Here is a 72,089-nt window from a genome sequence, read left to right as displayed (position 1 = left end):
TTTTTGAGGCGGCAGATTTCTTAGCGGAGATCTCCTAGGAAGACGCCACAGGGCGCTTCCTCGAGGATGCGTCCGCGTCAGGTTGTCCCCTCGCGGTCGCGTCCACCTCCATCTTTGCCTGCATCTCAGCTGGGATTAACCCCTTCACGAACGCCAGACTTTCACTGACCACAGCTGTGGTCGCAGAAGCCTCTGAGACGCCAGTGCAGCTAGTAACTGCGCCATCCGCCTGTGAGACAGGTGTTTCGTCCGCGACGTAGCTTGTGCTCGCACTGGCGGTGCAGGGGGCATTAGAAAATTGTAGCGAAATGCAGGAAGATCTGCAGCGGATAGGCACTTGGTGCAGGGAGTGGCAACTGTCCCTTAACATAGACAAATGTAATGTATTGCGAATACATAGAAACAAGGATCCTTTATTGTATGATTATATGATAGCGGAACAAACACTGGTAGCAGTTACTTCTGTAAAATATCTGGGAGTATGCGTGCGGAACGATTTGAAGTGGAATGATCATATAAAATTAATTGTTGGTAAGGCGGGTACCAGGTTGAGATTCATTGGGAGAGTGCTTAGAAAATGTAGTCCATCAACAAAGGAGGTGGCTTACAAAACACTCATTCGACCTATACTTGAGTATTGCTCATCAGTGTGGGATCCGTACCAGATCGGTTTGACAGAGGAGATAGAGAAGATCCAAAGAAGAGCGGCGCGTTTCGTCACAGGGTTATTTGGTAACCGTGATAGCGTTACGGAGATGTTTAATAAACTCAAGTGGCAGACTCTGCAAGAGAGGCGCTCTGCATCGCGGTGTAGCTTGCTCGCCAGGTTTCGAGAGGGTGCGTTTCTGGATGAGGTATCGAATATATTGCTTCCCCCTACCTATACTTCCCGAGGAGATCACGAATGTAAAATTAGAGAGATTAGAGCGCGCACGGAGGCTTTCAGACAGTCGTTCTTCCCGCGAACCATACGCGACTGGAACAGGAAAGGGAAGTAATGACAGTGGCACGTAAAGTGCCCTCCGCCACACACCGTTGGGTGGCTTGCGGAGTATAAATGTAGATGTAGATGTACCACCGGAAAACAGCCAGGGTACGTCAGTGACCTCCCCCTGCATCTAAAACGCGTGATACGGTGTTTGGGAGCAAACCCCCGCCCAGCACACTCACTGAGTTAAGGATTGTGTCCTCTGCGTGCGCGACAGAAGCCGCGTCCGCTAACATAGCGCTCTTCGCATCAACATCCAGAACTCGCACTACTGTCGTGTGGATGCCGCTGCTGTGCTTATAAAGCCGCGGCGTCGCCAGTGACGTAACTAGTACTTCAGTCCCTCACCATAATACATGGTAATTTTAGGTGGCGCGCCTGCCGCGCCCGCTTCAACTCCCCAATTATAGGATCCCAGATCGTATTCAGCTGCAATCCACCGTCTTTAATGAGGCTGTTGTCCGATATTTTGATCTCTATTGCTTCGTATGTTGTGCTATCACAGAAGTTGTTCAAATGGTTCAAAAAATGGTTCAAATGGCTCTGAGCACTATGGGACTTAACATCTGTGGTCATCAATCCCCTAGAACTTAGAACTACTTAAACCTAACTAACCTAAGGACATCACACACATCCATTCCCGAGGCAGGATTCGAACCTGCGACCGCAGCGGTCATGCCGTTCCAAACTGAAGCGCTTAGAACCGCACGGCCACACCGGCCGGCTGTTCAAATGGTTCAGATGGCTCTGAGCACTATGGGACTCAACATCTGAGGTCATGAGTCCCCTATAACTTAGAACTACTTAACCTAACTAACCTAAGGAAATCACACATATCCATGCCCGAGGCGGGATTCGAACCTGCGACCGTAGCAGTCGCGCGGTTCCAGACTGAAGCGCATAGAACCGCTCGGCCACACCGGCCGGCACAGAAGTTGTTGGTCCGTTTAATAACAGAGGTCTCGTCGAATGCAATTCAGTGTCCATTTCCCAGTGAATGTTCTGCTACAGATGATTTTCGGGATACCATTGGCGGAAACACCTTCACGTTCTAGTCCGCAGCTCGTGGTCGTGCGGTAGCGTTCTCGCTTCCCGCGTCCGGGTTCCCGGGTTCGATTCCCGGCGGGGTCAGCGATTTTCCCTGCCTCGTGATGACTGGGTGTTGTGTGATGTCCTTAGGTTAGTTAGGTTTAAGTAGTTCTAAGTTCTAGGGGACTGATGACCATAGATGTTAAGTCCCATAGTGCTCAGAGCCATTTTGAACCTTCATGTTCTATGTGGCGCTGTTCAAAAGTGCAGACAGTCTCACCGACATAAAACTGCCCACGCCCACGCGGTATTTTGTATATTCCAGATCTTCTGAGGCCTGCATCGTCTTTCACACATTTCATTAGTTGCCAGATCTTTGCTGGGAACTTGAAAAATGTGTCGTTTTTATGTCTGTTCAGGAGCCGGTTATTTTTCCTTGTTACTGAGAATTTCGAGGACATCACCTTGGACATGGCTCCTACAAAACCTAGTTGTTTTTATCGCTATATCACATGAAAAGTTGGAAGAGTTGCTGGAACACATCAGCAACATCCACGACAACACGAAGTTCACGATGGAAGTGAGAAGGATGGTTCCTGGCCGTTCCTGGACGTCCTTGACCATCATAAACCGAATGGGTGTCTCGGTCACTGTGTTCACCGCAAGCCCACCCACACGGGTCGGTGTTTGCACGCCATCAGCTACCAACACACAGCACAGAACTGGTCTGTTCTGGGGATCCTGGTACATCGAGCTGAAACCGTCTCGCCGAAAACCTGCCGGGGGAACTGAGCCACTTACGTAAAGTTTTCAAGGAAAACAGTTGCAAAAACAGACAAATTTCGCAAACAGTTTCATATAAGCCATGAAAGCAGAAGGCTTCCAAAGAAGACATGTAGAATATTGCGTTTTTATCGCTTTGTGGCTCAGTGTATGTCAGTCAGACTGTCCACACTACCGAACAGAGTAACATAGAAGATGAAAGGTGTTTCCGTCTATGCTATGCCGAAAAATCAGCTGTAGCAGGACATGCACTGGATAACGAAGAACGAATTGCATTCGACGATATTTCTGTTATTAAACAAACTAATGGCTTCTGGGATAGCATAATAAACGATTTAACAGAGATCAAAATATCTGACAGTACCCTCAATAAAGTCGGTAGATTGCAGCTGAGTTCGGCCTGGGATCCTGTGGCTGGGGAATTGATGGGGGCGCGGCGGTCGCACCACCAAAACATTACCATATATGGTGAGGGACTGAGTACCAGTGACGTCACTGGCGACAGAAGATCTCTGCCGGAAGATCGTGGGCAGTTAACCATTTGATGTAGCTTGAAACCCGAGACTATTTTATTAATGATAATTATTTTTTCTGGGATTCTGGCATACTATTCAGCAAATGTTTAGCCAACATCCCAAAGGATGCAGATTTAGGTCACAGTTTGCTTTGTCATTATGCTGGTGTACATTATTAGCATTTATTATTATTGCTAAGACATATGGAAAAATGGATACAGTGTTGGACTTGTACTTGTGTTCTCAGGATAAAATGCATCTGTGTTCGGTGTTTTTCTATTATTTCCTGACCAGTTGAATCCACCAAATTATTGTTGTACAAGGACATAGGTTCTAAAAGGAACTTGGATAACCTACTGTGTCCTCCAGACAAACCTTAATCCTCTGATTTTCATCCAATTCGTACTAGTGACCCAGAAACATAAATTAAGTGGGGTATTTCTACGCACCCACATACTGATCAGTGCCTGTCTATACAAGTTGAACTACCGAACAAAAGCTTCAGTAAATACTGTTATGTCTTAAGAATGATTAAGGACTACCACAGCACAACAAAGTATTATGTACTTACAAAGCAAATGTGAATAGCCTTTTACTATATGGTGTGATATTCTATGTAAATGCAAGTTTTGCAAAACTGTCGTTTAAAATCCGGATTCAGCATGCAGTCCATACTAGTGGCCCATTATCAGAAATGAGACGGGGCAGGGACGGATTGGTGTACTTCCACATGCTAGTCGGTACCTGTCTATACTTCAATGCACTGTAAAAACATTAAGACTATTCGAGTAAAAGTTGAAAAACATCGTAGTGTACACGGTCCAGTCACATTAATGTGACTACCGCCTGTGTTCAACGTCCACGTGTTGGGAGGTACGGGTAACAGTGCAGTCATTGTCGTAATGTGGAAACAGAAGGAGTTATCCGACGCCCAAAAGGACATGATCACTCCAGTTTGGATCAAGGGTGGAAGCATTAACGAAATAGCTAAGTTGGTAAAATGTTTGTATGCTGCAGTGGTTACAGTAGACCGTGCGTGGCAAAGTGACACTACCAAAAACCAGCAGCGAAGCAACTGTGGTGTACCAGATGACAGGGGTGAATGAGGGCTGCGGAGATGTGTACGAGTATGCAACTGTTGAGCAACTGGCTGCCCACATGAACCAACAGTGTCTCTCAACAAACATTCAGTGAACGTTGTTGTGCATGGGCCGCCACAGCAGGCGCCTAGTTTATGTAGCCATGCTGACTGCTGTTCAAGATGTCCACTGAGTGGCGACAGGTGTTATGTTTAGATGAATCACTTTCTATACTCTATTGGACACGTGGACGTTGGCGTGTAAGTCGTGAAACGTCTGAAAGCAAGCACCCTGCAACAATCGTCAGAAGGATTCAGGCCGGAGGAGGGAGCGTCATGGTCTGGGGAATGTTTTGTGGCATTACCTGGGTGATCTCGTCATTCTGGAAGGCACAATGGATCAAAAACAGTATTCATGTATCCTTTGGGACCATGTCCATCCCTAGATGCAGTGTGTTTTTCCTCGGCACAGGCATCTACCAAAAGGACAATGACAGTGCAGCAAGCTGGTGAGAATTAAGTTTGGCACCAACGAGCATGGATGATATGAGGATTTTATTAACTGTGTGCATTTTACTACCTGTGTGCATTTTATCAACAGAATTTTTATCAAGACATGTATATGTGGAGAGTGCCTTTTATGCTTTGACTTCATGTAATGTAACATGGCAGTTTTATAGCAAGTTCCATAAAATCAGATAATGGCAGCATAAGACTGTTGAAACTGGTCGTCTCGGAACAATAAAAGTGTCTATATAGTGATCACGGTGTACAAAGTGTGTTCATTAGAGATAATGTTGAAATAGAGATCCTGGTTCATGTTCACAGTAATGTGAATAAGTGCGCCCAAGTCATGGAAGAAAACCACGTCCAAACTACCACAGAACCACTTCCAAAGCCGTCGGTGCACTCGATGTCTTGCATCATTTGAAAAGATCCAAAACTGCGTATCATCGGACCACACCACACCTCCAGTAAGCTACCGTCTAGTATCTGTGTTGCTTGGCCCATTGAAGGCATGCTACTGTCAGCCTTTTGCGAAGTACTGGATTCCACATGTCCAATGCACGCAGTTCCCTTCGCAGTGGTCGATCGCAAACTGGTTGAGATGGACCTGCGCTCACTGACAAAATTCCTGTTGGATTTGAAACTGAATGTCATTGACAAGGCCGGACACTCGTCTCCAGTCTCTGCCAGTTAGGATATTTTTACAACCATTGTCCTTACACTGTGTTATATGGCTATGTGTGGTACGTCTTGTAGACACGGTGGACAGTCCCCATTTATACACAAACAAATCTGACTACATCATTCATAGTATGGTCATTGGCACTTCCAAATACGATAGCTCCGTTCGGTCATTCTGTCACGTCTCCATGTCAACCTATTTTACTACGTTGATTACATAAAACCCGTTGCAAATGGTTCAAATGGCTCTGAGCACTATGGGACTTAACATTTATGGTCATCAGTCCCCTAGAACTTAGAACTATTTAAACCTAACTAACCTAAGAACATCACACAACACCCAGTCATCAAGAGATAGAGAAAATCCTGACCCCGCCGGGAAGCGAACCCGGGAACCCGGGCGCGGGAAGCGAAAACGCTACCGCATGACCACGAGCTGCGGACTCCCGTTGCCACATTCACACCACATCACTACTATTATTTATGTCAGGGGTGAAGCATCGCATGACTGCCTGGTGCCATTTCTACACCATCCAGCATTAGAAAGCGACTCGTGTGCTGCATTAACGTACTGACTAATATTTTGGCCAGTGAAGTAATGTGCTATGTTTTCACTGTTTCTTTCATATAAAGAGTGTTTCTACTGCTGATTTTCTGTTTTGATTGTTTCCGTCTAGCTATGTACCAGATACCGTGAAGTCAGCTTGGCGACTGGCAACAACGATTGCGTGGCTAGTGTATTCCTCTTTAGAACATATACATTCCACCAACACATTACGCGCCTAGGGCGTTAAATTATTACGATGAAGATTTTTTATGCAATTGTCAACCACACCCATAGAACAATACTTACTTTCATAATCATAAAATCAAAGGGAAAAGGGACAATGCTTGCCTCTACTCAGCATTAACATGGAGCAGAAAGAAGTGAAGTACGGAGCTGTAGAAATTTTTCGTTATTTACCCACAGGTCTGAAAAGCCCAATAGATAGTTACATTCCTTTTGAAAATAAATAGCTCGTCATAACTCCCATTGCACTATAGAAGCATTTCTCAAAGGGTATATGTTCTGCCTCATATCAGTAAACCTTAAAATCGTTTCAATGCGTCATAGTAATGAGATAATTAGGGCTACAGTTAATCATAGCTGTAGATGAAACAATACAAGCATCTGAAATATTTATCTGATCTACTTACTCCGTAACTTTATCACAAGCTATCGCGCATAAGATCCACAGCACAAGCATCAGGTCTACCTAACCAATTTATACCACTCAAAACATAAATAAGATTAATTATAAACAAATATGTGGCTACTCCTACACACATAACTGCATGTTTGAAGATAACGTATGCGCAAGCGTTGCCTGGCCGTGTGTAGGATAAATTTGCAGAAGCATCAACACTGTACAAGAAGCTTGATGCCAAAAAATGGTTCAAATGGCTCTGAGCACTATGGGACTTAACATCTGAGGTCATCAGTCTCCTAGAACTTAGAACTACTTAAACCTAACTAACCTAAGGACATCACACACATCCATGCCCGAGGCAGGATTCGAACCTGCGACCGTAGCGGTCGCGCGGTTCCAGACTGTAGCGCCTAGAACCGCTCGGCCACCCTGGGCGGCCAAGCTTGATGCCCTTTTGAATTTCGATTATGTGCAAGCATTCAATTGTGTGCTTGCTTGAACATGTGTACCAAGAATGAGGACACTTGTGCAAGCGTTCTTTAGTGATCTGATTTGATTTAATTTTTATTCTGTCCTGTTAAATTACATTCTGTACAAAAGTTGTTCTGCAACGTAGGACAAAGTAAAGAATCAAATATTAAATTCAGAAAAAAAAGAACAACAGTAATTCTGTGAGAGGTTTCTATAGCGTGTCAACTGCTGATAGTTAATATGGGAATTAGGCAACGACTGACTACAGCAGGGGAAAGGACTACAGTAGAAGACGAACTCTAAGCTTTGAGATAGGGAATAGTGAAGGCAGCAGAGGATCAAATAGGTAAAAAACAAGGCCTCGTGGAAAGTCTTGGATAACACAATAGATATTGAAATTAACCGAAGAAAGGAGAAAATATAAAAATGCAGCAAATGAAGCAGGCCAAATGGAATACAAACGTCTAAGAAATGAGACTGATAAGAAGTGCAAAATGTAATGTTTTAGAAGCATTTATCACTAGGGGAAAGACAGATGCCGGAAGCTCAGAGGGAAATTAAAGATGCGTTTGGAAAAAAGAGAAACAGCTGTATGAATATCAAAAGCTCAGATGGACAACCAGTACTAAGCAGAGAAAGGAAAGCTGAAAGGTGGAAGGCATATATATATATATATATATATATATATATATATATATATATATATATATATATATATATACAAGGCTTGTACAAGGGGATGAACTTGAAGGCAATATTGTAGATAAAGATAAGATGGAAGATATGACCCTAAGAGAAGAATCTGTTAGAACAATGAAAGACATAAATCGAAAGAAGGACCCAGGAGTAGACAATATTCCGCCAGAGCAAGCCATGACAAAACTCTTCCATCTGGTGAGCAAGATATATATGACAGGCAAAATACCCTCAGACTTAATGAAGAATAGAATAATTCCAATTCCAAAGAAAACAGGTACTGACAGGTGTGAAAATTACAGAAGCATCAGTTTAATAAGTTATGGTTGCAAAATACTAACATGAATTCATTACAGAAGAATGGAAAACTAGTGAAAGCCAACCTTGGGGAAGATCAGTTTGGATTCCAGAGAAATATAGGAACACGTGACGCAATACTGACCCTGCAACTTATCTTAGAAGATATGTTAAGGAAAGGCAATCCTAAGTTTATAGCATTTGTAGACTTGTAGAAAGCCTTCGACAGTGTTGACTGGAGAACTCTTTTCGAAATTCTGAAGATAGCAAGGGTAAAATCAGGGAGCGAAAGGCTATTTACAACTTGTGCAGAGACCAGACAGCAGTTATAGGAGTCCATGGGCGTGAAAGGGAAGCAGTGGTTGAGAAGGGAGTGAGACAGTGCCGTAGCCTAATCCCCAATGTTATTCAAACTGTACTGGTACACTGAACAAGCATAAATGAAATCAAATAAAAATTTGGCCTAGGAATTATAGTTCAGGGAGAAGTAACAAATACTTCGAGGTTTGCCGATGACATTGTAATTCCGTCAAAGACAGCAGACGAGCAGTTGAATGGAGGATATAATATGAACAGTAACAAAAGAAAAATAAGGATAATGGAAAGTAGTCGAATTGAATCAGGTGATGCTGAGGAAATTATGTTAGGAAGCGAGGCACTTAAAGTAGTAGATGTGCTTTTTTTTATTTGGGCCGAAAAATAACGGATGATGACTGAAGTAAAGAGGATATAAAATGTAGACTGGCAATGACAAGAAAAGCGTTTCTGAAGAGATATTTTTTAACTCTATATTCGATGTTGAGTGTTACGAAGCCTCTACTGAAAATATTTGTATGGAGTGTAGCCATGTGTGGAAGAGAAACAGGGACGATGAACATTGTAAACAAGAAGAGAGTAAAAGCTTTTGAAAGAAGCTGGTACACGAGAATGTTGAAGATTAGATTGGTGGATCACTTAACTAACGAGAAAGTACTGAACACAATTGAGATGAAAAGAAATTTGTGGCGCAACCCGACTAGAAGAAGGGATCGGTTGGTAGGACACATTCTGAAACATCAAGGGATCACCAATTTTGTGTTGGAGGTAAGTGTGGGGGTGGGGGTTAAAAATCATACAGGGAGACCAAGACATGAATACAGTCAGTAGGGTCAGATGGATGTAGGTTGCAGTAGTTATTCAGAGATGAAGAGGTTTGCACAGGATAGAGTAGCATGGAGAGCTGCGTCAAACGAGTCTTCGGGCCGAAGCAAGGATGCAGTTACGTGTGAAGAAAGCAGGTACGCAAGAAGCCTTTTTAAGTTTGCACATGCGCATAAATATTCAACTACGCATGCGCATTTGTGCAGGCGTAATCTCCTGGGAATTGAGGCTGTGCGTAAGGCGCATTGCTTCCCGCCTTTGGTGGAAATCTTTGCGCTTTTTAGCAGACGATAGGCAGCTTGGGCTCATGTGTGTTTCATTGTGGAATGTATTCTGTGTTGAGGTTATGCTGTGAAGCGATTTATTTGCAGTAATGTCTGTCGACTCCAAAGAAAGGACACTTAAATTTATATATTATTACAAACAAGAAAAGTAGTATGGAATGCCACTCTTAATGATTACTAAAAAAGAAGGATGTGACGCCCTGAGCGTCAAGTGTTGGATAAAAATTCCCCCATCAAATATCTGTAATGAATAAGATACCGTATATTTCGAAGTAGGAAAACAGAGAAGAATACATGAGAAATTTATGAAAAGTATAAAATTCCCATATTTGTCGAGTACGACGATGTTAATCTACATACAACCTATCATGATTACAATTGTGTAAAAAACTTCTTTTTATAAAATACATATGACGCGTTGAGAGGTAATTTAACTTTCGCATAACGACTAAGAACCTGCCTTAAGTATTTCTCAGTTTCAGGAATAAACACTGAAATGCTGCCTTGTTTTGGAATGTGAAATTAATGGTCCAAACTCGTATATACGTCGCTCACTACCTAACGAAATGCTATTGCCACCATTATAGGTACAGTTTCCCAAGCAGAAAATCGAAAATCTCGCTGTGACCTCCTGAAATTTGCGAATAAGACGTTGCCACTTTGTATTTCTCGTATCTTCGGTATTTAGATACTTCTTTATCTACAATCACTTTTGCGTTTTTCATTTTCTGTCGCCTTTTCGTCATAATAAACGCAGCGCCAGCTCCCAAGCAAAGAAGGGAATCCATTGCAGACTGTCCAATGACGCCAGGGTTGTGATATGTACGAGAATTCACGTACGCATAAGAGAATTTCGTCATTTGTACGATTTACGAGGCAAAAGTGAATATCGTACACGAACATACGAGAATTTTGCCTAATTTTTTTTTTTTTAGCGTTTAATCCGATCGATAACTGGAGTCGTTACAGACGATTTACTCTACCCTATCCTATCCTAACTTAGTCTACAGACATCACAGAAACATACATGCCCACGGGGGAACTGGAACCTTAGTAGTTGCGGGCTCGTGGCTCGTGACACCACACCAAGTCGTGTGGCTATGGAGGCGGGTCCAAATTTTTTACCAACTATACATTATACACATTTGTTTGGAAAATAATCAATTCATCTGTTATATTTTAAAAATAATTAGAAACCGTTACGAATCCATGCAGTCTCTGTCAATCAACAAATTTCAGGCAGGAGAGAGAGCGCCAAACTACCGATATTACAAAACGATTAAAGTCGAGAATGAGGCTTAGTTCAAAGCCTGGCCCTGGAAAATAAATTAAATAAGCTAACAATAAAGAATCACTTTGCTTTGCATGACATATTTCACTCAGTTCTAATTGTTAAGTTTCAGAAATAGAGGGGGCAACGAATCTCAAAGCACTAAATGGAACTTTAATCGAATATTGTTGGAAAGCAATTAACAGTAGACCTAATTACCCTACAATACTGTGGAATTGTTAAGTACAAACGAAAGACATTTCATCAGACGGTATTGTTTCGTCTTCAACAAACGATACTCTTAACAATGCGTATTTCGCGTATAGTCATTACGAGTACGTTTAGCTGAATTCATTTACTGTGTAGTTTCTTTTTCTAAGTGTTTCGGGTTACTGTGTGTTACTGTGAGTAGAGAAATGGGAAGTGACAGTGAACATGAAAACACAAGCACGAAACTTTCGTGCACGCCGGAGAAAAATCGTCTAAAAAGAGGTGAAATCTCGAAGACGGAACGGCCTGTCCATCGACAACAAAAATTTCGTGATGAGTGGCTACATATGCCAGGTTTACGTAATTGGCTGGTGCGCGATAGTGATCCGCTCAGGGGGCGATGCAGATATTGCAATACCAGCATGGTTTCCGAAATCCAGAATATTAAAAACCATTCCAGAAGTAAGAAGCACCTAAACATGGTGCAGTCTGCTACCGTGCGACAGTCTTCAGTTGCTCAAGCAGTACAGGATGCACCCATCTGCAGGTGGTCGCTCATGTCGGCACCAATGATGTGTGTCGCTATGGATCGGAGGAAATCCTCTCTGGCTTCCGGCGGCTATCTGATTTGGTGAAGACTGCCGGTCTCGGTAGCGGGATGAAAGCAGAGCTCACCATCTGCAGCATCATCGACAGGAATGACTGCGGACCTTTGGTACAGAGCCGAGTGAAGGGTCTGAATCAGAGGCTGAGACGGTTCTGCGACCGTGTGGGCTGCAGATTCCGCGCCATAGGGTGGTGGGGTTTCGGGTTCCGCTGGATAGGTCAGGAGTCCACTACACGCAGCAAGCGGCTACACGGGTAGCAGGGGTTGTGTGGCGTGGACTGGGCGGTTTTTTAGGTTAGATGGGCTCGGGCAAGTACAGAAAGGGCAACATCCTCAGAGGGTGCGGGGCAAAGTCAGGACATGCGGGGACCAAGCAGCAATCGGTATTGTAATTGTAAACTGTCGAAGCTGCATTGGTAAAGTACCGGAACTTCAAGCGCTGATAGAAAGCACCGAAGCTGCAATCGTTATAGGTACAGAAAGCTGGCTGAAGCCAAAGATAAATTCTGCCGAAATTTTTACAAAGGCACAGACGGTGTTTAGAAAGGATAGATTGCATGCAACCGTTGGGGGCGTGTTTGTCGCTGTTAGTAGTAGTTTATCCTGTAGTGAGGTAGAAGTGGATAGTTCCTGTGAATTATTATGGGTGGAGGTTACACTCAACAACCCAGCTAGGTTAATAGTTGGCTCCTTTTACCGACCTCCCGACTCAGCAGCATTAGTGGCAGAACAACTGAGAGGAAATTTGGAATACATTTCACATAAATTTTCTCAGCATGTTATAGTCCTAGGTGGAGATTTCAATTTACCAGATATAGACTGGGACACTCAGATGTTTAGGACAGGTGGTAGGGACAGAGCATCGAGTGACATTATACTGAGTGCACTATCCGAAAATTACCTCGAGCAATTAAACAGAGAACCGACTCGTGGAGATAACATCTTGGACCTACTGATAACAAACAGACCCGAACTTTTCGACTCTGTAAGTGTAGAACAGGGAATCAGTTATCATAAGGCCGTTGCAACATCCCTGAATATGGAAGTTAATAGGAATATAAAAAAAGGGAGGAAGATTTATCTGTTTAGCAAGAGTAATAGAAGGCAGATTTCAGACTACCTAACAGATCAAAATGAAAATTTCTGTTCCGACACTGACAATGTTGAGTGTTTATGGAAAAAGTTCAAGGCAATCGTAAAATGCGTTTTAGACAGGTACGTGCCGAGTAAAACTGTGAGGGACGGCAAAAGCCCACCGTGGTTCAACAACAAAATTAGGTTCAAATGGCTCTGAGCACTATGGGACTTAACATCTATGGTCATCAGTCCCCTAGAACTTACAACTACTTAAACCTAACTAACCTAAGGACATCACACAACACCCAGTCATCACGAGGCAGAGAAAATCCCTGACCCCGCCGGGAATCGAACCCGGCAACCCGAGCGCGGGAAGCGAGAACGCTACCGCACGACCACGAGCTGACACTGTTAGGAACCTACTGCGAAAGCAAAGAGTGCTTCACTCCAAGTTTAAACGCAGCCAAAACCTCTCAGACAAACAGAAGCCAAACGATGTCAAAGTTAGCGTAAGGAAGGCTATGCGTGAAGCGTTCAGTGAATTCGAAAGTAAAATTCTATGTACCGACTCGACAGAAAATCCTAGGAAGTTCTGGTCTTACGTTAAATCAGTAAGTGGCTCGAAACAGCATATCCAGACACTCCGGGATGATGATGGCATTGAAACAGAGGATGCCACGTGTAAAGCTGAAATACTAAACACCTTTTTCCAAAGCTGTTTCACAGAGGAAGACCGCACGGCAGTTCCTTCTCTAAATCCTCGCACAAACGAAAAAATGGCTGACATCGAAATAAGTGTCCAAGGAATAGAAAAGCAACTGGAATCACTCAACAGAGGAAAGTCCACAGGACCTGACGGGATACCAATTCGATTCTACACAGAGTACGCAAAAGAACTTGCCCCCCTTCTAACAGCCGTGTACCGCAAGTCTCTAGAGGAACGGAAGGTTCCAAATGATTGGAAAAGAATACAGGTAGTCCCAGTCTTCAAGAAGGGTCGTCGAGAAGATGCGCAAAACTATGGACCTATATCTCTGACGTCGATCTGTTGTAGAATTTTAGACCATGTTTTTTGCTCGCGTATCATGCCGTTTTTGGAAACCCAGAATCTACTCTGTAGGAATCAACATGGATTCCGGAAACAGCGATCGTGTGAGATCCAACTCGCGTTATTTGTTCATGAGACCCAGAAAATATTAGATACAGGCTCCCAGGTAGATGCTATTTTCCTTGACTTCCGGAAGGCATTCGATACAGTTCCGCACTGTCGCCTGATAAACAAAGTAAGAGCCTACGGAATATCAGACCAGCTGTGTGGCTGGATTGAAGAGTTTTTAGCAAACAGAACACAGCATGTTGTTATCAATGGAGAGACGTCTACAGACGTTAAAGTAACCTCTGGCGTGCCACAGGGGAGTGTTATGGGACCATTGCTTTTCACAATATATATAAATGACCTAGTAGATAGTGTCGGAAGTTCCATGCGGCTTTTCGCGGATGATGCTGTAGTATACAGAGAAGTTGCAGCATTAGAAAATTGTAGCGAAATGCAGGAAGATCTGAAGCGGATAGGCACTTGGTGCAGGGAGTGGCAACTGACCCTTAACATAGATAAATGTAATGTATTGCGAATACGTAGAAAGAAGGATCCTTTATTGTATGATTATATGATAGCGGAACAAAACACTGGTAGCAGTTACTTCTGTAAAATATCTGGGAGTATGCGTGCGGAACGATTTGAAGTGGAATGATCATATAAAATTAATTGTTGGTAAGGCGGGTACCAGGTTGAGATTCATTGGGAGAGTGCTTAGAAAATGTAGTCCATCAACAAAGGAGGTGGCTCACAAAACTCTCGTTCGACCTATACTTGAGTATTGCTCATCAGTGTGGGATCCGTACCAGATCGGTTTGACGGAGGAGATAGAGAAGATCCAAAGAAGATCGGCGCGTTTCGTCACAGGGTTATTTGGTAACCGTGGTAGCGTTACGGGGATGTTTAGCAAACTCAAGTGGCAGACTCTGCGAGAGAGGCGCTCAGCATCGCGGTGTAGCTTGCTGTCCAGGTTTCGAGAGGGTGCGTTTCTGGATGAGGTATCGAATATATTGCTTCCCCCTACTTATACCTCCTGAGGAGATCACGAATGTAAAATTAGAGAGATTCGAGCGCGCACGGGGGCTTTCAGACAGTCGTTCTTCCCGCGAACCATACGCGACTGGAACAGAAAAGGGAGGTAATGACAGTGGCACGTAAAGTGCCCTCCGCCACACACCGTTGGGTGGCTTGCGGAGTATAAATGTAGATGTAGAATTTGTCACAAACGCACAAACATTTAAGAGGAAGGTTGATAAAGCTGAAATCAAGTTATCAGCATTCTTAGCACAATATAATGTGGCATTTTTAGCTGCTGACCATTTATCCTGTTTGTTAAAAGATATTTTTCCAGACTCGGATATTGCAAGGGCAATGACTCTTAAACGGCACAAAGCACGTGCCATTGTTTCCAATGTTATTGGGACGTCACACAAAGAAGTGTTGGCGAAAAAACTACAACACGCCAAATTTAGCATAATGACGGACGACTCCACCGATATCGAAACTGTGAAAAATTTCTGCGTGGCGATCCGCTTTTACGACAAAGATTCAGGTGAGTAATAATAAGAGCTAGTTTTGAAATAATAACCAAATTAATTCTAAAATAAATTTTCCTGTTTAAGTTACCACTTTGTATCACTTCTCATTTTACAGGTTGTATTGAAAGTAAGTTTTGGGAGCTATATAAAGTTTATGAAGATGGAGACTTAAATGTTGAGAAAGCTTCTACTGCGGAAAATCTCTACAATGGTGTAGTAAAAACGTTTCAACAGCATAACATTCCATTTGCCAATATTATTGGCTTTGGAGCAGATGGTTGCAATACTATGATGGGAGTTCGTAATTCTGTAACAAGCAGATTCCGAGATAGCTGCCCGGGAATTTTTGTAATGAAGTGACTTTGTCATTCGGTGCATATATGCGCAAGCGAGGCGTGCAAGAACCTTCCAAGAGCTTGTGAGGAAATGGCGAGGAATATTTATGGTTTTTTCAAACTCAGTGAGAAGAGGCAGGTAGAGTTCAAGGAATTTCAGGTATTGTAGCATTTTATATCTCATAGACTTTATTTTACGTCCGATCGTGTGGAAATATGCTAAACATTATGTTTTATTCCAGGTATTTTTAAACTTGGAACCACACAAATTACTACATCCTTCACAGACACGTTGGCTGTCAATGATAGCGGTTGTTAGGACAGTGCTGGAAAACTGGGATGCTCTAATGCTGTTTTTTTAACCAAAAATGGCTTTCTGAGCGAGTTCTAAATGCTGAACAAGTTTTTAACTATTTACATGACTCCTTTGCAAAAATGTATTGTATGTTCTTAGAGTGGATTCTACCAAAATTTACTACTTTCAGCGAGTATTTCCAGTCTAGAGCAGTAGTAATTGTTGACCTTCATGACAAGATTAGAGCTCTATATACAGAAATACTTCTGTATTTCATGAAACGCACTTAAGTCACGGGAAAAAATCTCAGTGATGTTGACCCAAAAAATGCAGCTCATCATCTGGAAGATTCACAACTGTATTTGGGTGTGAAAATTCTGAAGAACGTTGGCACACCAGAGAAAAAGAATCACCCACATCTTATCAAGGATTTTTATCATCGATGCAGGAACTTTCTTGTGGTGAGTACACCTCGTTTGCCTGAAATCATATATAATTTATGTTTTATTGTTTTCTATACATTTGTGTGTTTATGTGTGGCATACCTAATGAGAGCTATTAATTCTCAAATATTACAGGCAGCTTCGTGCTAGATCAAATTACGGTATGATGTGGAAGATAAAGTGCTGTCCAAACTAGCGGCACTCAAACCTACAAATGCCCTGTCACAAAGTTTCCGAGATACAGCACCTTCACTCATGCCTTTAATGGAACTGTTGCCACGTATAATTCCTCCCTCAGATCTAGATTTAGCACAAACTACAGATGACCAGTGGAGGCGTCTCCCTCTGGTTTTTGCTTGTCTCCCCGACTCACTACAAAAGGAACAATTACCGGATAAAATGTGGAATATATTAAATAACGAATCTGAAGAATTTACGGAATTGAGCGTTTTCGCTCTCTCAATTTTGAGTTTACCTCATTCAAATGCAGACTGCGAAAGAGTTTTTTCTAAGGTATGTAAAGCAATGAAGGTAATAGCTAATTAATAATATGATTTCATACTTGTCAGGTTATTGAAGTTTCATGTTCGACTTCAGGTAAACCTCATGAAAACCAAAATTAGGAACAGACTCCAAACCAGCACACCGAATTGAGCACTTCTTGCCTCTGAATGCATTAAAGAACGACCAGGAAACAACGGAACATGAGTAACTTTTGAGCCAACACACGAAATGTACGAGAAAATGACGTCTGACACTCTTTATAAAACGAAACAGGAAGAAGAAGGTGTAGACATCGAATTTGTTTCATACTTACAAATTCTTGTTCATAGTTTTATTCATTTGTAAATAAGGTTTTGTAAAAACGTACGAGAATTTTTACTAAAATACGAGAATTTCATGAGGTTGGTACGAGAATCGCTCTGTCTGGATATCACAACCCTGAATGAGGCAACGTGTAGACTGTAGACACAAGAACGCCCATGCGTACATGCCTTCTTTCCACAAATTTTTGAGCATGTGTTTTTATTCCCGTGCGTCTGCGATTACGCACTAGGGGGAAGGGGCATTGTGCGGTTTAACATAAGAAATCCACCGGTACCAGAAGCAAAAGAGCCTCGAAAATGCCTTTTTTGTGTATATATATATAAACTGAACGGCAACCAATCACCTTAAAAAATAATCTTCCTTTAACAGGAGGAAATAACGCTTCGTTTAATCCAGATGAAATAAGTAACGTAGAGAGTGCAGAAATAAACTAATTACATAACCAGGAAAGAAAATCACACAGAAAACGATTTCTCTTTGTAAAATACGAAACAAAAAAATGTATTAAAGAGATATATTGTCTTGAAAGCTACAGTACGGTGTGTAACGCTTTCAGACGCCGAATTAATGATCCATGGGAATACGAAAGAACTTCGGCTATACCGCTAGTTTACGTTTAAAAAAATAAAAAAAAGCCTTGATTTCAATAAGAGACCCTAAAAGTTAAGTTTATTGACGATTAGATCTCATGCCCTATTAAAGTTAACGCAGTAAACAGGCATCCATCTGATAAGACCATTTAATTAATTAAACCGTGGCAGCGTCTACAACCAGGCAGTGAGATGTTCTGTTGCAATTACATAACTTCCTCGTTTGAAGGTCTTGCATTTGAAAGTGCCATATCAGTGTAAGTTTGGAAAATATGAAAAAGACAGAATCACAATGCAGATGTTAGACATGAGACACTTGTAGCTTGAGGGCCGCAAAATAATGGTGAGGTGCGCTATACTACTGTATGCCCTTTGTTATTGGTAGTGTTGAGTGATTCCCGATAAGGTGGGAGTTAGACTCTCGTGCTACATTTTACGCATTTTTGATAGAATTATTTACTTGTACATCCTTGTGCCGTTACGTTTCGGGAACTCACCTAAACTATGCTCTAGCGATTTGTCTGCTACAAAGAAACAGTTTGCTAAATAACAAAACTAAGGCATCCCTGGATTAATACAGGCATTAGAAAGTGCACCGTACACAAGCGACACCAGAAACTGTACTGCCTGTTGCGTCAGAGACACGCGTGATCTGCGTGTACTGGGTAAAGCCCTTTTTATCTCGCGAAAAATAAGAGATGTAGGGATGTTGTGTGAATCAAACATAACCTAAACTGATAAACGTTTTCACTCACTCGTTTGCGAAGTGTACTTTCCATCCAACTTAGCAAATATTGTACATGTGAAAGTAACCATTTTCAACGTCTTCCAGATGTTTGCTGTCGGTAAAGGAAATCAGCTGTTTAGAGTTTCCGAAACTGTGTTCCACGGTTTGACTTCAGTTTGTATACGAAAAGCAATGGATTACGCAAAGTTCGCTTTGCCATCACGATATCACGGATCAGAAAAAAGCGTTTGGTAAGCATATCCGCATAACTTAACTTTTTTTTTAAGATCTGTCATTTGCGGTGAATACAAATGTGTATTTATTGTGAGTCCGTGGCCGAACTGCCTGATTTAACGCTTTTAAGGAAATCTATAACACATCCGCAATGATTCCCCGGTAGGCGATGGTTCGTTTAGATGTTTTGCAATTTTTGTTCAACAGGGTCGAATATATACAGCTTGCACTTGAGCACAAACCACTGAACCTAGGACAAGGTTTTCCAGATTTCGCCGCCCCAGACTATGTGACGAAAGCTTTATCAGATGCAACTCTAAGTGACAATGTATTATTAAACCAGTACACGAGAGGATTTGTAAGTATACTTCACGACTAGTATTAAGATACTTATCTCATGTGTAATTTAATCCTCTGATGTTGACACAAAATTAAGTAATAGTCAATCTTTTATTCAGCATTTGATCAGTGGTTAGAGCTGTGTTGGATATGTCAGTATACATTTACAATTTCAGCTGCAGTGCAGATTGCAGTTTCAGTGCTTACACATATATGTAAATAATTAATGAAAACAAGTACAACAAAGTTTTTAATATTAATTTAACTTACTACATGCAGGCAACCAATTTGTTTCTGCTGCAGTTGTTGAGACTAAGAAAAAATTTCAAGTTTATTTTTCACTGAAACAGTGTATGTTGCAAGGGTCTCAAGCTATTGCTTTAGTACTGCAAAATCTTTGTAATTCTTTTGGATTTACCTCAAAATGTTCTTCAACACTGTACAAACCTGCTGTTTTTAAGCACTCTCTGTTTTATTTTGAAAACTTGGAAGTGCTTTTGTATTTTTTAAACTGCTTGGTTGCAGTTGATATTGTGACCAGTGTTTGATTACTTTTGTAGATATTCCATCTTTGCCCACTGTATCTTTGTTTTTCAGTGATCCGATTATATTTGTAACTTCTGTTTCATGTATTGGAAATATGAATAGAAATTATGTTATTTCTGGTGGGGCTCTAATCTTCTCAGTCTATTTTTCATTTTGTTTCATTAGCTCCAGAATTATATTTTCATAATACTGATTTAAAGTGAAACACATTTCACATGGATCAGTCAGTTCTTTCCCTTATGCTGTAAGTACTATGTTCCAACCTTTCTTCATATTTGATTCATTTCTATTTGTATTTATGTGTGAGCATACTGTCATAGAAATATTTGATGATGTACCAATCTGATGTTTATAACAGCTCGATTTTGCTTGCCGCAGTATGTTTAACTATTCTCTCTCCTTATTTCTTTCATATGAATCCCTCAAATCTTCTGTGGCATTCTTGATATCTCTGGTGATCCATTTATTCCTATCTCCAACATTTATTTTTCTATTAACCTTTGGACAAGCTAGGTTAATGTGGTGACTTAGGTTGAAATGACAGTTTTCGAGCTTTCTTCCAAATCATTGCTATATACCACCTTGTAGTCTTCTGATTTGAGTAATATTTGTAATATGTTGAGATGTCCAACAGATTAAAACGAGAATTATGGCTTAACAAAGTGTGTAAGTAATGTCATGATAAACATTTGTTAATCATGAGGTGTTCATACGTTGCATAGCTTGCATTGATTAGAGTTCAAATTTTCAGAATTTCCCTCCTTTTGAGTTAGAATGATGTAGTACATAACAAACATCTGGTGAGTACACACTGGGGTATTTTAACTTTTTATGAAACATATGTCAGAAACAGCTTTCTTATAGCATGAGACTTCACTTGAATCCTAAACTCTTAGATGTGTAAATGTTTGGTTTCATATTACAGACAGCAATTGAAGTTTGTTTTTAAATCATTTTGTCAATATATTGTGTAATGAGTGCTCAGAAAATGTAATTTATGGACAAAATTAATTGGGATTGAAAAATAAAACTCTAAGTCATGGTCAATAGTAGCCTATTAGATTCTCTGTGATTTACGAAGAGAGGTGGTTGGTCCAGAGGTTAAGATAATTGACTCACATTCTGAAGGAGGAGGATTAAAATTCACTGTTCATCCATTCTGATTTAGGTATTCTGTAGTTTCAGTAGGACACTACAGACAAATACCAGATTAATTCAATGCAAAAGACAAGACCAGTTTATTTCTTTGTCCTCCTTAACTGAGAAATTATATGTCTATAACTGCAACCTCAGTGAGATGTTGAGCCTTAGGGTTATTTTATTTTATTTATTTATTTATTTTTTCTTTCTTTTATGGTTGTAATCATTTAGTATTATAAGATGGGCTTTTATGACCTCACATAAAACAGAATTGTTCTAATTTCTTTATATAACTTTAATGTGGTAAATGGTCTTCCTCATTAAAAAAAGAAAAAGTACAGTGTATTACATTCTGTGCCTGTGAGATATTTGAACCACGGGCAAGAGTTAAGAAGTAAGTCATAATCCTCAGTATTTGTTGGATGTGTGTATTGATGAAGACTTAAATTTGAGGAGAGAAATATTAGAACTTCATAAACAAGACTTTTGCACTAAACATATTTGCAATTATTGGAAAATAAATGAACACACTTTGTTGTTTTCTACAACTGATCTGTCCTTACCCTTTCCTGTTTTCGTAGTGGAAAATATCAACAAATTTGCATTTTAGTTACTGCCTTCCAGTGTGGATTTCTATTACAAAAAACAATGATTGACCAAAAGCTGTAGAAATTTATGATCAACAAGGTAACCTGGTGCTACACACCCGAAAACTGTACTTAAATTACTAGAGTATTTAAGGATATGGCGGACACTGTGTTATTTGTCAAGCTATTGTTTTACTTTTAGCAAAGTGTAATTTTTATTCAAGAACACACCCTGTGTAGTAATACTGACTACCACCATACCATTTTTAGATAGAGTATGGTAAGAAGAACTGCTTATATTCTTTGGGTGACTTGGAATATTATAATTATGTATCAAGATGGCCTCTCAGAACTCTACATTGGGGCTGGAGGTATTCCTATCTTCCAATATGAAAACAGTTTTTTCAAAAGTAACTAAACAGGTTTTTGTGAGATGGCTGGGATTTTTAGAGCAAATATGCAGAAGTCCAAAATCTCTTTTACTCTTCATGATGATTTTCCCAGTTTACACTTATAACACTGAACAACAAATTTGAAGTGAAAGTGTGTAAATTTCATGATTTTGAGTTAGTTATGTTTATTTCAGTATAAAATGATACAAAATCATCATCTTCATAAATATTTAGCTCTAGTGTTTTTTAAGTAGTCTACATTTTTGTATAAATAACTCACTAAATAAATATGCATTCATGTTCCAAGATTCACCATAACAAATTTTAAGTGAATAATTACTTGAATTATATTATGTGTTATGCATTGATAAATTTCAGTGCCATTCTGGAAGTACAAAAGTAAAATATTAAGAAAAATGAAGATAATATTACATGAATGAAAATACTTTGTAAGTCTACTGTGTACCAGAACTATTTTCACGTAGGAGGAGGTGTAATTAGATGAATGACGAACACTAACTTCACTTAATGAAGGTTTATTCAGCGTTTGCACATACAAGAGCACGGAGCGAACTGCCTCCGACCAGAAAACATACAGTTACAAAACATTCCAGTACAATGATTCTTGACATTTGTGGATACTCGTAGAATGTACTCGAACTGAATATAGAAATTAAAATTTTACAGTTCAGGTGAGTTCTGAACTCATGACCCTCCATGCAATAGTCTAGTATCATACCCACTACACCACAGTTTCTGCGACATTGCTCCCTCCTTAAGAGAACAGCGTCTCGGTGTTACGTCCTCCTAGTCCGGGAATGAGTCATTGGTCCCGCATACTCCGACTCCCTATGACTGATGTTCGCCCTGGTGGTGGTCTTCTTAGAACTTCCTTTGCCACTATGCTCTTAGTCACCTTTCTGCTTGTTGCCTGTCGTTGGAGCTTCAAATTTACCGGGGGTTGCAGGATCCTTATGGGGCTTCATTCGAAGGACGTGGACAGTATCTCTGATCTTCCGTCGTCTTGTGTCGGGGTTGAAATATTCAGCTTCATAAGTAACAGCAGACAACTGTTTTACAACCTTATAAGGTCCAAAGTAGCACCTGAGAAGCTTCTCAGAGAGACCAACCTTCCAAACAGGAGTGAAGATCCAGACAAGGTTACCAAGCTAGTAGACATTAGGGCAGTGGCTTGCGTCATACCTTCAGCGATCATTTTCTTGAGCCTGCAGCGTGCGGAGTCGAGCCAACTGCCAAGCTTCCTCAGCTCTGGTTAACACCTGGATGTAGTCACCATCCACGTCATTAGGATGTAACGGAAACACAGTGTCCATCGTCGTAGTCCCCTGACGCCCATGCACCAGGCAAAATGTCGTAAATACTGTGTGATGTCGTGAATGGCGGTGTTGTAGGCAAACATAATGAAAGGTAGCACCTCATCCCAGTTGCTCTGCTCAACATTGACAAACACTGATAGCATGTCAGCCAAGGTCTTACTAAGGCATTCAGTAAGCCTGTTAGTTTGCGGATGAGTAACATTGCACCGATGGTTTATCTCTGTCACAAGGTTCGGTTGAAAAACTTTACCTCAATCCATAATTAACAACCTTGAGGCATCGTGTTTCAATACAATGTCTTCCACAATGAATTTGGCTACCTCGAATGCTTCGGGTGTTTTCATGGCTTTTGTAATGGCATAGCATGTCAGATAATCAGTGCAAACAATAATCCATCTGTTGCCACTAGCAGACATTGGAAATCGTCAGAGAAGGTCAGTCCCAGCACGCTGGAAAGGCATTTCGGCTGGTGGAATTGGTATGAGTCGGCCAGGTGGTTTCTGAGGAACTGCCTGTCTCCTCTGCCACTCTCAACAGTGTGACACAAAGTGACGGACACTCCTAAATAAACCTGGCCATAAAAATTTCTTGTGGATCCTAACGTATGTCTTAATAAATCCTAAATGTCCGGGCTCAGGTGTGTCATGGAATTTCTGTAGAATATCTAAGCGCATGTGTTTAGGAATCACTGGTAGCCACCTTTTCCCAAACGGATCAAAGTTTCTCTTGCAAGGTAATCCATTAACCACCTTAAATTGTCCTTTCACATCCTCTGACTGATTTAATGCAAGCATAATTTGAGATATCTTGGCGTCCTTCTTCTGCTCTGCAGAGAGATCCTGGAGTGCTGCGAGACAGTCACTATCTTCATCAAAGTCTTGATGGCCTTGCACAGGCTTTCTTGAGAGACAGTTGGCATCTTGGTGTTTTCTTACACTGTTTGTATATTTTGCTTATTTTTTCACAGTTCCACACAACTTCTTCCTGTTTTCTCAATTGATCTGTGTTCAGTTTTTCAAGGCCTATCCACTGTGCCAACTTATAACTAAATCTGAGGGGGGTGCGATGGGGAGGTTCCCTTGTAAGAATAACCTTCGTAGTGGCAACTAGGCTTACCACGAATTTTGGCTGAAACTTCCATATCGCATCTACTTCCTTTGAAAGGGCACGGCCGACTTCCTTCCCCGTCCTTCCCTAATCTGATGACCTCGCTGTTTGGTCTCTTCCCCCAAAACAACCCAACCCTTAAGACCTGTTAACCAACAAACTGAATGATGGTCTGTAACAACTGTGAATGACCTTCCATAGAGATACTGTCGAAATTTGCACATGGCCCAGATCACAGCAAGACATTCTCTTTCTGTAGTTGAGTAGTTTCTCTCGGCTTTTGTAAGTGTCCTAGTAGCATAAGCTATAATCTTCTCTTTTCCATCCGAAATTTGAACCAGAACAGCACCGATCCCATACCCACTGGCATCTGTGTGCAGTTCTGTAGGTGCTCTCTCATCATACAGACAAAGTACAGGGTCAGTCATCAGAGCTTTTCGCAGCACGTCGAAAGAATCTTGTTGAGCACCACACCAGATAAATTTAGCATTGGCTTGTAACAACTCTTGGAGTGGCCTAGCTTTGATACAAAAGTCTTTGATAAAACAATGGTAATAAGAACATAATCTGAGGAAGCTTCTCACATCTCTAATACTGTTAGGAATAGGAAATTCCATTATAGGTTTCACCTTTTCTGGGTCTGGCTGCACACCTTCGTTTGACACGAGGTGTCCAAGTATTTTGATTTCTTTTGTCCCAAAGAGACACTTTCTTGGATTAAGTTTCAGTCTACCTTGTTGGAGACACTTACGAATGGCCCTCAATCTTTTTATATGTTCATCAAATGTCTCTGAGAACACTACAATGTCATCTAAATAACAAAGACACATCATCCACTTCAGGTGACTTAGAAGATTATCCATCATCCATTTAAAAGTTGCTGGTGCATTACAGAAACCAAACAGCATTACCTTAAACTCATACAGGCCTTCAGGGGTGATTAATGCAGTTTTCTCATGATCAGCCTCATCTACTTCGATTTGCGAGCATCCCGAGTACATGTCCATGGTTGAGAAAAACTTAGCCCCCTTCAGACAATCTAGTGTATCGTCAGTTCGTGGAAGGGGTAAATGTCATTTTTAGTTATCAACACAATACTGCCAACTGCCATCCTTCTTCCTGACGAGAACCACTGGTGATGACCATGGGCTCTGCGAAGGCTGAATGATGTCATTCCTCGTCATTTTCTGTACCTCATAGCGAATTATTCGACGTTACATTGCTGACACGTGGTATGCTCTCTGGCTTATTGGTTGATGGTCTCCAGTGCTCATCTGGTGCTTCACCGTCGATGTGTCTAATTTGCTCTTCACCTGTGGATTTAAGCATTCAGAGAACTCTTGAAGAATGGCAAGTAGCTTCTTCTGTTGTTCCTTAATGAGATTTGGTGACAGTCAAGCTAGAAGATCTTGTTTTGTAGTAGTAGTGCCAATTTCACCCACAGACTCGGCTTGGGGGGGGGGGGGTTGTGACGTTTAGCTGCTTGGCAATTAACAGTTCAGCATTTGCTACGCACGTGTCATGGAAGGATCTGTTGTTCTCGGCAACAGTTAACTATCCACAACTCACCGAATCTGTTCTTAAACGAGATGACAGAGGCTGGGGTGACCAAGTTATTCCTCAGTGGCATGTTTCTCTTACATTCCACTACAAGATCCATGGGTTGAAGCATGGCATCACACGTGACAGTTACCTTTGTAGCACTAACTGCAGGAATGATCATTTCATCCAGCACACACAGTCTCCACACACTCAGATGCGCATCTTCCTCTCCACAGTATCTCATCTAGTCTAGCATAATCTCGAGCCACTACAAGCTATAATTGCCTGAGAAGCTTTCAAAAAATCCCATCCAAGAATGATGTCATGACTACACTATTGTAAGATGATGAAGTCTAAGGTCAGTGTATGGCCACTTATACCCACACGACTGACACATCTTCATGTAGGTTTTAGATATTTCCCATTAGCCACCTTCAGCAGAGATGTTTTGCTGTTGACGAATACGATTTTCTGCAACTGACGACGGTACTTCTCCAAAATGACAGAATATAATGCTCCAGAGTCCACAAGAGCTTGGGCTGGTCGGCCATCCATGAGGATATTGACATAGTTTCCTATCATTTTTGTAGTTATTGACGGCAGAGAATTTTTCTCATCGGGTCTCACCTTTAGTTTTCCAGGTTGCGGCGGCTAGGTTATCGACTGGAGCTTCTGAATGACAATGGAGACCTTGATCAGCGTGTTGGTGAGCGTCCTCTCAAGTGGCTAGCTTGCGGCAATGGTGACCTACGTCATGCTGCACCCACATCTTCTTGTTCATCTTCGTCGTCCCAGAGTTGGCGTCGGCTAAGATCAGTCTGCTGTCTTCTTGTGCAGGCATCATAAAATATCCGCTGCCTTTCTTGACAATAGCACACCACATGTCCCGGTCATCTGCGGTGGAAACATACTGGTTGGGTATCCTGGGTCCTCCAGACATGGTGCCCAAACAGGTTCCTCATGCAGCATTGTAGGAATGTAACTTCACCCGGGTCTCGACTTTTTCACTATTTTAAAGGGAAATGAAGGACGAGAGATTGGGGTCAATGTCTGTTCCACTTCCTCCCTTATGACCTCTTGAAACGTCTCGGTTTTTTGCTCGCCATGCAATCCAAGTGCCTTCTGGACTTCCTCTCTCACTATCTGCTGAAGAACACTTGTGAAATCAGTTTCTTCCTCCATCACAGACATCGATACAACGTTTGGAAGCTGTTCAAACTTCTTGCATGTAATTCTTTTTTGATGCATTGTCTCAATATACTGGCACCATTTTATGAAGTTGTCTGCTGTTGAAACCTCCTTCAGGAGTAGGGCTTTATACATGTCCTCAGAAACACTCTTCATGAGATGTGCAACCTTATCTTCCTCCTTCATTCTAGGATCCACTATTCTACACAGCTCCAAGATGTCTTGACTGTAGGATGCTGTGGTTTCTCCTGGACACTGTGCCCTGCACTTAAACTCATCTTCAGTCAAGCATGTCTGTCATTGTGTGTCACCGAAATACCTTCGCAGTTCAACCCGGAATACTTCCCAGCTTGTGAACTTCTCCTTGTTCTTCTCATACCATTGCTTGGCAGTGCCCTCCAAGTAGAAAAATATGTGAGCCAAACACACGGTGTCATCCCATTTGTCAAATTTGGCTGTACGCCCGTTTACCTTCAGCCACTTATTTGGATCTAGGCCATTGGCCCCGGAGAACCCAGAAGGATGACTCATGTGGTGGCACACAGTTGCTGTCATCGTAACGTTGTCTTCTTCTTCCATCTCCGATAGATTGCGATCTGATGAATATGGCTCCAACTCGGTTTTCTCGCCACGTAAACGGCGGCTCTGTCATGGTCTGATGGGAGCCACTGTGTCGTCAATAATGTGCGCTATCACAAGTTCCAATACCCGGCACCTCCACCAGAATAATGTCATGTAGAAGAAGGTGTAATTAGGTGAACGATGAACACTAACTTCACTTAACGAAGGTTTATTCAGCACTTGCACATACAAGAGCACGGGGCAAACTGCCTCCAGCCAGAACACATACGATATATATACAGTTACAGAACATTCCAGTACAAAGATTCCTGACATTTGTGGATACTTCTAGAATGTGCTTGAACCGAATATAGAAATTAAAATTTTACAGTTCAGGTGAGTTTTGAACTCGCGACCCTCCATGCAACAGTGTAGTATCATAACCACTTCACCACAGTGACTGTGCTACTCAGCTTCTTCTGCGACACTATGCAAAGCACAAAAGAAAATATATAAATTAACTGGTCACAAATGTATATAAAGAATTACAAATGTTAAAGGTACATATGTACAGTATATACAATTACGTTTTTTTTTTTTCCAGAGGTAAATTCAGAAGATGACCGTTTTCTCTTGGCTTGACGTTTATACACGTACTTGGGAACATCCCTTATAACAGTCCAGCAGTAATCTGCTAAAGTAGTGGGGCTCCACTTTCTGGCATACTGCTTCTCAAATGTGGCAATATCTTGATGAAATCGCTCCCCATGTTCATCACTTAGTGCACCACAGTCTTTGGGGAAGAAATCAAGATGACTATGTAAGAAATGCATTTTCAGTGACATGTTGCAACAAAGTTTTTCATAAGATTACAACATGTTATTTACAATCTCCTTGTATTTTATTACTCGTTTGTTCCCTAATAACTGTAAACAGACTGTCTTAAAACATTCCCATGCATGCTTCTCATCACCTTGTGTGATTCCATCAAAAATATTGTCTCCAAAAAGCTCTCGAATCTGTGGGCCTACAAAGATGCCCTCCTTTAGTTTGGCATCACTTAAGTAAGGGAATTTTTGCCTTAAGTACTTAAACATGTCACAATCTTTGTTCATTCCCTTAAAAAAAGTTTTACATGAGACCCAACTTGATGTGCAAGGGTGGGAGCAGAATCTTTTTAGGGTCTACCAGAAGTTCACTCTTAATGTTCTTTATACCTGGCTGAAGAGATTTTCTGGTGGGCCATTCATGTTTACTGTAATGAGATGCATGAGCTCGGCTATCCCATTCACAGAGAAAGCAGCAATATTTAGTATACCCTAACTGAATATCTAATAGCAGTGCAACCACTTTCAAGGCACCACAAATCTGACATTGAGAGTCATTATGCTTGGTGGCTTCTAGTGAAGTTTTGATGTTTTGGTATGACTCTCTCATATGCTCACTATGCCCGACTGGAATAGAAGGAAGCTCATTACCAATATGTAAAAGCACTGCTTTTAAGCTCAACTGTGACAAATTAATAGAGTGTCTCCACTCATCAGGGCTGTAATTAATTCTGAGAGCCTTGCAGCTTGCATGTTAAAAAAAAGGAATGAATTGTTGCTCTCTTCTGCGGTAGAATGAAACATTTACATTGCTTTCCAGAAAATTACGCTACTGCAATCTTGATCCTAAAATCTCAGCCTTAGCTTTAGAGAGCTCCAAATCTCTAATGAGATCACTTAACTCATTTTGAGTCAATTTTTATGCATCGTCAGTTTATGATATATTTGGAAGAAACTCTGGATCTTGTGATATACATGATTCAGGACATTCAGAATCCCCATCAGAAGTAAGCTCGTACTCTGTCGGTGGTTCAGGTATTGGAAATCCTTCCCCATGTACAACTGGATGTATGGCAGATGGAATGTTAGGATGGATCACAGTCCGCTTCTTCTTCTGAGATGTTCCCTTCTTGATAGGAGGAACCATACAAAATTAGCAGTCACTGACATGGTTAGGTGGCTCATGCCAGATCAAGGGCACTGCAAAGGGCATTGAACATCCTTTCCCATGCACCCAATTCATGAGGTTGCTGGCACAAGTGTTGCAGATCTCATGTGGAGCCCAGGGTCTATCCTGATCATCTATTTTGCACCCAAAATAACAACTTTAAGCTTTTTTAATAAATAGAGTTCTTTGCTGTTTTTGTGAAGCAAATGTCACTTCTCCACACACATAGCAAAATATGTCAGCACTGTTAACACAAACTCATGGCATTTTCAAATTTGCAAAAATTATTATGTGCATTAATAAAATCACTGAAGTTGAAGAGAAGGGAGACAAAAAGATTACTAAAATTGGTATCAAAACGTTTATATCCAAAGTATTGCACACAAGTAAGACCAGGGACAATATTATAATCCATTGTTACTAGTTATTATTCTTTGACAAACAATTATAATAGCCGGCCATTGCTGCCAAGCAGTTCTAGGAGCTTCAGTCTGGAACCGCGCTACTGCTATGGTCGCAGGTTCAAATCCTGCCTCGGGCATGGATGTGTGTGATGTCCTTAGGTTAGTCAGGTTTAAGTAGTTCTACGTTCTAGGGGACTGATGACCTCAGATGTTAAGTCCCATAGTGCTCAGAGCCATTTGAACCATTTTTTTGAACAATTATAATATTTGATTTTAAACTTAAAATAAAATCCTTATATAATGATCTCACTGTAAAAAAACAGTGTAAAATGAAAACTAAAGCTGCTTTTGAATAGTCTTTGTGATATTCGCAATCAGCACAATAGAATTGATAGGAATTGGCTATTTTCATTTGATTTACATTTTCATTATTGCACAGTGTAATCAGTAGGGTGGCATATCTATTAGATTGCTCATAAGGTGAATGTCCTTTGCCTCATATGCATATAAATTTTGCTAATATTTGTATGATGTTGGCAGTGAGGCCAATATTCTGGGTGTGTTCCTGTTACAGTTTAGTTTTAATGCTGAGTGTGTCGCATCAGTATACCATGAGTAGATATTATCCTGGTTAAGTTTTTACTTTTGATGGGAACTTTTCAACAAAAGGATAAAAAATGCCTCAGTTCGATTCATGGAAAAAGTTGTGGGGGATATCCACATGGGTGAGGGAAGGTGGGGGGGGGGGGGGGAGGCAGAGGTAGCAGGTTTTGATCATTGCTCACTTTGAGGCACCACTCTACTTTATACACAAGCTTCATCTAAATCTTGCTTCTTTCCATATGGAGCAAAAGCCATCATATGGAAAACTATTTCAGAATCAGGAATTAATAGAAACAGTGTATAAGCATGACAGCATCAGAAATGCATAAGCTGTTTATTCCTATAATGTAAAAATTCCATCTATATTGTATGAATACTACAAATAAGTCATTGGTGGAATATAAGTAATTCAAGCATTAAAGATATTCAAGAGAATGGAGTTTGCTCTATCCAGTCACTCTGATTAGGTTTCCCAGAGTAATTTCAGGCAAAAAGTGAAACATACAACTGTATGGCTATGACAGCATAATTGTGCAGGTGTAAGTTTTTGTGTGTTTGTAAGTGTTTGTTTATGTATACTCAGTGGCTCTGAAGAAGGATTCGTCTGAAAGCTAGCAATGTTGCTAGTGCCAGACTAAACAGTGTGGGCCAAGTGGATGAATACATGAAATATAAAAATGCCTCAAGTCTACAATGGCAGGCCACTCTGTGGGCTTAAATTTAATTGAACATAGACTGGACACTCTGAACTAAAGAATTGCAGAGTTAACACTGTCACCATGGACCTCTGCTGACCATCCAAAGCTGCTTATTCAACAGCAGAAGACATTGCCATAAGTCTCTTCAGTGGCATACTACCAGTATAGGTAACCATTGTACATCCAGTATTACCATACATGAACATCATATTGATGTTATGTCTGCCCACCAGTGGAGAGAGACCATCCACTGCTCATGGCTTGTTTTATGGTATACCATGTATCTGTATCATCATGTCATACATCACAATATTACTGGGGCACCTTTTATTACACAAATTGTCACTATGACTTATTATGTTTTGTGGATCTGAAAGATACCTTAACTTAAGAGCACAAGTGTGTCTCAGAACCACTGGTATGAATTAATTTTTTAATGGACCACTTTGATAGTATGGAACAGACCATGTATGAAGCATGTATGCTTCCAGTCCACTTTGAAGGAGTTAAAGAGCTACAGTCCATACTGCAAAAGAGGAGCACTGACAGTTAAAGTGGACTTAGTGTGGCTGCTTCACACATCAACCATTACCAGTCATGTAACAGAATTTTGTATGTGTCACTATAGCAGTGCCTCCATGTTGCTGCAGCTCAACAGTCGCACAGTTTTGGTATCACAGTAGAAAGCTGGCAATAGTGCTGCAAGCTGTCAGTCCTCTTTAGGTGTATGGAGTTTATGTATGAGGAACATTGATCATGTGGAAGCTTAAATCTGGATGGCTGGATAGGGATTTGAAATGCCGTCCTCCCAAATAAAAGTCCAGAGTAATGTTAGTTATAATACCTGTTGTATTCGATTTCCGAGAGAAGTGTAAAGTTAACAATGTATTAATCTGTCAATAAAATTTTTCTGGATTTGTGACCGCATTGTCTATACATAAAACTTCTGACGTTTCGGTCACTATTGCAAGTGACCTCCTTCAGGGTGTTTTTGTATTAACCTGTTGCGGGAGGTAGCAACAAGAAAACATAAAGTTCAAGGGAGCTCTAGGTACCCTGCTGTTGAGGATGATGATGATGATGATGATGATGATGATGATGATGATGAGTAAAGTACAATGGAAGCATGTGTTGAAACAAAAGTGGAGCAAGAAGAAAGGTGGTATATAGTGTTGAAGGGGAATCTCTTCTAGAGCCAAGCATTAAACTGAAATAAAAGTTTTATTAAAGAGAGGCACTGTGAAGTGTACTAGATTGTGCAAATAAACCAACTATAACAGGTTGGAACAATTCCTGCAAGTACCACCAGATGAGAGCAGACATTTACTGAAATGAGAGAGTTTCTGGCTGGTTGTGATTTTATGGAGGATGGTTAATTTCTGTTACTTGATAATGTGCAAATATTGCAGTACATTATTTTTAAAGATCACGTGTTTTTCAAATTAATTTGCGATAAATATACCATAGGACACAATTTATTACATTTACATGAAAGTATGTGAATGTTCTGTAGCGTATTGTGAATTTTCATTTGAAGGGACATCCACGTCTAATAAGTGCTCTCAGCAAACTGTATTCAAAGTTAATTGGAAGAAGTATTGATGCTCAGAGTGAAATTCTTGTTACGTGTGGAGCGTATGAAGCATTGTTTGCTTCTATACTTGGCCACACAAACCCTGGTGATGAAGTTATAATTATTGAACCATATTTTGACTGCTATGTGCCAATGGTGCGTGCAGGAGGTGGTGTACCACGCTTCATTCCTCTTAGGCCGGTGAGTATGCTATAAATGTTGTAACTGCCCTTAATTAGTACTAGTGTAGTATACTTCTATTTTTGTGCATGTTAGATTAATTTTCTGAGTAATAGAATAACTGGAACCTTTAACATCAACAGTTGCTCCAACTACCCACCCTTCTGCTTGTGTCTGGTTTGTTGGTTCCAATTTTTTTCTGTGAGTGTGGTGTATTCCAAATAACTTGCAGTGTTAATAATCATATGTGTACTGATGAGGTTTTGCACTTCAGTCACCCCTGCTAACTAGCTGTCTGTTGTTATCTGAATGCTGGTATGTTTACTCTAATGTTTTTCTATTCTACAACTGAGAAAAAAAGAAATCCCATTCAGAAATTTATTAAATTTACAGAGAGACAGGGGGGCTGCTGATTGCTTACTTTCAGGACAGAAAACTCTCAATACAGATGATAGAAACACTTATAAAAGAATAAACAAGTCTGTAGTAAATACAGTAATGCAAAGTTTAGGGTGAAATAAAAATACCTGAAGGAATAAAGGCAACCACATACCATATAGTACGGGCATTGAATGGTTGACAGGCATATAAGAAAGACTGAAAATGTTGATGAGCTTCGCAGTTGAGCTGCAGCACCAGGACAATGTAGTCATTCCCATAATGTACCCATTTGTTTTGTATTAGAAATTGGCCTCGTACTTTCAGGAACCAGGTGTTTTTTCTCCAGGAGAGAAAATGGGCACATGTTGGGGAAGTGGGAGAAGCAGTCAGAAGCAGGTTGCTCGGAACCCTGGTTAAGGAAGGCCCATAAGATATGAGGATAAAGGGAGCAAAGATAGTAAATCAGTTAGTGCTGTTCCAACTTCAGCTCAAAGATGAGAAAAGAGCATGTAGAGGATAAAATGGCAGAAGGAAGCAATTATGCAGATAAAGTATACTAAATAAACAAACAAATAGAATAAAAGGGGAGGGACCCAAAGGGGATGTGTTGAGGGAGAAGGGAGGGGGTGGGTGAATGAATGAATCAGCCTCACATATATTTTAATGGTAAACTGGTGGCTGGGTTGGCTCTTGAGATGAGGGAAGGGCTGCTCCGAACTGACCACCTAATTCATTTGGAGTTGGTTATAACAATGGGTTTTGCCCATCATCATCCCTGTCTTCTTTGACTTAAGAAAGGCCTTTGTCATGTAATGGTGTTACCACACCCTTCCCACAGTGTATGAGTGGGATTTCAGAGGCTGTTTTATGGCTGTTTTATCTGAAATTTTCTCTCTGGTTATTTCACTTTTGAACCAATGAATCCTACAACTGCTGTCTTACTGTCCTTATATGTCAATGACCTTTTTATTATAACAGTTCTTCAACTTACATGTTGTTAAATACCTACTAAAGGGCACCAATTTCCACTACCAGAACTTGTTATTAATTTCTGCTGATGAAGAACTGTTCATCCACATCCAAAACTTTACCTTCAAACTAAACTGCTCACTATGGTAGGTGTCTAATTTTGTGGGACTTTTATTTGATATATGGTTGATGTGGCTCCATCTGTTACCAACTTAAAATAAAGTGTGTGTTGAAATATGTAACTCCCCCTGGTTTAGTAACATCTCCTGCACAAGGCTCTACCCTGTGTCATCTTTACAAAGACTTTGTTCTACCTTGACTGCAGTATGGGAGCGTGGTTTATCGATTGGTGACTGCATCATTAGTACAGCAACTATATATGGTTTACCATGTCAGGATCTGACTTGCAACTCATGCCTTTCAGTCAAGCCCTGTGGAAAGTCTTCTGGTAAAAGCTGGGAGACCTTCCATACAGATCTAGTGCCACCACTTAAGACTGAATTATGCAGTATATGTCCACAGTGAACCAAAATGCTTGAAGTGTGTATTTCACTTGTTCACTTGAAGGTCTGTCTAGATCTGTTCTTTGGGCCAATGTAAATAGTAGATCACTCTGCATTGTGCCATTTTTTTCCTCTCAGTTCTGGGCGAATCTAGTGGTACAAAAGTCATCTTCTAGCGGCAGTTTTATAGATTGGTGGAGCAATGAAGGGTACCGATTAAATGGGAAAAACGTGCAGGTCATTGCCATTTCCAAGAAGGCTTGTTGAACACATGCACTTAATTACAGGTGTATAGTGATGATGTCAGTCTGTTGTGCAGTAATGGAACGTTTTATGCTCATGCCTTATAACATTTTTGGGAACAAAAATCTCGTCTATAAAAATCAATTCTATAAACACAACACACACTCTGTCCATGAAATTAAGAATTATTTAGATATAGGTACCCAAATTGATGTCGTTACCTCACACACCTTGCGTGAAACAGGGAAGGGGAAATGATAGTGCTACCAGAAGTGCCCAGTGTCACATACCATATAGTGACTTCTGGACTATAGATGGAGATACTTATGGCTCAAAGATCAATGTTCACATCAGCTATACCTTTACACATTAATGCAGTCATGAACAACTCTCCCTATTGTATGGGTGTAGTGTATTCACAGCAGAATTAGTGGCTGTCATCCAAGCCCTCTGTTATACTTGCACTTGAGCTCACAAGAGTTTCCTAATGTGCACTATCTAAGCATTATACAGACCACAAACAAATGCTATACTCGCAACTTTTTGGCTTCAGCTGCATGTGATCTTTCTGATCTCCATGGTACATGGTATTGGGAGCTCTACTGTATTTCTCTGGACCGCAAGTCATGTCAGGAATTTGGTGAACAACATCGTTAATTGGTTAAGAAAGATGAAAACTTTAGATGGGGATACCAGGATCAGACTTGCAGTCAGTATTGCATCTTTAGCTTTTGGAGGCTTGGAACAGGGAGTGGTATGCTGTGGTCACTATGAACTAGTTGCAAACAATAAAAGAGGCCACAATTACAATGTACCCCTTCCAAAGAGAATCTAATGTGATTTACTGGATCTGTATCGGTCTTTCCTTTGTGACTCAAGGGCACATCCACAGGGAAGGGGACCTAACCTGTTTCCATTGTGATGCCCCTCCGTTGATGGTCCGTATACTGTTAGAGTGCTCCTTTTTCCTTGTTAGAAGTTGTTGTTATTACCTAAATTTTCAACTGGCAGTCTAGTCCTGAACAGCACTCATCCTGACTTGGGGTCTTTTCAAACTTAATATGCTTTTGTATTTATCCTTTCATTCAAAATTTCTCATTTCACTTTTTTTTACCATTCTGTGTTCTGTGACTTGTGTATTCAGCCTGTCTTCTACATTTTTACAGCGGGCGGGCGGGCTCCCTGTCAGGTATGGAATCTGGGAATCTGTCATTGCAATGCAAGACAAGCCTCAGGGGACATGCATCTATTTTGGGCATGTGCACTTGCCACACCTCGATGTATATTAGTCTTTTTAAGGCTGTTCTACCTTCACTCTCTCTCTGTGTTTTCACCACAGATAAATGTTGCTAGAGATTGAACTGGCTGCCTTGCTGCCCCAGAACAGTAGATTCAGCCTCACACATGGCCTTTTCAACTTCTTTATGCTTTTATACTCACCCTTGTACCATCTGTTTCCTACAGTGATTGGCAACCAGCCAGTCAGACTATTTGAGAGAATTAACCCTTAAAGTAGTGTGCACTTTTTATGTTGTGTATGATTTCAAAAATAGCATGAGGTAATGCACATTGCCATTGTAGAGTTATTTAATGTTTCAAAGGAAAGAAGAAGTCATTGAAACTGTTTTGTATTTTTGGAAGTTGCTTTAACAGAACATGTTTACCAAAAATTGTATGTCTTTTTTCATTGATTGTGTGATATGGTAACTCCATCTTACACTGATCATCAAGAATCATGTGAAACTGTTGTACAGAATTTGCTTGATAAAATTCCAAGACAATCAATATGGGGATTACTGAAGTACTTAGAGGTTTAGAACAAGATCTTATTTAATCTGCAACACTCATAGAAAAGGTTGCAATACGGGTAACTCTGTTTCATCTATGTTAGAAGTAATGTTAAATCTAAGGAGGTAAAACTTATCAAGGTGAAGTGCGCAGAAAAAGATTTTGAATGTTGTATTTGTGAACTTACAGACTGTCAAACTATCATTGCTTGCATCTATAGGTCCCCATCAGGTATCTTTACCCAATTCTTATATTATATAGATGATGTTTTAAATGAATTGAGAGGCAGGTCAAAATGCACAATAGTTCTTGGTGTCTTTAACATTAATTTCAACAAAAGTAATAAGAACAAGATACAATTATTAAATCTGTTTAACACATGCCACATGCAACCTACAGTGCAGGAAATTACCAGATATGAGGATGGATCTGAAACAACACTTGATCAGATATTTACCAACAAGGCTGTGAGTACAATGTTGAAGTAGCAGATACAGGCTTTTCTGACCATATGGCTTTAAAAATTATGATAAGGAATGAGAACAATAAGAAATACACAGTCACTGAAAAATATGTGCAAAGAAGACTTTATACAAACAACATAAGGGTATTTAATAGTACGCTAAAAAGGGTGCAGTGGGCCATAGAAAAAACTGATAATGCAGGCAAAAAGTATGACAGTTTTCTCACTGATTATAAATGTTGCTACGATGTAGCATTCCCATTAAAAAGAATTAAAGTCAGTAAGAAGACAAACACATGGGTAACACAAGGGATTGAAAAATCAGCAACCACCCTTAGAAACCTAAGCAAACATGCTAAAATAAATACAACAATAAAACCATACTATAGGAAATATAGAAGGGTCTATAGGAAAGTTTTACAGGCAGCAAAAAGGCTAAGCAATGATTCATACATTAATAAGGGAAGCAATAAATCAAAATCGATTTGGAAACTTATAAACAATAGCATAGGAAAATGTAAAACAAAGACTCATAATTTCAAAATTAAAAGTGAGCCAATATATTCAATGAACATTATGTGAACATAGCAGCGAACCTAATTAAAAGTCTGTGCAATTCAAACAACAAAAGTAGAAAAGTACCAACTTGTGAAAAGACAATGTTTCTGTACACAGCAACAGAATGTGAAGTTACAAATGCTATTAATAAACTAAAAAATAAAATGTCTTGTGGTGTTGATGGAATTCCAGACAAGGTATAGATACTTGCCTAACTAACATTATTAATACTTCTTTCAGGACAGGGGTGTTCCCATCCAAACTAAAACTCCATAATAAAGCCAATTTACAAAAAGAATAGTACAGCTGACATAAATAATTATAGGCCAGTGTCATTATTGTCAGATTTCTCTAAAGTAATTGAAAGAGTAATGTATGAAATATTAGCTGACTTCCTGAATAAAAATAAAATACTGACTAATGATCAAAATGGATTTATAAAGAACAGATCCACAGAAACGGCAGTCTTCCAATTTGTGAAAATGGTTCTAAATGCCTTGGACAAGAACGAATTAAGCTGTGGGATATTCTTAGATTTATCTAAAGCATTTGATTTAATCAGCCATGACTTATTAGTTACGAAACTAGAATTTTGTGGAGTCAGGGGACTTGATTTCAAATGGTTCAAGTCATATTTCTCTAATAGACAACAGAAAGTACAAATATGTCATGAAGGCAAAGAGTATCTTTCAGATTTCAAAAAAACTAGCTATGGAGTTCCCCAGTGTTCCGTGTTAGGCCGTCTGTTGTTCTTGGTGTACATAAACAATTTGCCAAACCATCTGACAGTTGCAGAAGCAATGATGTTCGCTGATGACACTAAGATTTTTATAAAAGGATACACTGAGGATTATCTACAGCAGAGTGTCTCTAGGACAATAAATGAGACAGGAAAATGGTTTAGTGATAGTGCTGTGATCATAAATAAGGATAAAACGGTATTGATGAATTTCAGTAATATTAAAAGTAAAGCTAGAAGAAGAGTAAAAGCTGAGTTAGGGAACTTGTGTTATTGCACAAGCTCCATACACAAAATTCCTCGGTATATTGGTGGATGAGCACTTGAGATGGGAAAAGCATCTAAAAGTTTTGAGTAAAAAATTAATTAAATGCTGCTATGTGCTAAGAATGCTTTGGAAATGTTGCAACACTGAATCATTGCTGTGTGCCTATTATGCTTGCATGAACAGTTTGCTTAGATATGGTGTGATCTTCTGGGGAAATAAAGGTATGGCAAACAAGCTTTCAAACTTCAAAAAAGGGCTATTTGAATAATGAAAGGGGTTCCCTGAAGAGAGAGTCATGCAAGGAAATCTTTAAAGAATTTAAAATAATGACTCTTCCTAGCTTATACATCTATGAATGTGTATGCGTTCTGAAAACTCACCAGTAATTTTAAACATTAAATAATCAGGTTCATAACTATGAAACAAGGAACAGGGGTGATTTTCACACACACACCCACAAAGGAGCACTCTACCAAAAAAGTGTAAACTACCTGCCCAAAATACTTTTTAGTGCATTCCCTTCTACAATAAAGAAAATTAAAGAATTTCATAAATTAAAGGTAGACCTTAAACAATTTTTACCAACACATAGTTTTTATAACATTCAAGAACATCTGAATATGGAAAAGTAATATGATTTATATATACTGATATAAAATGTTTGTATTTATTATCCAAGTTTTTTAAACAAATTAAAGATAAGAAACTATATTGTAATTGACTACATCCATACAATGTATATTGTTAATGGATGAATAAAGAGATTGATTTATTGCTACTGTGTTAACACATGCTGGCGTGTTGTCTGTATTGTTGGTGATTATACAGCAAACCTACTTTAGTTTTCTTTCCCATAATCACTATCACTTACTGCTGCCCACTGAAACTGCAACACCTTGAAGACAGCATGCAACAAACATCATATTAGCATTACATGTTTGGATATGCAAATGATTAGCATTTCAGCATAACTACATGAAGTAGGCAGGAGTAATGCCATCTACGTTCTGCTCACAATGGTCAATTACACAGGGAGTTTCTCAATTGCAAATCATGTTAGAGTGTTGGTTGTTTGTGAGAAGATTGTGTTATATCGTGTGTAATACGGAGAAATGTCTAGCAGCGTGTGTCAGAATTCTGTGGTGACAGGATTGTGGCCTATTGAGACTACTGGTTATTGTTCCTCAATATTGCTGCTTGCATATATCAAGATCCCATGACTGAGGCTCTAATACAGAATTGATGGATTCACGAGTTCCATACTCAGATATGCTGTGCAGCGTTTTAATAGCTTCACATGACTAGCGCCCTAGAGGACAGACATAATGTTTACTCGGCCATGCAGGATTGTACAGCCACATTACATACCTTGAGATAGGGAATGATCTTGTTTGCAGCAAGACAACTGTCCACACGGACAATGCGGCTGCATCTGGAGCACTGTGGTCGGTGAGTGTGGAGAACATTGTTGTGGCTTCTGTCGAAACAGCAACAGAGAGGGACCAGTCCACAGTAATACATCTAATGACATCTCTGGACACAGAAGTGCCACCATGTTATCTTGTCTTAGTCCTGTCTCTGTGTAGTGCATCAGGAGTGATGTGTCCTTGTGTGGAGGTTCCAAGGAGAACGAACACCCAGCACCTGGTGTGACAGTACAGTGTGCCATTCTATACATAACACGATCGTCTCTTGCTCACATAGCTGGTACTTTGGACAGCAACCATTATATTTCTGGTATGCAAAGGCCATGGTTTTGCGCTGTCTTCAAGGCCTCCATGACACTGTATTGTCTTTAAACAAGAAAATGCAAGATGGCATGATGCTCATGCTATTGTGACCTACCTCAATACAAAGGGTGTTTGACTGTTACTGAGACCAGTGCCTTCTCCAGATCTGGCACCCACTGAAAACATCTGGCTGTGGATTTCTAAGAGACTGGCATGCCACTACTCTCCAGCCATTGCAATTGATGAACTCTGGCATAGTGCTGAAGCAGCATGGAGTAACACACAAATTTGTCTTCAAAGCTCAGTTTGTTTTGATGCCCAGGAAAGTTAGAACCCTTGTTGCTGCCAGAGATGACAGCTCTGTGCACAGAATTTTGCTCCCTGCCTACCCCCAAATTGTGTGCAAATTTGATCATGTATTCTTCCTACTATACTGTATATGCAAATTGAGTAAAATTTCTCTATTTGCTATGCTTCCCGATGTTGCAGTTTTAATGGCCAACAGTGTACTTATGCAGGGACAGCTCCAGGAATTTTGCCTCCCTATGCGGAATTTTCAAGGTCCCCCTCCCCCCCCCCCCTTCCTCCCCCTGGTCTGTCCCCTCCTTACATTTTCAGATATAGTCTACTAGTCACTGAAACAGAAGTGAAACATAAACCATGTAATACATTTTGAGCTATAACTCAAAAATAAATTATGCAATCAGAATTAAGATGTGTCACTCACAGATTATATAACTATAATCTATTCACTTTTTCTCATTCCCAGAGCATAGGGTAGTGCGGGGTGTGAGACCTGTAGCAACTGGCACAGCTGAGTACTACATTGTCAACAGTACCATTGTCTCTTCTGCTGTAAAAAGTTGAAGGTTATACGACAGTGAATTACTTACATATAAGTGCATTATTTGTTGTAAAGAAGTGTATAAATTGCCATTGCCTGTCTAGAATGTCTATAGTACATAAAGGAAAAATGGCTGTGTCAAATATCAAGAAGGTGTGCTTTCTGACATGCCGTGACAATGATTTATGGCTCAAAACAAGCAGTTTTGAAAGCAGTTTCATTTACTGTAATGAAAACTAACAGTTCTGCTAAATAACATTGTTGGAGTGCAAACTGTGTTAGCTGCAACAGGCAGAAAATGTGCTTTGTTGGTGCTGCGCATTTTAGTGATTTTGACTGAGATAAACTCATCCTGTAGTTTTCCTCAGCATGCCATTGTAGAAGTTGGCACGGTAACAGTTAAGTGAAAAATCCATGTAATTCAAACATTTATTTGTATACAGCATGTTAAAAAATAGTGTTGCATACTTTGAGATGTGGTAGTACTCACTGAAACAGAAAAAATAAGTCAAGTACACATGGGTCTGGAAACGCATATTTTCTGAGATAAACATGTTTATAGGAAGGGTTGGGCCATGCTCGGTTTCAGATATTAGCACAGTCATCGCATTGATGCTCTGACAAATGTGTCTGCAGGGTATTACGATGTCTTACTCACAGTACTTTGCCTACCATTAGCTGGTCTTCAATAGGTTGTGTGGTTCAAGCCATGTTGTAGGTTATGTTAGTTTTCGTCATGTTTGTGTGCCTTATTGTACAGTACTGTCAACCTTGGGTATGTATTATGGTGTTTTACCTTCTTCCAAATGCAGATACACTTACGTGTTTACTGTTATTGCACTTTTGTATGTACAAATGGGGTAGTATGTTCGCATTTTCTCTCTTACACCACTAGTTAGCAGTGGAAGCCTACTATTCGACAAGTGAAAATGCGGATATGATATTCTGCTATGGTTTACCAAATTTACATTGCTGTCAAGCCGTGCCCTCTATGCTGAAAAATATCTGCAGCACAGAGTGCCCTCTGATAAGCTGTTCAGCAGAGTTTTCCACCATCCAAGACACACAGGTAGCCTTGCACATCGGAAGGCTGACAGTGGAAGGCCCTGCACTGCACACACGCTTGACATGCAGGAGCGTGTGCTACGTTTGGAGAAATAAATCCCTGGGACTAGTGTGCAAACATCAGCAGCAGCAGCAGCAGCAGCAGAAGGCATGTCTCTCTCTCTTATCTGGGGGGGGGGGGGGGGGGGGTTACTTCATGAACAATTGCTGTACTATGTCATCTACAGTGCGTTCAGGCCCTAAGGCCACAGTACCATCATGGCAGATGGCAGTTCTGTCAATGGCTGTGGCAGAAGTGTGCCGCAGATCCACTGTTCACACCCAAGATTTTATTTACTGATGGTGCAGGATTCCCAAGGGTTTTGGTATTATGGATTTCCATAACCAGCATACACAATGTGATCAAAAATACCTGGGCAACCCCAAAAACACACGTTTGTCATATTAGGTGCATTGTGCTGCCAGGTATTCCATATCAGCAACCTCAGTAGTCATTAGACACTGTAAGAGAGCAGAATGGGTACTCCGCGGAACTCACAGACTTCGAATGTGGTCAGGTGATTTGGTGTCATTTGTGTCGTGCATCTGTATGCAATGTTTCCACACTCCTAAACATCCCTAGGTCCACTGTTTCAAATGCGATAGTAAAGTGGAAACGTGAAGGGACACATACAGCACAAAAATGTACACGCCGACCTCATCTGTTGACTGACAGAGACCGCCAACAGTTGAAGAGGGTCATATTGTGTAATAGGCAGACATCTATTCAGACCATCACACAGGAATTCCAAACTGCATCAGGATCCACTGCAAGTACTATGACAGTTGGGCAGGAGGTGAGAAAACTTGGATTTCCTGGTCGAGCGGCTGTTCATAAGCCACACATCATGCTAGTAAATGCTGAAGAACACCTTGATTGGTGTAAGGAGCGTAAATATTGGATGATTGAACAGTGGGAAAACATTGTGTGGAGTGTCAAATCATGGTACACAACGTGGCAAACCAATGATGAGGTGTGGGTATGGCGAATGCCCGGTGAATGCCATCTGCCAGCATGTGTAGTGCCAACAATAAAATTCGAAGGTGGTGGTGCTATTGTGTGGTCATGGGTTTAATGGAGGGGGCCTGCACCCCTTGTTGTTTTGCATGGTGCTATCACAGCACTGGCTACATTGATGTTTTAAGCACTTTCTTGCTTCCCACTGTTGAAGAGCAATTCGGGGATGGCAATTGCATCTTTCAACATGATAGAGCACCTGTTCATAATGCACAGCCTGTGGCGGAGTGGTTACACGACAATAACATCCCTGTGATGGACTGGCCTGCACAGAGTCCTGACCTGAATCCTATAGAACAGCTTTGAGATGTTTTGGAGCGCCGAATTTGTACCAGGCCTCACTGCCCAACAACGATACCTCTCCTCAGTGCATCACTCCGTGAAGAATGGGCTGCCATTCCCCAAGAAACCTTCCAGTACCTGATTGAACGTATGCCTGTGAGAGTGGAAGCTGTCATAAATGCTAAGGGTGGGCCAACACCATATTGAATTCCAGCATTACCGATGGAGGGCGCCACGAACTTGCAAGTCATTTTCAGCCAGGTGTCCGGATACCTTTGATCACATAGTGTATATGGTCAGATGTAAATCCCCTAGCAATTCAGGAAAGAGGGCATCAAAACAGATTCTCAGTCAACACATGGGCAGGCATACATGGCAATAGATTAATAGGGCCATATGTGCTACCACAAAGGTTAACTGGCACACACTATGTGGACTTTCTCATTAATATATTGCCTACATTGCTGGAAGCTGTGCCACTGCTGCAACAAGTACAAATGTGGTTCATGCTTGATAGCGCACCAGCACATTTTCGTGGTTGGGAGGCTCATATCTTAGCCTACTTGTGCGCAAGCCTCAATCCCCTAGACGTTTGGTTACAGGGACATGTGAAGGAATTGGTATACGCCATGCCAATCAATAAGGTATGGGCACTACAGGATCATGTCTTCAATGCGTGCCACTAGGTACGTCATCAATAGGGTATACTTCAAAGGGTGGGTCGTTCCTTACGCCGGAGGGCAGAGGGGTGCATTGTCATGAATAGATGTCACATTGAACACCTCCTGTAAACATGAGTTTATCACAGGAAGTATGTATTTCTGGACCCACATTTATTGCACTTATTTTTCTTTTTTCGATTAATACTAACACCTCTCAAAAAGCCGACTTCAGAATTTTCCTGTGTGTGAGATTGTATGTAAAAGATTTGTGTGTGGATTTGAAATTCTAGATTCACATATTTTACTGTTCACATCGCTTCTGCATAATCTTTCATTGCCTCTATTAGTACCTGTTTGTATTGTGATATATTGTGAAATTTTGAACATTTGTGAGTGCCCTGTTAAACTCATAGTGTTAAACTTTTTTGTGCACTTTTAAAATTTATGAGAGCAGAAGGCCTGTCCTCATTCAAAACAATCATTCTCTAATTTCATTGTATGATTATGTGAAAAATGTGTAATTTTTGAGAATTTTTGGATACTTATGGAACTATATTTTCGTAGGTTACCTGTATGGCTGTTTTGGATACGTAACTTATTTCATAGCAAATCAGCATTTTTCGTTCACAGTTACTGCCAAAAAATAGATGACACCTGAATTTCGTTGTACATCAACCCAAATAAACGTGCATTTTTGAGAATTTTCGGAAGCTACCATTGTCCTGTGCATAATGTAACCTGTAGTAAATTAACATTGATTTAGTTGTTGTAGCAGATATTCTAACTAATGTATTCTGTTACATCTAGTTTTCCTTTAAAGAAGAGTAGACCTTTATATTATCTACATTTATTGCAAAGTAACTGTGTTTTCGAGTTTGCTAGAAACTGTAATTAACCTCAAGAAATTTAAGGAAACTAGTAATTTGTCCCACAGCTTTTTATGTTCCCTTAATAGAAATCTCGTTTTGTGTATTTGCTTCAGTTCTTATACGAGGGGGGACCCAAAAATAACCGGAATTTCTTTCTAGAAAGCATATACTTCATTGTTTTCAAATACAACTTTACTCTCCTTCGAAGTACTCTCCATTAGCATTAATACACTTGTCCAAACGTTCATTCCAGTATTCGAAGCACCTTTTAAATTCATCCTCTTTGATACCTGCTAGCACTTTCATGACATTGCGTTTTACGTGTTCCACATCCACAAACTGCTTCCCTCTCAAGTCTCTTTTCATTCTCGGGAATAGGAAGAAGTCCGAGGGTGCTAAACCCGGGGCATAGGATGTGTGGGACAAGGTAGTCATCTTCATTGAGTCCAAAAACTGGCAAACACTGAGAGCTGTGTGCGCGGGAGCGTTGTCGTGATGCAGGAACCACATGCCAGAATCCCACAAAGCCGAACGATTTTCGCGACAAACTTCTGCGAAGCTGTTTCATAACCTCCAAATAGAATTGTTGGTTTACTGTCTGGTTTTCAGGGACAAATTCAGAGTGTACGATCCCTTTGATGTCAAAAAAACAGATCAATGTCATTTTCACGTTTGATTTCACTTGTCGAGCTTTTTTTGGTCGAGATGAGCCAGGTGACTTCCATTGTGATCACTGTTGTTTACTTTCTGGATTGTACCCATAGCACCATGACTCATCAACTGTAATGATTTTGTTGAAAAAATGTGGATCATCTTTGAACGCGTCCTTTATTTCGAGACAGGCTTGAGCGCGACAATCCCTTTGATCTCTGGTAAGAAGCTAATTTTGCTGCCACTCAACGCATCGCCAAATCGATGGTCAAGATGCGCTGAATTGAGCTCCAGGGCAACCCCGACAGATTCTCAAGTTGGTCGATTGTCCTGCGTCGATCTTCACTGATGAGATCACGGATTTTGTCGATGTTGTCTTTGCTTCGAGCAGTTGAAGGTCGACTGGAACGGGGCTGGTCTTCAACCACCATTTCTCCCTTTTTAAACTGAGAAAAACGTTCGTACACTTGCGTTTTACTAAGAGCATGGTCTTTGTAGGCTGTCTGAATCATTGCAACAGTTTCTGCTGCGTTCTTGCCGAGCAAGTATCAATACTTCAGTGCCGCAAGTTGTTCGTAAGAACTAGCCATTTCCTCGTGTCACGTCTGCACTGTATGCACACTCAAAGAACTGTTGAAGAAACCACACTTCTCATTGTTGGGTGATGCCGCGTGGCAGAATGACTCAGCAGAGCTCCTACTACAACCCTCTGGCGGCGCAACCTGCTGCTACAAGTACACGATGTGCAGCATTACGATTCTGGTTACTTTTGGGTCCCCCCTTGTAAGGCAACTTTTTAGTTCAACAGATTAAAAGATAATTGGGTGCTTAATTTAAAATTATTTGTTCTGTGTCCTGTAATACATCGCACCAGCTAAAATGCAGCCCCATTGTGAATGCTGTTGTTGAACATGGAATGAGTTAGTTGACATTTGTAAGCATTTGGAAAACATCCTGATTACTGTCAAATGATTGGCAGCTGCTGCGAGTTGTCGTGTTGAAAGAGCTCCCCAGAGTCACATACCTGTGGTAGTGTCACCAAAGGTACCTCTACCTCAAGTACTATCCACTCATGTGGATCCTGTCTCCTCTGTAGGAAGTACAGGATCTGTCATTACTCTTTCACCTGAATGCGAGTGGTGTTTCAATCATAGAGCTAGACGTCGTGTACGGGGTGGACAGGGACCAGGAAGGACTCGGGATGTTGTACCAATCCCCCTGACCAACAAGTTTGAGGTGTCATCTTTCACTGAAATTGAAACTGAGCCAGTGGGACTAATTTTACCTGTTTTGGCGAAACATGTTTTGCCCAGTGTCAAGAGGAAGAAAACACAAATGGGTAGGGATCTTTTAACTGTTGGCAGTTCAAACGTATGACGAATGGTGGTACCCATTAGGGAAATGGCAGCAAGGGGAAGGAAAGGACACCAGGTGCACTAAGGGCGTATGCCTTAGGGCCTTATTCAACATGTTAAGAGACTATTCTAGCTACCATTGAGGGAACAGGGCACAACAAACAGCAGATTGTGGCACATGTTGGAACAAATGATGTCTGTTGCCTGGGCTCTGAGGTCATACTTGGGTCATTCAAGCAACTGGAAGACAAGGTTGAAAAGACCAGCCTTGCATGTAGAGTTTCAACAAAGCTTACAATTTGCAGCATTGTCCCCAGATGTGATAGTGGCCCTTATAAGACTTCGAAGTTTCCATGACAAGCTAGGCTGCGACTTCCTGAATGTGCTCCGTAGGGTTGAGAAGGTCCCCCTGAATGGGTCAGGTGTGCACTACACATCAGAGGCTGCTACTCAGGTAGCTGAGAGTGTATGGGGTGCACACAAGGGTATTTTGGATTAGGCAACTCTCCATCCAATCCAGATAACTATAGCTATAGGAAATCCAGAACTATCAGTGTGAGATTGAGAGGAATGCAACTCCCTCCCTGACCAGGTGACCCAGTAAAAGAGTTCGTAATGGGAGACATCCTCCTTGATATACAATCACTGTATAAAAACTTCTGAAGGAACAAAGACTGTTGCATAAATGTTTGAATTACATGGCTTTTTTCACTTAGCTGTTTCTGTGCCAACTTCTACACTGGACTCCTGAAGTACTCTACAGGATGAGTTTATCTCAGACAAAATCCCTAAAATGTGCAGCACCAACAAAGCACATCTTCTGCCTGTTGCAGCTAACATGGTTTGCATTCCAACAATGTTATTTAGCAGAACAACAAAGCATAGGGCTATAGGTAGTTGCTGAATGAAATGTGTTCGACTGTGAAGAGAACAATTTGTAAAGTCAGCAATGACTGCCATAACAGAAATTGTCAAATGATCTTTCACAAAACCCAAAGAAATTCTGGTCATGTGTAAAAGCTGTTAGTAGCACGGTAGTTAAGTGTCCAGTCCCTAGCTAATGAGGTAGGTATTGTAATTGAGGGTAGCAAAACAAAAGCTGAAATGCTTAACTCTGTTTTTAAACACTCCTTCACAACGTAAAATCCAGGAGAATTGGCCCAATTTAATCCATGTATCACTAAGAAGCTGAGTGGAATGAGTATTAGTCTCAGTGGTGTTGAGAAACAGCTGAAATCGTTAAAATTGAACAAAGCTCCAGAGGACAATGGAATCTCTCTCAGATTCTATATTGAATTTGCAGCTGAGTTAGCCCCCCTCTTGTAACTTTAATCAGTCATAGATCCCTCTAACAAAAAACCATGCCAAATTCTTGGAAAAAGTACACACCCATCTACAAGAAGGGTACCAGAAATGATCCCCAAAACTACAGTCCAATATCCTTGATATTGATTTGTTGTAGAATTGTATAACACATTAACATATTCTGAGGTCAAACATAAGGAGGTATCTTGAACAGAATGACCTTCTCCATGCCAACCACCATAGATTCTGAAAACATTGATCACGTGAAACCCAGCTTGCACGTTTTCAAATGACATGTATGAAGCTTTGGATCAAGCCTGTTAGGTACAAGCAGTATTTCTTAATTTCTGAAAAGCATTTTACTCAGTACTACACCTACCCCTATTGTCAAAAGTATAATCATATGGGGTATCAAGTGAAATTTTTGATAGGACTTTTGGCAGGAAGGGCACTGCATGTTATCTTGGGTGTGCCTCAGGGAAGTGTGACAGTACCCTTGCTGTTTGTGATGTATATTGATGACCTTGCAGACAATATTAATAGTAATATCAGCCTTTTTGCATTTGGTGCAGTTATCTATAATGAAGTACTGTCTGGAAGAAGCTGCATAAATATTCAGTCAGGTCTTGATAAGATTTCGAAGTGGTGCAAAGATTGGCAACTTACTTTAAACATTAAAAAATGTAAAACTGTGCACTTCACAAAACAAAAAAAACCATACTATTTTATGACTGTAATATCAATGAGTCACTGTTGGAATTGGCTAACTTGTATAAATGCCTGGGTGTAGCACTTCGCAAGGATACGAAATTAAATGACCGCATAGGCTCAGTTGTGAGTAAAGCAGGTGGTAGACTTCAGTTTGTTCATAGAATGTTTGTGAAGTGCAGTCAGTCTACAAAGGAGATTGCTTACAAACCACTTGTGCGACTGGTTCTAAAATATTGCTCAAGGGTGCGGGACCTGTGCCGAATAGGGCTAACAGGGGATATTGAATGTATACAGAGGAGGACAGCACAAATGGTCACAGATTTGTTTGAATTGTGGGAGAGCTTCACAGGGATGCTGAAGAAAGTGAGGTGGCAAATCCCTGAAGATAGACGTAAATTGTATTGAAAAGTTTACTAACGAAGTTTCAAGACACGGCTTTAAATGGTGACTCTAGGAATATACTACAACCCCCTCTATGTCACTAACATAGGGACTGTGAGGATAAGATTAGAATAATTACAGTATGCACAGAGGCATCTAAACAATTATTTTTCCTGCACTCCATACGTGAATGGAATGGGAAGAAATCCTGATAACTGGTACAGTGGGATGTACCCTCTGCCATGCATTTCACGGTGGTTTGCAGAGAATAGATGTAGATGTGGAACTGGATAAACAGTTCATACAATGCATTTTAGTTGCTTCAGCTCCAATATAAAGTTTGACAGGTTTTTTTCCGTAATGTCTTAAATATTAACATCTACAAGAAGAACAGCAATGTAAATGTCATTAATGGCATATTCAAAGGGGAGGGAGTGGTGGAGGAAGGATGTCATACATCTTTCCATGCATAAATTCCCCTTACTCACAATGTATAGATTCAAAAGACTAAGGCATATGATGGGCAGTGCTTATTTCACTTATTCTTTTTCTCTTTATTACAAAATGTTTTTCTTGGAAGTACTTCTATAAATATTTAAAAAATTTGTAGGCTATCGTATGCTGACATCTATCTTTATTTCCATGTTGTGAATTTTTTCGCTTCTGTAATAGCTTCCCAGTGGATGTAGGTACATTTCAACTGTGCTACAGGCACATGGTAGAAATAGAGTTGCCAACACTGCCAGCAGAAATCTTTGTTATATTGAAAGACACAACCGAGGTGACCAACTCCAGCACTTTCTTTGTCATTTGATGGGACATTAAACTCGGTCTTCCTTCCGTTTTGTTTGTCATTTGTTTCACAGTATTGTAGATGGTTTCCAGTAAGACAACACATTTTGTGAATGATTTTGGTTTTCAAATTATCCTCACACTTCTTCATCTATATAAAAAAAAAAAAAGCTTTCATTGCCTTGTTTAATTTGTCCTTTAGGCACCATATTAAAATTTAAGATTTAGCCACCCCCAAAAACCTACCACACTGGATGGTGACACTGTTCACTCCCCCAACTCCCAAGCCCCCTACCCTAGAGCTGGCCCTGTACTTACATAATATATGTATTTGTTACTGATGATTACTTTTAAAATGCTTTCAAGTGATTTATAGTATCTGTTGTGTGTCATTTGCCAAAATATGAATTTCCAGTAACATTGATACCAGTTCAGTATATTTTATTTATTCATTTTCTTTCTGTCTTTTCTTTCCCCTTCAGAAAAAAGCTGAGGGTACAGTCAGCTCCTCTGATTGGGTGCTGGATGAAAAAGAACTGGAGGGCCTGTTCAATAGCAAAACTAAAGCAATAATATTAAACACTCCTAATAACCCTGTTGGAAAGGTCTTCAATCAGAGAGAACTGGAACTTATTGCCCAACTGTGCAAGAAATGGAATGTTTTATGCATTTCTGATGAAGTTTATGAGTGGCTTGTCTACAAACCAAATAAACATATACGAATTGGTACAGTGTTCAGTTTTCTTTATGCTTTAAAACTGTTCTTTAGTGTAGAGATGAAGATTCAATTGCTCATAACATAAAATTATTAATATTTTTGTGTGAACAGTTGGTTGAATTTTAATGAAGTGATTAAACCACAATGGAATGGAACAGTTTGCAAGGTCAGCATGTGGACACGCTACATCACTGCACTGCCATAGTTCAGTATCAAAAACCTTACCTAGATGTTTGTCACAAACTATTCCATTCCAAAAGGTTGTATTCACTTTACTGAAAAACTACATTCCACGTTGATTACAAATAAATGCAGAATGTACAACAAAATAGCAACTTATAGTGTGTGTGTGTGTGTGTGTGTGTGTGTGTGTGTGTGTGTGTGTGTATTATTTATTCAGTTTTAACAGTTCAAACTATGGTGTTTACCTTGTAAAACAACCCAAAGGAAGTTAGATTTTTTTTAAAATTAACTTTTCTGGCAGTCTCACAGTCATTCGAACATCACACCTGTCTCAGAAGATAGGTGAATCCTTTTTGACATTTCATAATATTTGCATCCAACAGAACTTGCGATGGATCCATGAGAATGATTATATGACTGGGTGAAAAAACCATGGCTGAGTGCTACACATAATTCATTTCCTGTAACTGTGACATGCACTGAGTTGACTTGCTAAGAATTCTTTGTGCACATAAAATGACAAGACATGTTCAGAGACTGTAGTAACACGGTTCACGTTTTCCGTCGCACTTCACTTAGCGTAGACTGGGAACTGTGTCCTAGGCATGCCCGATGTGAACTGAATGGGCACGGCCTGTGCTGCCTGAGTTGTTGTAGTTGTTGTTCCGCAAGCAGAGGTCGCGGCCGAATTCCCGCATGCCCTCTGGTGGACAGGACTCTACTTGCGGCAACTACCGTCCGTGACGCGCCGTGCCAATGCGCGCCTCCCGTGATCTTTCTGGTGGCTACTGCAGAGACATTGCTTCTCGTGACAGGAGACTAAATTAATCTTAGAAAAAGTTTCTTAATTGTCTTAACATTTTAATATCATTTGTGTTATCTGTTCATTGTCTTCCCTGAGGACTGATGAATTGTATCCATAAGTCAGTGATTACAAAAGTGAATGGTCTTAAAGATGATAATATTCCACAAAACAGTCAGTGACTGACATTGTGAAAGAACCACTGTGGCATGTGTATTGTATACTTGTGTAACTTTGTCATGTAGCTTTGTTAAGGTATTACTTCAGTTTGCTGGCAGTTGTGTTCAAATTGAATGCCACAGAAGTCTAGACACTATTTCCAAAGATAGCTCTTACTATTACTATCTGGTTCCTTAACATTTTACAACATGTTGGAATAACACGATTTTGGCATGCTTGCGTAACGTAGATTGAGTGTTTTCAGAATCAAGAGTATAAGCTATATTTGTGCTTTAGTATCTCATTGTTGTGGAAGACATCTAACCATGTCTATAGTCAGAATGGTTTCTTTAACAAAGCCACAAACCCATTTCTTTTCCCATTTGACCTAGTGTTCCATCCCTAATGAATGTATCATAAATGAGACTTCAACAATATAGGAAGACAAGATTGCTAATTACCCTAAAGAAGACACATCAAGTTGCAGACAGGCACAATTAAAAGACACTTACATAAAGCTTTCGGTCACAGCCTTCATCGGTAAAATGAGACACACCCACCATTCACACACACAAGCAAGCACACCTCATGCACACACGACCACCAACACCAGCATCTCGGAGTTGGTGGCCATGTGTGCATGAAGAGAGAGCGAGAGAGAGAGAGAGAGAGAGAGAGAGAGAGAGAGAGAGAGAGAGAGAGAGAGTGTGTGTGTGTGTGTGTGTGTGTGTGTGTGTGTGTGTTTTACTGATGAAGGCTGTGACGGAAAGCTTTATGTAAGTGTCTTTTAATTGTGCCTGTCTGCAACTTGACGTGTCTTCTTTATTGTAATTAGGAATCTGTCTTTTCCTACATTGTTGATATTCGTACTGGGAGTTTCCATTGTTTGATAAATGAGACTTCCATTTTTCAAACTATAGACTTCCTTGTGTAGCCTAAATGATTGATTCTATTCCATGTTTGAATAATGGTCTTCTGTGCCCAGGGGTTAATGACTTTACACATCTGTTCCTGATGCTGGTGAAATGTAGTTAAATAGGGGAAATTTTTTTGGGGCTCATTGTTCACAAAATAGATGATAAAATTCAAAAGAAGAAATTTTTCCTGAAATGTTATACTTTGAAAAATATTACTCTAAATGCAATCCATTAATTTACATATTTTTTGTTGGTGTTAATAATGTATTACTATTCACATGTACATTTTTGCAGCATCACTTCCGGGTATGTGGGAACGAACAATTACTATTGGTTCAGCTGGAAAAACTTTTAGTGTTACTGGCTGGAAAATTGGATGGGCATATGGTCCAGCCCCACTTATGAAAAATCTCCAAGCAGTCCATCAGAACAGTGTATACACTTGCTCAACACCACTGCAGGTAATATTTAAAATAACTAACTGTAATTCACACATGGCATGGTAAAAAGGAAGAATGCGTTTGTGCATGTGGTTGTGTGTGTGTTCCTATCTAGTGGTCAATGCTCTAGTACCATTTTTCATATTTCAGCGAGAAGTTTTCATTATCATGTCAATGACTCTGGTAGAAGTAGATTTAATGAAATGATTTGCACTTCTATAGGTGTTACAGTTCATTTTACACATTTTTAACTTATGATCTGTTATCAGTCCTTAAATATTTGCACTGAACAATATCAGCATTTTTCTTGAGTACCAAATTTCAGTAATTAATGGCAAATGTGAATGTTCTGTTCATTGTCATATCTGATATGGAGGGTCACACTGCTTAATGTCACAGTAACAGTTTTTTGTTGTGTACACAAAGCTGCCATCAACCCAGAAGTTCATTTGGACACCACAGGCATGGTCCTATTTGAGGTGATATGTCCCTGCCTACCTCTGCCCTTTGAAATGCATTACCAAGTCATTTATAGGGGGACATACAGTTTAATGTGGACTCAGAACTATGGTGATGCTTCATTGTATATGTTCTGAAATCTGTTGATTTTTCAGTACTGTGCTTTCTCGTTGATGTTAGTACAGTCAAACTATCCTTGGAAAGAAAAGACATAAATTTTGTCATGGAGGCAGAAGCATATGCTTTTCGATTTTTTGACCTGTGTAATTTCCTCTGTAAATATTCAATTGTGACTGATAACAGCATATGTAGCAACTTAAATTGCTACCTTGTTATCCGTAGTTTGCTCTAAAATTGTTTTTCTCACATCTTTTTTTCTTTTCTTTGCATGTTTAGGAAGCAGTAGCGAAAGGATTTGAAATAGAAATTGAACGAATGGGATCACCTGAGTGTTACTTTGAAAGTCTTGCTGCTGAGCTTGTAGCAAAGAGAGACTATATGGCAAAGTTCCTGTCTGAAGTTGGTATGAATCCAACTATTCCAGAAGGAGGATACTTCATGATTGCTGACTGGTCACCCTTGGGTAAATTAATTTATGGTTTTGTGCAAACATTAATTGCTGAAAAATGTGTTGTATCACCCTCATGACTTTCATAGTTGTTTTTTATTGGAAACTTCCTTCTTCAATATGATTTTGACCGCAGGAAATTGCTGTGTACAACCACATAGGTAGCGGAAGTAAAAGTAAACCTACATTCTCAATGTAGTTCAGCAGAGCACTCTCTCTCCAAATGTGAATGGGACAAAGTGGCTTAAGTACTGTGTTCAGTCTATCAACATGCTTCGCTGTACCATTTCAAGCTTAGACCATACACACATTGTCACTGTACTGCCATAAGGGTATTAGCATGGGAAGTTGTCTGCTGAATGGGTCTGTCAAGTTTTGGGTCAATATTACGTACAGATTCAGGGTGCTTCTCATAGCTATTGAAGGTAATTTGAGGGCTGTGTGATACTGGGAAAAGTGTCCACTAACTTATTGTCAAGCTCTACAGTCAACATCTCTGCACTGGATTTGTCTTTGGAACGACAATGTGTGAGTGTACTGTGCCTGTGTCATCATCATCATCATCATCATCATCATCATCATCATCTTCCTCCAAGAGGCAGGAATCAGCTTAATGGAATGTCTTGCTGACATAAGCTCAGCTGAGCATGCTAAGACTAATTGAAACTAGCAGTACATTGTTGGAGGAAAGCTGTATGACATCGAGAGGGCCACAGTCAGAGTGAGACAGTTTCAAGGAGCGGTGCATCAGCCATCCTGTGGACAGCATTCTAAGGGGTATCTAATCTTGTTACAATGCACTGGAGGCTGGTAGAGAGAGCAACTTAGTACTGAATGTAACTTGGCAGCAGATTTTAATTTCATAGATTTGCACTTTGAACAGATTGCCTTTATTTTGCGTATTGTTTTGATTTTATTTTAAAATAAAATTATGTCTGTTAGTTTTACAGGGCTAATTCTTTATTCTGTGCTCTCCTTGAAGCTAAGATTTCACTCACTCATTTGAAGATATGCAAGTGGTGCAAAATTTCTTTTTTAGAAGTTTACATTAAGTTTTGGTTTAACTCACTGTATGACAAATCTGACACCAGTCTGAAGTAACAGTGTACGCAGGGCTAAAACACATTTGCGATATATTCAGGAGGAGCTAAATATATATTTTCATCAAAGTGTTAGTTCTGCTAAATAATTACTGGTAAATGTAAGATGACAGTTATTCCATCTTGGTTGTTCTCTTGACTAACAGAACATTAATCTCTTTAAGGAAAGACATATTAAATTTCAAACTATAGCCATTCATGAGTTTACCAGAGGATTGTATTCCCATGTTGTTGTTGTTGTTGTTGTCTTCAGTCCTGAGACTGGTTTGATGCAGCTCTCCATGCTACTCTATCCTGTGCAAGCTTCTTCATCTCCCAGTACTTACTGCAACCTACATCCTTCTGAATCCTCTACGATTTTTACGCTCCATGCTGCCCTCCAATGCTAAATTTGTGATCCCTTGATGCCTCAGAATATGCCATACCAACTGATCCCTTCTTCTGGTCAAGTTGTGCCACAAACTCCTCTTCCCCCCCCCCCCCCCCCCCCAATTTTATTCAACACCTCCTCATTAGTTATGTGGTCTACCCATCTAATCTTTAGCATTCTTCTGTAGCACCACATTTTGAAAGCTTCTATTCTCTTCTTGTCCAAACAATTTATCGTCCCATGTTTCGCTTCCATACATGGCTACACTCCATACAAATACTTTCAGAAACGACTTCCTAACACTTAAATCTATACTCTATGTTAACAAATTTCTCTTCTTCAGAAACGCTTTCCTTGCCATTGCCAGTCTACATTTTATATCCTCTCTACTTTGACCATCATCAGTTATTTTGCTCCCCAAATAGCATAACTCCTTCACTAATTTAAGTGTCTCATTTCCTAATCTAATTCCCTCAGCATCACCCGACTTAGTTCGACTACATTCCATTATTCTCGTTTCACTTTTGTTGATGTTCATCTTATATCCTCCTTTGAAGACACTGTCCATTCCGTTCAACTGCTCTTCCAAGCCCTTTGCTGTCTCTGACAGAATTACAATGTCATCGGCGAACCTCAAAGTTTTTATTTCTTCTCCATGGATTTTAATACCTCCAAACTTTTCTTTTGTTTCCTTTACTGCTTGCTTAATATACAGATTGAATAACATCGGGGAGAGGCTACAACCCTGTCTCACTCCCTTCCCAACCACTGCTTCCCTTTCATGCCCCTTGACTCTTATAATTGCCATCTGGTTTCTGTACAAATTGTAAATAGCCTTTCGCTTCCTGTATTTTACCCCTGCCACCTTTAGAATTTGAAAGAGAGTATTCCAGTTAACGTTGGCTAAAGCTTTCTCTAAGTCTACAAATGATAGAAATGTAGGTTTGCCATTACTTCATCTTTCTTCTATGATAAGTCGTAAGGTCAGTATTGCCTCACGTGGTCCAACATTTCTACGGAATCCAAACTGATCTTCCCCGAGGTCGGCTTCTACCAGTTTTTCCATTCGTCTGTAAAGAATTCGTGTTAGTATTTTGCAGCCGTAGCTTATTAAACTGATAGTTCGGTAATTCTCACATCTGTCAACACTTGCTTTCTTTGGGATTGGAATTATTATATTCTCCTTGAAGTCTGAGGGTATTATCGAAATAGACGACAGAGGGATAGAGAAACAATTAAAATCACTCAAAAGAGGAAAGGCCACTGGACCTGATGGGATACCAGTTCGATTTTACACAGAGTACACAAAGGAACTTGTTCCCCTTCTTGCAGCGCTGTACCTTAGGTCTCTAGAAGAGCGTAGCGTTCCAAAGGATTGGAAAAGGGCACAGGTCATCCCCGTTTTCAAGAAGGGACGTCGAACAGATGTGCAGAACTATAGACCTATATCTCTAACGTCGATCAATTGTAGAATTTTGGAACACGTATTATGTTAGAGTATAATGACTTTTCTGGAGACTAGAAATCTACTCTGTAGAAATCGGCATGGGTTTTGAAAACGACGATTGTGTGAAACCCAGCTCGCGCTATTCGTCCACGAGACTCAGAGGGCCATAGACACGGGTTCTCAGGTAGATGCCGTGTTTCTTGACTTCCGCAAGGCATTCGATACAGTTCCCCATGGTCATTTAATGAACAAAGTAAGAGCATACGGACTATCAGACCAATTGTGTGATTGGATTGAAGAGTTCCTAGGTAACAGAACACAGCATGTCATTCTCAATGGAGAGAAGTCTTCCGAAGTAAGAGTGATTTCAGGTGTGCCACAGGGGAGTGTCGTAGGACTGTTGCTATTCACAATATACATAAATGACCTTGTGGATGACATCGGAAGTTCACTGAGGCTTTTTTCGGATGATGCTGTGGTGTATCGAGAGGTTGTAACAATGGGAAATTGTACTGAAATGCAGGAGGATCTGCAGCGAACTGACGCATGGTGCAGGGAATGGCAATTGAATCTCAATGTAGACAAGTATAATGTGCGGCGAATACATAGAAAGAAAGATCCCTTATCATTTAGCTACAATATAGCAGGTCAGCAACTAGAAGCAGTTAATTCCATAAATTATCTGGGAGTATGCATTAGGAGTGATTTAAAATGGAATGATCATATAAAGTTGATCATCAGTAAAGCAGATGCCAGACTGAGATTCATTGGAAGAATCCTAAGGAAATGCAATCCGAAAACAAAGTAAGTAGGTTACAGTATGCTTGTTCGCCCACTGCTTGAATACTGCTCAGCAGTGTGGGACTGTACCAGATAGGGTTGATAGAAGAGCTAGAGAAGATCCAACAGAGAGCAGTGTGCTTCATTACAGGATCATTTGGTAATCGCGAAAGCGTTACGGAGATGATAGATAAACTCCAGTGGAAGACTCTGCAGGAGAGACGCTCAGTAGCTCGGTATGGGCTTTTGTTGAAGTTTCGAGAACATACCTTCTGTGGTGTCACCGCCAGATACCACACTTGCTAGGTGGTAGCCTTTAAATCGGCCGCGGTCCGGTAGTATAAGTCGGACCCGCGTGTCGCCACTGTCAGTGATTGCAGACCGAGCGCCATCACACGGCAGGTCTAGAGAGATGTCCTAGCACTCGCCCCAGTTGTACAGCCGACTTTGCTAGCGATGCTACACTGACAAATACGCTCTCATTTGCTGAGACGATAGTTAGCATAGCCTTCAGCTACGTCATTTGCTACGACCTAGCAAGGCGCCATTACCAGTTTATATTGAGATTGTAATTATGTATCATCAAGAGCGATGTTCTCCAATTATGGATTAAAGTTAAGTATTCCAGAAGCTATGTACTATTTTTGGCTACTATAATTCCTTGTCATTTTCCAGACCTCACGCCAGCTTGCGTGAGCTTAAAAGCATGAATTTCGGCCTCCTCTAGCTACATGGTGTTGGCTCTTCTGCCAACACATCACCTTCACCGAGGAGTCAAGCTGTATATTGCTCCCACCTACATATATCTCGTGAAGAGACCATGAGGATAAAATCAGAGAGATTAGAGCCAACACAGCAGCATACCGTCAATCCTTCTTTCCACGAACAATACGAGACTGGAATAGAAGGGAGAACCGATAGACGTACTCAAGGTACCCTCCACCAGACACTGTCAGGTGGCTTGCGGAGTATGGATGTAGATGTAGATTTCTCATACATCTTGCTCACCAAATGGTAGAGTTTTGTCAGGACTGGCTCTCCCAAGGCTGTCGGTAGTTCTAATGGAATATTGTCTACTCCCAGGGCCTTGTTTCGACTCAGGTCTTTCAGTGCTCTGTCAAACTCAAAAAATTTTGTCATGTGAACATATTCACACTTCTTTGTGCTGAAAGAGAATAGCAGAGAGACAGCAACAGTGGAGGGGAGAGGAGACAGTGTGAGTGGGGGGGGGGGGGAGAGAGAGAGAGAGAGAGAGAGAGAGAGAGAGAGAGAGAGAAAGAGGAGGCAGTGGTGTTGGGAAGAGAGAGAAACTGCCACTGTGAGAGAGATAGATGAATGAAGACCATAGCAATGGGAGCCAATGAGAGATGAAATATTCATGGTCAGTGAGTGGCCAAAGAGAGGAAATGTTCATGGTCAGTGAGAGGCAGTGGCAATTAAAGAAAAAGAGATAGAAGCACTGAAAGGAAAAGAGAGCGGAGACAGAGGAAATGAGAACAGGAGGTCAGTGGACATCATTCACAATCTTGGAGAAATTTTAAACTTGTGGGTACAGGGGAAAAGTTCCGCCCCCCCCCCCCCCCCCCTCCAACCATTTCTGAGCCGCCCGGTTGTGGTGGAGACAGTGGCAGTGGCATAGAAAGACAAAAGCAGACAGTGTAAGTGATAGAGGAGACAGAGTCAATGGAATATACTGTAAATGAGTGGGAAAAAATGAGACAGTGAGAGAGAGACATAGTCAGTAGCAATGAGAAGGAGATCCTGGGTATGCAGCCTTCACTCCAGAGAGACTGGCTTTAGAATGCTTCGTGTTAAAAGAGTGAATATGTTTGCATGCCAAAATTTTCCGTGAGCCTGTCAGACTCTTTCCAGTAGCAACGAATTTACCTTTTTGTGCTCTAACAGGACCATTTTTCTGCTGGTTTATACTATGGTACTACACATTACATAAGATATTGCAGGCAGAATTCAAGCGAATTAACAGTTGTTCATGGTGCAATAGGTTGAATCAGAGCATGTGGTAGTATATACACATGTATCATCGAGCCACTATTAATGCTTTGCCATCTGCACATCTCGTACAAATTTATTCACTTGGCGCCGGCAGCACTAATTTGGAGTACTTGGCTTGTCACCGGCCATTCTTGACATTATTGGAAGATTATAGATTGTTAAGTTTTACTAATCTCATTGTTAGTTCTCATAAGTTCTCAACCCTGTTCCCCTATTTTCATGAAATTTTGAAAATATACATACGTAAATAAATACAAAATTTGTTTGCTTCATATATTTGTTTGTTTGCATTGTCTTTGGTACATAGTATTTCTCTTTCATATGATACACAGCAAAACGGTCTCAAAGATGTAACACAACCCCACAAGGCTTGCACATTATGTTTGTTGTTCTCCTTTTTTTGTTTTTGGAACATACGTGGCAGTTTCTTCGTTTTCATTTATTCGTTTCAGAAATATGTATTAGTTGGTGTTGCATTATGTGACTGGAAACTCTGTCAGCCGGATCATGATGAGACGTATGCGATGTAGTGGCAACCTGCAAGTTTTGCCTTGCAGTAATGCTTGTTTCCTCACAAATGTGTGTGTTTGACGAGATGCAAAACCATAATGTTCCTTTTTTCCTCAGAAATGTGGTTTGAAATGGTGAGCAAATTCGAATTAATGTTTGTCCAGATACTACATAAATGCAACGGTTTATTAGGAGTATCTTTAAGAACTCATGTGTAATACATATAGAACTTCCCCACGAATCATTGAGAAATAATAAAAATTGCATCAAAATGCAAACATTCATCAATTTGCGCAAGCTGTCAGAGAAAGAAAAAGCAAAAAGCAGAGTAGCTCACTGTCAATAAGCGAAAAAGTGACGTTTATCTTTGCAGTAGTGAAGAGCTGAAAAAATTAGTAATAGACAAAATCTGTGCAGGAGTTCTGATTCATGTTGCAACTGGATTGAAAGGTGTATAGTTACTGTAATAGCATGTTTGAACCATAGTTCTCAACATTTCTCGGTATTATCTCATCTATACAACTGACTATGGCCAACTTTTTCACATTTAACGTAGTGGATGTACAGGTTTACCGACAAGAAAAAAACGGTATACGAACCAGCATTGTTTCCTGTGAAGTGTAGTTTTCAACTACACTATGTGACAAAAGTATCCAGACACCCCCAAAAACATAGATTTTTCATATTAGGTGCATTGTGCTGCCACCTACTGCCAGGTACTCCATATCAGCGTCCTCAGTAGTCATTAGACATCGTGAGAGAGCAGAATGAGGCACTCCGTGGAACTCATGGATTTTGAACGTGGTCAGGTGATTAGGTGTCACTTGTGTCATATGACTGTACACGAGATTTTCACACTCCTAAACAACTCTAGGTCCACTGTCTCCAATGTGATAGTGAAGGGGAAACATGAAGGGACACGTACAGCACAAAAGCGTACAGGCCAACCTTGTCTGTTGACTGACAGAAACCACCGACAGTTGAAGAGGGTTGTAACGTGTAATAGGAAAACATCTATCCAGACTATCACACAGTAATTCCAAACGGCATCAGGATCCACTGCAAGTACTATGACAGTTAGGCGGGAGGTGAGAAAACTTTAATTTCATGGTCGAGCGGCAGTTCGTAAGCCACACATCACACCAGTAAATGCCAAATGATGCCTCGCTTGGTGTAAGGAGCGGAAACACTGGACGATTCAACAGTGGAGAAACATTGTGTGAAGTTACAAATCACGGTACACAATGTGGCGATCCGATGGCAGGGTGTGGGTATGGCGAATGCCCGGTGAATGTCATCTACCAGTGTGTGTAGTGCCAACAGTAAAATTCGAAGGTGGTGGTGTTATGGTGTAGTCATGTTTTTCATGGAGGGGGCCTTGCTCCCCTTGTTGTTTTGCATGGAACTATCACAGCACAGGCCTTCATTGATGTTTTAAGCACCTTCTTGCTTCCCACTATTGAAGAGCAATTCGGGGATGGCGATTGCATCTTTCAACACGGTCAAGCATCTGTTCATAATGCACAACTTGTGGTAGAGTGGTTACATGACAATAACATTCCTCTAATGGACTGGCCTGCAGAGTCCAGACCTGAATCCTATAGAACACCTTTGGGATGTTTTGGAATGCCGACTTCATGCCAGGCCTCGCCGACCGACATCGATACCTCTCCTCAGTGCAGCACTCCATGAAGAATGGGCTGCCATTCCCCAAGGGACCTTCCAGCACCTGATTGAACATATGCCTGGGAGAGTGTAAGCTGTCATCAATGCTAAGGGTGGGCCAACACCATATTGAATTCCAGCATTACCGATGGAGGGCGCCACGAACTTGTAAGTCATTTTCAGCCAGGTGTCTGGATACTTCTGATCACATAGTGTATGTCAGTCTTCTGCTGAACTTATTTCAATGTAACAGTTGGTATTCAAGTGTAATTACATGTAATTGACTATGACCAGTTGATTTTATGATGCTCATATTCTTCATATGATCTGTGCTGTTTACTAGAGTAATAACATGTGTTCAGACAGTTTTCACCACATGTGAAAAGCTAATAGTTTTCATCGTAGACAGTTATCTGAAACCATTTTTCTGCAACATTGGAAATAAGCAATATGATTTCCTCAGCACACAGTGTAGTGCTAATTAACTATACCGTCTTCAAACAGTTGCCAAGTGCTTTGAAAGTGACAATGAAAACATGGGCATCTAAAAAGGAATTTGTGGCATTAAGTTAAACCTAAGTACCTGTGATTCCAACTGTTCCACTGTTCAAATACGACGACAAAGGCCGAACATTATCATTTTAAAAGATACCAGAATAGATAGTGATCTGGTATATTACTGATGTATGAGTCATAAAACTACAATCGAATATGATATAGATGATTTAACAGTAACATTTTAGCAGCAGAAAAGCACTTAACATTTCAAAGTAATCTGATAGAAACAAAGTCCTTCGTCAAAAACTCCACGTAAATGCATAGGCTGTGTCATCTGCTGGAACACACAGTTCCTTGCTGATGTCACAGCAGCCAGCCAATGGGAGAGCAAAATTGTTATTGTCCAACCTTGTTCGCAAGAGCCTTGTGATTGTAGAAATTTATGTAATCCACATAAGAAAGAACTAAGAAGGTTTTATGGAAGCATTCTGTACAAAGGCAGTCATGTTCACAAATGGAGCTTGTTTGCAACATGGAAAATGATAAAGCCAATTCTGAAACAAATATTCATTGAGTAAGATAGGTATGATAGTTAATTTATTTATTAAACCTTTACAGTCGAATTACACACCTTTGAGGTGTTCAAGATGTTGGTGATACTGTACTATCGTGTATCACGTGCATTTGCAATGCCCAGAAAACCAACACCAACAACAACAACAATAAACCTTTCACTGCATTAATTACTAATGTACCATCACACAACAATATGTAGTAAAGACTGGCAGGAGTTTGAAAGTAGCAGGAAAACCTCTGGACTACCACCAATGACTCTAGATCGGAATATAACCACAGGTATCATTAAAAAGTGAACAAGTTATATGTGAAATGTTTTAAAGAATGCAAACAAATTTAGTTAGTAACCGACCTTACAATTAGTTTCTTCCTTTCTATCTACAACTTCCAGCAAACATTTATCCATTTTTGCGCAAAATTGTTCTTATTTCCCAAGGAATGAAAACAAAATTTAAGCAGTTGAATATGTTAGAATACATGCTCTGTGAGCTGAAGAGTAGCGAGAGAGTATTGCCCAGCAAACAGAATGTGGAAGGGGAACAATGCTTTGCTCTGTGCATGCGCTCAGCCATTGTTATGTTCAGTTTCACTCAAGTAATATCTGTGTATAAAAGAGCATTTCTCTACCCTGTTTATACAAGATTGCTTGAAATCTCCATGAAACTCATTCTGAGCTTAAGGTCTTGAAAATCATTAGAATCAACACCAGCAACAAACTCAGCAACCACCAAATTATCGATGTTACAGCTGTGCTGTATTAATAAATAGTAAAATATTAAAATGCATACATATTCCCCACATAATGCCAATCCCCACAAAATCCCCAATTGAATTGAATTTTCCCACAGTTTACATGCTCGCTGATGAAACAGCGCTTTCCCATTGGCCTTCCAATTCTGATTTTTCATTGCTTGCTTGATTAGACCTGGGATGGCGTGGTGGGGATAGTGTAAAACCCTAGGTTCGTTCAAGATACAGTTGCAAACCGTGTGGATGCATTCGACACAGGCATTCTTGCAATCCGCATGGTTTGTGACTGGGTGAAAGCTGTTTGAGTTGTGGCTAATGTGATTTTATTCTCTTGAGGGATTTTTCTGTAGAAATGCATTCCATATATAAAGCCTGGGGTATCAAAAGCAGAGGGATCTCACTATTCTCTGTTAATGTTGCTTTCAAAAGTTCCCTTTGCTTCCGCAGCAGTTTTCTAACTCGGTTGTTGTACCACGGTGGCTCTTTTCCATCTCTTACGACCTTGATTGGCACATACTCATCTACGTTTTGTATCAGTGGCTCTCCAAGAAGTTTTGACCACAAGTGGGAAGCAAAAACGTTTGACTCAATTTCATTCATCATAATTGATGTTTATGGAAATTTTATTCTTTAAATACGGTAATGAAACATTGCACCACTTACATGTTTTTCCATGCTTCGCATGATGCATTTCAAAAATTTCTCTTTGTGATGATCAAATATTTACTTAAATATTTTTTGTGTTGCTGTCTTGCACCATAGCTGTCTTTTTATGGTTATAACATGCTGTGCCTTCTCGATTGTGCAGAAAACCAGACACACGCAAACCATCACTCATACCGTTTGTGAAATTTCAGTGTGTGTGCGCATGTGCTTTTCTGCATAATGTAGGAGTCAGTCACAATACAGTGCCTTAACATCAAAAAGACAACACAATACAGTGCTAGAGATGCACAACACACATACAAACAACATATAAAATACTTATGTATATATTTTCACTTGACAATAAGAATAAATTTTCAAAATGCATATTGCTAAGCATGAAAAAAATACGTACCCAGTGCACTGTTTCATTATTTAAATCAGAAACATTTGAGCAATGCGAATAGAGCAGAGGTGTCAACTAGGGGTACAGGTGGTCAGACAACGAAACATGCCAAATGTGTGTTCGAGCAGTTCGACTAAAGCCAAAGGGTTCTGATGGTCGAACTATCACGAAGCTGCTCATGCGCAGTAGAGACAATTTGAAAATGGTTGCACTCGGTTGTGATACTTTATCCAAACGAACCTCCTGAGTCCTGTATCTTTTCCGTTCTCATACAAGCCGTGAGGTGCTGCGTCTCTTTGTTGATGGAGGGGATATGTTTCATAATAGATTTCTCACTGGTGATAAGTCATGGCTGCATCATTATGATCCTGAAGGAAAATGAGACAAAACAGTGTTTGGAAATCGCCGGTTTTTCCAACACCAAAAAAAGTGAAAATTGTTCCATCTGCAGGAAAAGTGATGATGATCAGTTTTGTTACTATCATGGAATGATTGGGTCAAGAGGGATGTTTGAGATGAGTCATCGGCTTTGACCAGTGACATAATGTTATGGCTGCTGTCATGTTACCTTTTGGTGCATATATTCACAGTTCTGTTGTTAGTTGGCAAAGCCTACGAATGTGATAAGACTGCTCTGTAGCTTAGTCTGTCTGAAAAATTGCCAATAAAATCATATTATGGTCACCATATTGTTTACGGCGTTTGTCACACATTTCCTATGTCACTGCTCAAAGCCGACAACTCATATCAAATACTCACTAATCCTCCCCAATACTATGGTTACAGCAACATACTATACATACATGTTGGCTAACCCAAGAAAGCACATTGCAAGCAAGCGACAAGAACTTCCTCATGAGTGGGTCGCAACTTCATAATGCCAATGCAGGGTCTCATGTCGGAAGTTAAGTCCAGCAGTTTCTGGCTTAGTCGACATTATTTGTGTACCGCATCTGCCTTATAGGACTGATCTTTCACCCAGTGATTTTTGCTTTTTATTCTCATCACTAAAGGCAAAACTTCAGGGCATTTGATTTGAGAACTCTGAAGTATTGCTCAAGAAAAGTAAGATGATTTTCAAGGACCTGACAAAGAATGGCCTACACCATGTGTTCGAGAGCTGACAGAGACACTATGAAAAGTGCATTCAAGTGGGAGGGTAGTACTTTAAAAAAGATCATGTAAAATTGAAACGGAGTAAGAAATATCTATGGAAAAAAAAATCTGTCTCAGTTTTTGTTGGTCAGTTCTCATTGGTACTGAATGATGTGCATCAGTAGATCAGTAGTAGTTCATTGTAATGTGAGCAAGTGATCAATACATATTTCCACAACTAGGACTGCAGTTGTGGTCTTAACCAAAGTTTGTTAGTGTACGTATGGGATTTGGAAGAAATGTAAATAATATGTTGCAAGATAATGGAAATATCAACCAGTAATAAATTACTTAGCTGAAATAGTAATTCTATGCATTGACATGGCTTGTCATATGGACCAAAATGCCACAGCTGTGAATTTGTATGTTGAGACAGGGAGTATGAGTTGTAGGATGGTGTCATGTTTATACAGTGTGTCTCAGGAGGTATGGTAAATATTCAGGTATATGACAGCACAATTTTTATGTAAAACAGTTAGTAAACATTACAACATGCATTTTACAAAGTATCAATTGAAAAATACATGCTTTTAACACATTCATCTGTAGGCATCATCGTATGCGTCACATTACAGCAGTTGTGCAGCTCACAATAAATGTCCGAATATCCCACCATCAACTTCATTGCATCTGTACAATTTTGGGAGAACACGTGTTGCTTGTCAGAGTGCCACTGCACACTTCCTAATGAAGTCAGAAGCATTCGGGATGTGACCGGGCAGTTCTTCTCACATATTCACCTTTCGTTTGTACACCTCAGACGTCATTTAACCCCATAAACAAAAATCTAATGATGTAAGGTCTGGTGATCTTGGTGACCAGTTAACTGTACTACCAAGCCCAATCCAGTGATTAGGGTAAGACATGTATGTGTGTGCACCACTAGGACAAAACATATGTATATTAACTGTGTTCTATGATGGAAACCATCTGCAATAGGGCGTATGTCTGTATGATGATTCTTGTTTCACATGAGCATCCCTGTCATATCCCTGAACATTGATCATTCCTTCCAGGACACCTTTTATGAAAGGTAATATCCTATTATCTTGTGGCAAGTAGGAAAGTAAATGGAGAAAGAAGAGAACTCTTTAACACTTTCTTATACAGATTTTGTTAATGATTCAATACCAAAGCATAGGAGTCATTTAAGAGAATTACAGGTCATGGCTTTGCAAGAGATTTTATGAAGTAATCTGAAGTATAAAGGCAGCTCAAACAGGCCATTGCTTTGTGTTTGACATCCCCAGGTGGCACCATCATGTGACTGAATTTGTACAGGAACCCTGACAGCAACACCACCATGTTGAACAATACTTTTCGTGCAGCTACAGGACGTCGTGTTACGACTCAAACTGTGTGCAATAGGCTGCATGATGCGCAACTTCACTCTAGACGTCCATGGCGAGGTCCAGCTTTGCAACTACGACACCATGCAGTGCGGTACAGATGGGCCTAACAACATGCCGAATGGATCGCTAAGGATTGGCATCATGTTCTCTTAACCGATGATTGTCACATATGCCTTCAACCAGACAATTGTTGGAGATTTGTTTGGAGGTAACCCCACCAGGCTGTACACCTTAGACACACTGTCCAGCGAGTGCAGCAAGGTGGAGGTTCCATGCTGTTTTGGAATGGTACTATGTGGGGCTGACGTATGCCGCAGGTGGTTATGTAAGGTGCCGTAATGGCTGTACAATAAGTGGATGCCATCCTCCGACCGATAGTGCAGCCATATCAGCAGCATATTGGCGAGGCATTCTTCTTCACAGATGACAATTCGCACCCCCATCATGTGCATCTTATGAATGAGTTCCTCCAGGATAACGACATCGCTCGACTAGAGTGGCCAGCATGTTCTCCAGACATGTACCCTGTCGAACATGCCTGGAATAAATTGAAAAGGGCTGTTTATGGATGATGTGACCCACCAACCGCTCTCAGGGATCTACGCTGAATCGCCGTTGAGGAGTGGGACAATCTGGACCCACAGTGCCTTGATGAACTTGTGGATAGTACGCCACGATGAATACAGGCATGCATCAGTGCAAGAGGATGTGCTACTGGGTATTAGAGGTACCGATGTGTATGGCAATCTGGTCCACCACCCACTCAAGGTCTTGCTGTATGGTGGTACTACATGAAATGTGTGGTTTTCATGAGCAATAAAAAGGGCAGAAATGATGTTTATGTTGATCTCTAGTCTTAAGTTCCTGTACAGGTTCCGGACCTCTCCAAACTGAGGTGATGCAAAACTTTGCAAAACTTTTTTTGATGTGTGTAGGTCTACAGCTTGTTCACGATGTGCAATTGCAAGCTTAACAACTCATTAAGTTTGTGGTCACCAGCTGGATACATTTGAAATTAACCATTTATCATTTAATTTGTTCCTTTACTCAGAAACAGTGTGTTAAAAGTCTCTGTGAGACAGAATAGCTGATCAGTAATTACATTCTGGAAGTGAAATTCTAGTACTGCCAGTAGAGAGATTGAAAGAAGATGGGGTGGGGGAAGGGGAGTAGGCACAAAGACACTATACATAGCTTTCAAAACTATTAGTGTCTTTTTTTGTGGGGAAGAAGGGACAGACGGGAAACAAGTGGTAGCAAACTCAGATCCAAGGTTATGGGAGACCAACCTGGACGATGATGATGATTTTAAAGGAGTTCTTACTTCAAATGTTTGTTTGAACACCGCCATGCTTTATTAGGCTTGGGTTCCTCTTCAAGGTGATTGGCCCTCGCTGCCTCAGCTGAATGTAGAGGGTGGAATCTGGTTCAAATTCCTACTTGATCCACTCACATTCACAAAGCACTGCCAGTGATAAAAGTTATCCTTTCTCTGAGACAGATTCAGCTACCAATGCATACTCTTTAAAAGTTACATAATTTGTTAAGAACATAAAATAATTGGAAAACTTGGACACACTAAAGTGCAGTTAAATCTCATTTAACATATCAAAGTGTTTTGGAACAATGTGGGTCTCTCTCTCTCTCTCTCTCTCTCTCTCTCTCTCTCTCTCTCTCTCTCTCTCTCTCTCTCTGTTTTCTTTGCCTTTTTTTTAACAAAGAGCATTTAACTACAGCTACTTTGATCTGTAACTTGTGTAATGTAAGTCGTTCAGTGAGAATAATTCAGACTTTTTTTATTGCAGAGTCTAAAGTCAATTTAAATGATGAAACTGATAAATATAAGGATTATCGCTTCACCAAATGGATGACGAAAAATGTTAAGCTTCAAGGAATACCACCATCTGCATTCTATTCTGAAGAACACAAGAACCTGGCTGAAAACTTTGTTCGTTACTGTTTCATTAAGGTATATTTCAGTCTTCTGCTGTCTTTTTTAGTCTTTATCATTGTATTAGTACATATTTAATAAATGTGAATTTATGAATTTTCAGAAAGATGAAAACCTGCAGAAAGCACATACTATTCTGAAAAACTGGAAGAAATAGTAATCCTGGTGATCTGAAACAGTAATTTAAACTGCTTGCTCTTTGGAGTCATGTCTAAAGTAAATGCCTGACGGAGGCGATGTTAAACCTGCTTGGTGCTGTCTTCTGTAAATTGCAATCTCTTTTTCTATTTGTTCCTATTAAAAATTTATATTGTAAGATATACATGTACTGAAATATGAAAAAGGAACACGTAAAAAATTCACTTGTAAGTGAATAAATTATTTTATGATAATAACTTGTATTTAAAAGTGATTTATTTGGAAACTGTTAAGTTCTTTGTCTGGCCTCTAATTTGAGAAAAATAGCTAAATTGTCAAGAATCTCAAAGCAGGTGTGCAAATCAGCCTACTGTTAGTGCAATAACAATTTCCTAAAAGTGCGGCTATCAAGTTAAGCCTAAAGCCCTGTATACAGCGCTCACAGATGGTGCAGTCTCAATCACAGTTATTATGCATGTAAAAGGAACACTTCACCCATGCATATTAAATTAAATGGTATCATTTTTGATTGATTTACTGGAACACTGGTTTTAAATTAGTATGGAAACAAGTTCATTTGCAAGAACAAATGTCATAGAACTAAACCCAGTTTCAATGTTGTTCAGAAATAAATGCATTTTATTGTTTTCCATTAATATAGTTGTGTTTACTGTTCCACTGAAATAGTCTGATGGGTCAGTCTTTTCCAAGTTTTGCAGCACTGATTGCTTGACCATTTCAGAAAAAATTGATATTCACTGGCCAAATTCCCTCATGTTTGGTGGACTCAAAAATATTTTTAAAACATATTTATTGATTATTATTTAGAAACAGTGACCATTTTTGTTTCATGCCACAAACTTTTCAAATAAAAAGCATTTAGTTCAGCACGTACTGGACTATAAATTAAAATCACGATCACCTAGCTGAATGAATTCCTTAATATTTTTTTAATGGCTCAGAGTTATTGGTTGCAAATTAAACTCATTGTTTGAACATGAACAGTGTTTTTCCAAAAACAGAATAATTTCTCAGCCTTAATATTTTTTATGCTATTACACTACACAGCATGGTTACTTTTTATAGAGTATCGATGGTGAGGTGCTTACACTTAAAAAAATCAACTATTTATAAAAGAAAAATTTTTTTTTTATTTTTTCATTGTTTGACCTGCAATATCTTTGTTAGGGAACCAGATAAAAATATGAAAATTACACACTTAATAGACCTTTATGATATCAAACTTCAGTATAAATTTCAACTTTGAGATTCAATGGGAAGTTACGAAAAAAAAATACCAATATGAGCCAAAAACACATTTCTTAATATCAGCACTAATGGATAAAGTGTATCAGTTATATAATTTAAACACAATCTATGATCACTTAAAAAAAGTGCCATCTAATTACATTATCTTGTTCTCACCTTATTTGTTTTTACTACATTGCTCATTGAGCAACAGAGAAATGACTTCACCCAATTTGGGCATCAGGTTATAAGTTTGCCCAGTTGCTGTTGTAAATGCCAGGAGAGACAGCTTCTTCAGTACATTTTTAACAGTCATCCAGACTTGATCCTTTTCAACTTTTTTTAGATGAGAATCTTGGTCATGGTGGGTGGTAAAATATAACATGCACATCTTGGTTTTGACAATCAATATTACCAACTTCGGCAATCCACCACTGTTCACCATGAACACAAGCCACTATGTCCTTACTTTGAAATGTCAGCGATACAAGTTTTCTGCATTGATGAAGTTTCATTTGAGCA

The 72,089-nt window shown here is 40.2% G+C and overlaps 1 protein-coding gene across 4 annotated transcripts; it reads left to right on the top strand.

The window, feature by feature from the left end:
• The first annotated feature begins 18,073 nt into the window (after positions 1–18,073).
• Positions 18,074–70,576, top strand: LOC124555226 (kynurenine aminotransferase). 4 transcript variants are annotated; one of them, XM_047129084.1, is made up of 9 exons: positions 18,074–18,205; positions 18,781–18,926; positions 19,117–19,267; positions 32,886–33,122; positions 51,200–51,443; positions 53,791–53,957; positions 54,792–54,978; positions 70,036–70,199; positions 70,285–70,576. In XM_047129084.1, exons 2-9 carry the CDS (start codon positions 18,781–18,783, stop codon positions 70,336–70,338), a joined length of 1,350 nt encoding a protein of 449 aa, XP_046985040.1. In that variant the 5' UTR covers positions 18,074–18,205; the 3' UTR covers positions 70,339–70,576. The 4 variants fall into 4 exon arrangements, with proteins under 4 accessions (XP_046985040.1, XP_046985038.1, XP_046985037.1 ...); XM_047129082.1 differs by having other exon boundaries at positions 18,144–18,296; XM_047129081.1 differs by having other exon boundaries at positions 18,149–18,291.
• The last annotated feature ends 1,513 nt before the right edge of the window (positions 70,577–72,089 follow it).

The sequence above is a fragment of the Schistocerca americana genome, chromosome X (assembly GCF_021461395.2).
Source record: "Schistocerca americana isolate TAMUIC-IGC-003095 chromosome X, iqSchAmer2.1, whole genome shotgun sequence".
Taxonomy (NCBI): Eukaryota; Metazoa; Arthropoda; class Insecta; order Orthoptera; family Acrididae; genus Schistocerca; species Schistocerca americana.
Note: the sequence above shows the minus strand (reverse complement) of the source record. Positions and strands in the feature narration are given on the sequence as shown.

What these genes read in the sequence shown, in the direction of transcription:
- LOC124555226 (XM_047129081.1), top strand. An exon ending in GGATCAGAAAAAAGCGTTTG is followed by an intron (nt 18,927 to 19,116) that starts GTAAGCATATCC and finishes TTTGTTCAACAG; the next exon opens with GGTCGAATATATACAGCTTG. An exon ending in TGCTGACTGGTCACCCTTGG is followed by an intron (nt 54,979 to 70,035) that starts GTAAATTAATTT and finishes TTTTTATTGCAG; the next exon opens with AGTCTAAAGTCAATTTAAAT.